At 42.9% G+C, this 72,089-nt stretch overlaps 1 protein-coding gene and 1 long non-coding RNA gene across 2 annotated transcripts; one reads left to right on the forward strand and one right to left on the reverse strand.

Annotated features, from left to right (window-relative positions):
• The first annotated feature begins 19,908 nt into the window (after nt 1-19,908).
• On the forward strand, nt 19,909-22,063 carry LOC106027731 (olfactory receptor 10AC1-like). Its single transcript, XM_013152571.1, has 3 exons — nt 19,909-20,050; nt 21,079-21,521; nt 21,599-22,063. The coding sequence occupies exons 1-3, from the start codon at nt 19,909-19,911 to the stop codon at nt 22,061-22,063; spliced, it is 1,050 nt and encodes a 349-aa protein (XP_013008025.1).
• An 11,006-nt stretch (nt 22,064-33,069) lies between these two features.
• LOC134472361 (uncharacterized) lies at nt 33,070-34,633 on the reverse strand. Its single transcript, XR_010042170.1, has 3 exons — nt 34,398-34,633; nt 33,639-33,811; nt 33,070-33,251 (listed from the first exon to the last, which is right to left on the reverse strand). It is a non-coding gene; the product is annotated as an uncharacterized LOC134472361 (long non-coding RNA).
• Between the last annotated feature and the right edge of the window lie 37,456 nt (nt 34,634-72,089).

Genomic DNA, 72,089 nt, shown 5'->3' on the forward strand with positions numbered 1-72,089 from the left:
GAAAGATAGTTTTGAGGGATACATCAATCTGGGTTGAAAGTTCTTTTAGAACTTGGAGTATTTCATCCAAACTCTTCTTGACTTGAGAGTTGGTGCTAAGCCAAATGTAATTCTGATGGGCTTTCCTTTATAGGCAATGTGTTTCTTTTCTCTAATAGCTTTTAAGATTCTCTTCCTGTGTTGAATTTCAGGAATCTTGACTATGATATGCCTGGATGTAGATTTCTTTGATTATTACTAATTGGAGTTCTATATGCCTCACTTATTTGTATGTCAAAAATTTTTTCACTACCAGGAAAGTTTTCTGTCATGACATCTGTGAACAATTTTTAATGTCACTTGTGGTATCTCCTGCCTGTTCCTTGACTCCAAATAATCTAAGTTCTTCTTCTTGGTCTCATCTAGCATCTGCTGGATTGATTTCTCATGGTCTCTTACTATTTTTTCTTTCTTTTCCTGGTTGCTAACTGCAAGCTTCTCTTCACTATCTGAGATCCTGCACTCATACTGGTCTAATCTGATTTGAATATTTTAGGTGGAGTTTTTATTCTCCTAGATATCTGCGTGAATCTGCTTTATGGGTTCCATTTGTTTCCTGTGCTGTGCTTCCATAATTTGCTTAAGCTCGCCTATTTTTTTTGTCTGCCTGCTCTAAAATCACTAAGTGTGGTGTGTCTTTTGGTAATCTCTGTAGTTATTTGAGAGATTATTTCTGATTTCATTTTTTTCCAGAGCCTCATTCAATTGCTTTGGAAAGATCTGGTGGGGGGATTTCGGGTTGTTCCAGCTCATTGCTCCCTGGGTTAGCCTTTGGTGATCTGAATGTCTTGGCTTGCATCTTGTTTGTCTTCTCATTTCTTTTCTTTTTTATTTAATTCCTGGGGTGATGCTTGTAAGTTGCCTATGGTGGGTAACTTTATTGGTGGTGTTTAGGACACATAGGTGATAGTTAACCCTCTGAAGTATCTTCCAGGTGTAGCTGTTGGAAGATCTTACCTCTTCAGTTTGTTGGAGATGAGAAGTTGTTGTTCATTTGGCCTAATCCCTGGTTCTTTGGCACTGTGTCACAGTATTTCCTGTGACCCTTAGTTAACCTCAGTCGTGGATTATCAGGACCAACATCTGTTTAGTACAATTACGTCAATTTTGGCTGCAGGGGTACCAATATCAACAAACACAGCCTATAAAACAACAAACTGAGCTAAACCTTAATTTGCAACTTTCAACCATATGAACTAGATTTGTGATTATAAAACAAAATGTAAAACAAACCAGAAAATTAAATGCAATATATAAGTCTGTAATGTGTCCATTTTGCCCTCGGGGTTAAAATTTAAAATGGATTAAGGAGAAAATAGAGAAGCAGCAGAAGAAAAGGAGATTGCAAGTAAGGTTGGAGGACAAACGTGGATTCTGCCAAGTTGGTGAAACTGGTGCAGAAGAATGAAGGAAAAGAGAGATAGAAGAGATAAAAGGAAGAATGGAACAGAATCACACACAAAGTCTAGGAATCATTCACACACTAAAAAAAAAAAAAAAAAAAAACAACTTGTGAAATAGACGGAGGAAAGAAAAAAAACAAACTAAAATAAAACAAATAAATAACAAAAAACCCCAAAGAATTTACATCTAGGATTGTCTCTGGTTTCACTAGCAGACAGCCTGTGGAGACACAGTCCTGAATCATGCCACTCTATCCCAGCAAGCCAGCAGTTGTTTTATGGTGGAGTAGTGGAGAATCTCAGCAGGCCTGCTCCAAGACCAGCCTCACTGGGCTCACCAGAGTGCAAGCAGTTACCCTGGGTCTGCACCCAGCTAGGAGCTGCTAGGAGAAACAGCAGTAGTTCTGGGTTCTGGGCTTATCTGGCCCAACTCCAAAATGGCTCTCAGCTAATCACTTTCTCTTCACAAGAGGACTGACCACTCTGTACTCACCACCATCCAGTATAGTCCTCCAGGTCCACTGCTCCTCTCCACTCCCTGTCTCTGCAGTGGCCTCTGGGGTCTCCAGTCAGCACTGTCACCATGCATCCCCAGGTTCAACAAGCTCCTTTCCTGCACTAAGTCTGGCTTAGGGAGAAGGCACTACCAGCTACTTCCTGCTTTTTCATGGGAGTTTTTCTTTTTACTCTCTCCGTGGGCTTCAACTGGCACTTTAAATTCTTCCTGGGTCCAGGAAACCCACTTCCTTCCTTCTTGTCTTCCTCACCATGCTGTATTCCAGTGTCTGGATGGCGACTCTCAGAGAGGCTGTTCTCTCTGCTGCTTATCGCTCCACCCATCTTCCTGGAAGTCCTGTGTGTAGGAATTCTTAAACTTATCTTTGAGCCATGAAATTCTAATTTCTGCTTGACTCCATTAGTGATGCTTCCATTGAGGTTTTTTTTTTTTCTCAATTTGACTATTGTACTTTTCATTTACAGACTTTGGTTCTCCTTTAGAATTCCTATCTTTTTGTTGAATTGCTCTTTCATAGCTTGCATTGTCTTTCCAATTCATTCAGCTATTTATCCTCCTTGAAGTCATTAATCATTTAAAAAACAACTTTTTAACTCTTCAGTATCTTTGCTCTCAGTTACTGATGAGCTCTGGACATTTGCAGGAATTTCATCGCCTTGATTTTTCCATACTTCATGTGTTTCTATATTGAGATTTGTGCATCTAGTTTGATGAATATGTCTTTCACATTTATTTGATGGTCTTCTTAGTATCTAGCCTTATTGGAGCATTTGATTCCCAGTACAACACAGAGAAAACAAACTACAGTAATGAAGAAAACCCAAAGACAAATCAGACATTAACTTCAGTTAAAATCAGTTAAAAGCAACAACTTATACCACCATTAAAAATAAAAAATCAGCAATAATAATAATCAAAACTAAAAGACTACACACTAATAATAGTTAATAAAAATGGAGGGGATGGGAAAAGTGAAAACTGGAGGTAAAATTTAAGAAAAGAAAAATGAGAACGGTGAGGAGAGACAACCAAAATTAAAAATACAATGAAAAGATCACAGAGAGAAGTCACCACCACAGACACAGGCCCCCTGCACCCCCCTCAGTGCCTGTGGATTCTGTACCCTGGCTTTACCAAACGCCAACTCCAAGCCACTCTGCATTTTGTTTCTTTCTGGCACAAGGCAGTAGAGATACTGATCAACTGACCCACCTGATCATGAAGGAGGCCAATGCTTCGAGACAGAAGGTAAACTAGGAGGGTCAGCAAGTCTAGGGAGAATAATGGACCAGGCCAGTAGGGCTAGAAAAGACTTAATATAAAGTTTTACTCCAAAAGTGACTCCTTCGCAGCAGGTTAGAGTTGAAGAAGAAATCAGGTGCATCACCTGCTGTCCTGCAAAGGTTTCATCAGGAGCCATTACGGGAAGGGGTTAAACTGCTTAAGACTGAACCAGAGAACAATTAACAACTTCACCTCCAAGTGCCCAGCACTGTTTTACCACAATGCCTGAGTGAGAGACAACTGTGGGGAGGATGCAGGCTAGGCATAGACCCCTCCCCACCTCCAGAAACTTAGGCTCAGGCTGGGAAGACACAGAGCCCCACCCTGCGTAGTAAGAAGCCAGCACTGGTAATGTGCCTCCCACAGGCTGCTGGACCTGAGCGTGCTGGCCTCAAGCCCAGTGGTCCACCTGTAGCTGGGCCACGCTGCCTCCGTCAGGCACGAACTAGTAATTTGATTGAGTCTCTCATTTCCCAGTGTGAACAAGGACACTGCAGCTTGGGTGGCTGTCACGGCCCCAGGAGCATGAACAGGGGACGTTCTGGGGCAGGGCAGATTCCCAGCCACAGAGCTGGGAGGAAACCGCAACCTGCTGGAGTCTGAGACGCAGCTCCTACAGAGGAACCACCCATTCAAAACACAGAGGAATTCTTTTCTTTGGACTTATTCTTTTCTTAGTTTATGACATTTTTTGTGGGGCCATGGGAAGTTTTCCTGTTTGCTTTCCCTTTTTTCTTTTCTTTCCATTTAATTTTTCCTTTATGTTGCTCTCTACTTTTTTCTCAATGTTTTTCTCTGTTATTTTTATCTATTTCTATTAATTTCCATTTATTCCTTGATGGACTCCTTTATCTTACTTTTTCCTCTTCCTTTTCATATTCCAATGATTAAATTTTCAAATTTTATGTTTTTCATTCTTCATTCCCTCCTCTCGCTATTTTTTTTTTTTTTTTTGGTCTTTTTTCCTTTTTATCAGTACCAAGAATTGAACTCACAACTGCCTGCTTGCAAGGCAGACGCTTATGCCACTGAGCTAAATCCCCAGCCCCCCCGCCCCCGCTATTTTTACTAGAATATCATCAATAAGTTTTATTAATCTTTGGATAGGTAACTTTTCTATTTTTTAGTGGAAGTATAGTTATTGATTCAGTTGTATGTCAGTGGTTGGTTTGTCTTAATGTTTATACTAGAATTACAGGTCTCTTTACTCTGGGTAAGAGTGGTATCTATTGGTTCTCAGGGTATGTCAGTATCCAGTTTGAATTTGATGTTATTGTTTTTGCTGATTGCATTGCTATTGCCGGGGCATTGCTGTTGTTGCTATTAGTTGCTTTTCTCTGTATGCCAATATTAAGATTGCCTTTGTGTCATTAACAATGCTATGGCCCATTCCTGGAGACCTGTGTGCTAGGTCAATTACACTGAAACCTCCTTCCCCAAATTAATGAGAGTGGATGGACCTTAGGACAGAGGCAAAGGCCTGTACGAACCATGCCAGAGTATACATCACCGAACAGCAGACACCAACCAAAGAAGTCTCCATACACACAGCAAAAAGGTCTTTCCACTATAATCAACCCACAAAGTCAGTATACACAGGTACACACACCAAAAAACAAAACAAAACAAAACAAAACCACCCCCCAAAAACAATAGTAGTTTGGGAAGATGAGGTAACAAAAACACCCAGCTTCCCCAAAGCTGATACATGGGGCATCAAAGGGCATAAAATAGTAAGTCTCACACCTGAATTATTCAACATGATAAAGAGGAGATAAAGTATGGGCCGCAGCAGTGATCAGTGTGTAAACAGAGTCATAACTGGAAGACACAGCAGAAGTCAGTGACTAATTATTCAGAGATACGTTAAAAGCAACAAGAGCGAACCAGATGGCTGAGGAAGAGGATCACTCCAGAGGCTGAGGCAGGAAGATTGCCACAAGGTTGAGGCGATCTTGGGCTAAATAGTGAGTTCAAGGCCAGCTTGAACTACATAGCTAGACACTGTCTAAAGAGAGAGAGGGAGGGATGGAGTAAGGGAAGGAAGGAAAGAGAACATGAAAAATTGATCCAACAACTGGTAGATAATGCAAAGAACACTACAATAATTGGAATTACAGATATTGTGTAATGACTATTCAGACTTATGCCCAACATATGCTATTTGGACTTATAAGCCCCACTTTGACTCATGACCTATCTTTTTCTGTGAAGTTTTTAATCTGGTTCATACCACCTCAATGTCTATTTTTTGGTGTAATACAGCTTATTCGTACAGTACTGTGACTCTTGCTGGTTATACTGTATAGTTTTATGTTCTGTTATACATTATAGTACTGCATTACGAGTTATGCAAATAAACGCAAAGTCATCAACTTGGAGTTTCCTTTAACCATTTCTTTGTTTTGAATATTGTACACACTATATAAAATTCTTCATTTAGTGACAAATTCATTTAATGACCTAGTTGTAGGAACAGAACTTGGTCATTGAACAAGAAATTCTCTAGTAAAAAAATTGGAAGACAATCCAAATGGTATTAAAAATCAGTTTATATAAATAATAGCAGGACACATTCCAAATATGGGAAAAGAATTTAACAGGCCTGGGTAAGTGAGGTATCTAGAACCTCAGCTAGCCACAATCAGAACCCATCCACAACACATCATAGTCAAAATCCCAGAAGCCCAAGAAAAAGACTAAATTTTAAAAGCTGTCAGAGAAAGCAACAAATCATTTATATAGAAAAACCTATTAAAATTATAGTAGATGTCCTAACACAAACATTAAAGGCCAGAAGAGGTAAACGTGAAGTGTTTCAAGCCCTAAAAGAAAACTTCCAATACATGCTGATATATCCCACAAAACTATCTTTCCACATTAGTGAAGAAATAAAGTGGTCTTTGGCATGGAAAGAGCTTAAGAAATTCATGAACACCAAACCAGCACTCCAAAAAGAAAGACAAAAAACAAAGCAAAACAAAAAATCCTCAGGGTGTCCTAGAGAGAAGCAATGATGCACTTGATGTAAAAATGTCTAACAGAATGAACACACCAGGCAGGGTGAGACGTCAGGCAGAAGGGTTAAAGGAAAAGGAGTCAGCAACAGGAAAATGCGATGGTAAGAACATGTGAGCACCTCTCAGTGTGAACGATCTCAATTCCCCAGTCCAAAGACACCCACTGCCGGAATGGATCAAGAAACAAAGTGCAGGGGTAGGCTGCATGCAAGAAACACGTATAACCCAAGATGAGATCCACAGACTAAACATCAAAGGTTGAAAAACAGTACTCCATGCAGTGGGAACCTGAGAATGAGCTGGCGTAGCTGTGCTGTTTTCACCAAAGTGGACTTCATGCTGCAACTGAGCAGGAGAATCAAAGAAGGTCACTGTATAATGATTAAGGAAAAATTCAACAGCAGGAGATAAAAATTATAAACATATGTGTACCAAACACTGGCATCCCCAACTTCATAAAACAAACACTACTGAATATAAAGATCATATAAGCATCACTATGAGTACAGTATGGGAACCCAATACCCCACTGTCCCAGACAGATCAGTTAGACAAAAATCAACAAATATCAGAATAGAACCAAACCTTTGAACGAATGAACTTAAGACGTCTACAATGTCTCATCCAACAACAGAATATATACTCTTCTCAGCGATGCATGGAACTTTCTCCAAAATAGACCACATACTAGCCATAAAGCTTGTTTAAGTAAATCCAGAGGAGTCAAAATTATAGCATAGATGGTATTAGGTCAGAATGCAATGAAACTGGAAGCCGATGGCAAAAGAAACCTTAGAAATTAGGCAAACATGGAAATTAAACAGCATACTCTTGAATAATCAATAAGTCATAGAATGAATCAAGGAAGAAATTAGTTCCTAGAATCAAACAATAATCCCAGTATAACATACCAGACACCCATGGGACACAGCAGAAACAGTCCTAGGAGGGAAACATAACTGTGAATTCCCACATCAGAAAAACAGAGCAGGTCTAAATAGATAATGATGCACCTCAAGGTCCCAGAACAATCCGAACTCAATTGAAACAATTCAGATTCAAACCTTGTACAAAGAAGAAAATTACGATGATCAGAGCATAAATCAATGAAATTAGAGCTAAAAATATGAAGAATCAATGCATCAGAGTTGGTTCTTTGAAACAATAAACAGAATGTACAAACCTGTAGCCAATCTTACCTACATGAGGAAAGAAAGGACCCAAACCAGTGCAATTAGAAATGAAAAGGGGAAATCATAGTGGACTCTGCCAAAACCCAGACTGTTACTAGTAACTACTTTGAAAATCAGGGCTCTAATAAATTGGAAAATTCAGAAGAAATGGATAGGTAATTCTAGGTAAATGGATTACCAAAATTGAATCAAGAAGATTTTAAAAATCTAGATAGTCCAATATAGGCAATGAAATTGATTAAGTAAAAATAACAAAACAAAACCCCTATTAGCCCCCTAATAAAAGTCCAGGATCCAATAGATTCACTGATGAATTCAACAAGAACTTTAGGGAACATCTAATGCTCATTACTCCTCAACTCTTTAATAATATTGAACCGAAAAGAATACTCACAAAGATACTCCTAGAATCTAGCATTACCGTGATTCCAAAACCAGGCAAAGAGCCAACCTAAAAGGAGAAATACAGAAGATCAAAACATCTCAGCAAAACACTGGGAAACACATAACCTAAAGGGGATATTTTGCAGGACACAGTGGCATACACCTGTCATTCCAACTTTGGAGAGGCTGAGGCAGGAGTATCCCCACAAGTTCAAGGCCAGTCTGTATTACATTTCAAGACCCAGTTTTTAAAAAAATTATTTATGATTTTTAAAAATCCTGAAGAAAATAGATAGAAAAAAGATATAGAAGATCCTTACCTCAACATGGTTAAAGTCCTCTATGAAAAACCTAGTAGCAACATCATATTAAATGGGAGAAAACTGAGAGCTTTCCCTCTAAAATCAGGACAAAGACAAAGATGTCTACTGTCACCATTACTTACTATAGTATTCAAAACATTAATCAGATCAAGAGAAATACAAGAGTTAAGTATAGAAAAGGAAGAAGTCAAGGTGTCATTATCTGCAGATGATTCTCTAAATAGAAGATCCAAAATGTCCACCAAAGACACCTAGAGTTAATTCATAAATTCCGTAGTGGAGCAAGACACAAAATCAACGCATAAAACATCACTGGGCTCAGTCTCAGCACTTTCTGACCCAGCCCCTCCACCACAGGAGACAGGCTTAGCGCGTGGTGGACAGGGCCTCTATGTCCTCCACAGCTCCAGCTCCCGCTGCTTACCCTCTCAGGCTGCTGTGACCAGCCCTCCCCTCTCTGTAGGAAGAAGGTCCCCTGTGGCTGTCTCCCAGCCAGACTCTGAGGTGACAGTGCTTGGTGACTTCTGATTCCCAGAGCGGGTCGGTCCTACACAGTGAGCCCCTGGTCAGGCTCGCTCCTGATCCTCCACTCCTAGTTACAATGGGTACAGTTGTGCTTTTCCGCTCAAGCTAGCCTGCTACAGGAGGGAATCGACTGCAGAGTAAACCCCACGCGGCATTCACAGCTGAGAGTAACCACGGGGTCTCCTGGGCCTGGCACTGCCAGTCTGTGTTCATCTCTGGGGCTGCTGGTCCTCTCTGGACTGACCTTGTGCTGACAGATTCAGGTACCTCCAACCCAGCTGGGGCTTGTGTTCCGGATGTTCATTCTTTTCTTTACACTGTTCTCTGTTTCTCCATGACTTAATTTTCCTGGTTTTCTTCATTCCTGGAGCTCTTCTTCTCTTTCTCCTAAGTGGGTTTTCCCAGGTGTCTTGATTCTAGATCCCAGAGAAGCTGGGATCTGATGCCAGCTTCCATTCCACCATCTTGATTTTTCCATATACGGCCCTTACTATGTTGAGGCAAGTTTGTTTTATATTTACTTTGTTGAGAGTGTTTTTAAAATCATCAATGGATATTAATTTTTTCACACTTTTTCTGCAACTATTGAGATGATCATGTGGTCTAGGCCTTTGATCGCCTGCACACTGATTCACACTGATTAAATTGCACATTTTCAACTGTTTTCTCATCTCAAGGTAAATCCCCCTTGGTCATGGTGTATTTTCCCTTTAGCATCTCTTGAATTTGTGTTTTAGCATTTTATTGAGGACCTTTGCTTTTACATTGGAGAGGAACGCTGGCCTGTCGTTTCCCTTTTCTGAGTTGTCTTTTTCTGGCTTTGGTATCAGAGTGATACTAGCCTCAACAGCTTGGAAGTGTTCTGCTCATTTCTGGGAATAATTAAAGAGAAATATCTTTTTAAATGTTTTTTTTTGGTTGAAGTTGTTGGTGAAGCCACTGTGTCCTGGGCTTTTCTTAAGCGTGAAGTTTTTGATTACTGATTCTTCTTGTGAGTTATTCATCTGTTCATGTTTCCTACTTCTTGAATGAGTCTTTTTCTTTATTTTAAAGAGGATAAAACCAAGCAAAATAAAACAGTATAAAGCAAATTAAAAAAAACCTGTATAAGCAACAAGATTTTCAAGACAATATGAAATGAATACTGGTTAACATAATGCCTCTTGTCTTCAAAATAGCTGCCCATACCTTCAGATATAGTAAAAATCAAACAGAATAGAAGCAATTAAAAACAAAACAATGAAAGCAATAAAGGACTTCAAAACAAGATAGGTGTAAATCCAAAATGACTACCATGATATATCTTGTTATCTTTGAAATAGCTGCCCATGCTATCAGGGATAATAAAATCAAACAAAACAAAATAAAACCCAGCCCACAAAAACAATGAAAATGATACAGGACTTTGAAACAACATACCAGGGAATTAACAGTGGCTGCCACCCTCAGAAGGGGATCCTGCATAGGCACTGCATTGCCTTTGTTATCCTCTGAATAGATGATCAGGCTACCCACTTTAGACTTGCAAAGTCAGTGAAACACTAAATACTACAAGCATTAAATTGTATTTTACCTCAATAGCTATCATTGCAGCCTGTGTGCTCTGAATCAGCCGATCACTTACAGTGGTGCTGAAGGATGCTGGCTGTTCTTGTTTCTCAGCCTGCACGCCAGAAACATCTGGCTCTCCCTTCAGCAGTCAGCTCATGGTGCGAATTCAAAGGGGGGTTTGCTTCTTGTTCACTTCCTGTTCTTTTACCCCTCAGTCCACCTTGATTCAGTCTGGATGGGTTGAATGTTTCCAGTAATTTATTCATTTCTTCTAGGTTACACAGTTTGTTGGTCTAAAATTGTTCATAAGAGTCCTTTATGATATTTTTTTATTTCTTATCATTACTGAATTTATCTCATTTTCCTTAATATACTTAAGAGTTGGTCAACTTGTCTTTTGAAAGAGGCAACTCTTGGTTTTTCTGTTTTCCTATTCTCTTTCATTTTTGGTTTAATCTTTATTTTTTCTTTCCTATGCTAATTTGGTGTTAGATTATTTTTCTTTTTCTGAATCCTTGAGATGTAAACATTGGCTGTTTATTTGAGATCTGTCCTTTCTTTGAACTTCTGTACTCCAGAATGTCTTACTTTAATGGTATTTACATAATATAATTTTAACCACTAAGTTCTTCTCACCTCTGAAACACGTGCCTTTTTTTATCCTCATATTCATTGGATCATCTGGAGCTGAGAGGTCCCCTACGCTGAGTTTCCATTTGTTTTGTTCAATTTTGGTTTGCTGGAAAGCCAGGGCTCGACTGAGACTGCCAGGAGCAGGATCCCCCCTGACTCTTTCCTTTCTTCCCATTCCTCATTTTCTTCTGCTTTACAGATTTTCTTTTCATTTCTTTTTCTCTTCCTTTTCTAGAGGCTCACATTTTCCAAGCATATTTTTCAGACAGGCTGGCTATTAGAGTGATCCAGGGACTGTAGACTGATCGAAGGAGTCTCGCCCTCAGATGGAGAAATCAGCTGCCCATCACTGCCTGCTTTATCACTCAACCAAATAACTGTTCTTCATGGCTCCAGTGAAGTCATGTGCAGTCTTTATCTAAATAAATAATATAAATACAATGCTGTTACTCTTCCTTGTATCTTTCTCTTTCACGATAGCAACCTTGACAATTTTGCGTAGCTGGAAAACACCCAACGGAAGTCACTGTCCATCAGGGAGACCCCTGAGTTGAATACAGAGCGAGCTCTCACCTGTGGGGACACACCTCTGACTGTTCCTCGTCCTGCTCAGTGGCCTCCACATTCTGTGCCAGGCAGGGGTCAGGCAGAGGCTAAGTGGTGGCGGCAGCAGCTGAGCCTCGTCCCCTCCCTTTCATCCTGGGCCCCAGAAGCGGGCCTCTGCCATCCCTCAGTGTTTATCACTATAAACTTCCCTTTTCTGCCTCCTGTAACCGTCGGTGAGTGTATGTTCATTTTCGTTTGTCCCAAGGTACACTGCAAACTCACTTTGATTTCCTCTTTGACCTAATGGTTGTTCAAAAGTATGTTGTTTAGTTTCCAGGGGACCTGTGAGTTTTCTTCTGTTATTTGTTCCTAGTGCCCCTCCATTGTAATTGTAAGATACTCGGGATGATCTCAAGCTCAAGTTTGTTAAAACTTGTTTTGTGACCTACCATGATCTGGGAGAACATTCATGTGTGCTTGGGAAGAAGGTGAGTCCTCCTGCTATTGGACGGAGAGTTCTGTACATGTCTGCTTCATTTTGTCTCTAGTGCCTTGTAAGTCAGCTGTTTCTTCTTGCTTGGGATGGTCTAGGTCTCTTGTCATCTGGGTTGTAAGGTCCTCTACTGTTGCTGAATTCTGTCAATTTTTCCTTCAGATCTGTCCATGTTTGCTCTAACTTAGGTGCTCTAATGTCACGTGCATATATATTTACAATCATATCTTCCTGTCAAATTGATCATTTTATCATCATATAACAGCATTCTTTACATCTAGAAGAGTTTTTTTCTTAGCCAGTTTTGTCTAATACAAATCCCGCACCCCATCATTTCTTTGTTTATCATTTGCATTAAATATGTTTTTCCCAGCCTTTCACTTCCAGCATATATGTGTACTTAAAGTAAGCCCACTGACAGCTGGCTTTTTAAAACTCCAACATTCTATGATTTTGAATGGGGAATTTAATCCATTCATAATTAACTGGGGCGAGTGTTTACACCCTGGGCTTTAGCATTAAACTACATCCCAACTGCCCTCACCTCTTCATTGTCCTGAGATTGTTCTTGGTAAGTTGCCCAGGCTGAGTTCTAACTTGTGACCCTACTACCTCAGCCTCCTGAGTGCTGGGATTACAGATGTGGGCCACCACACTTAGCTAAAATAATTAGTGATAACTGAAGTATTAGTATTTCCACTTTTTGTTTTCCAGCCATTTTGTCGTTGTTTGCTTTCTTTCTGTCCTGATGTCTTCTGTTATTTGATTTTTGAATTTTTTCCTTTTCTGTGAATCGATTATAGGTTTCACTTTTGTGGTTAACAGGAGGAATTCAGAAAATAGGTATAACCAGCTACTTTAGGGTTATTGCAATTTAAATTCAACCACCTAATAAACTGGATTGTAGTCAGGGTTTAGCTCAGCAGCAAAAGAGCCTGCCTGGCAAGTTCAATCTCCAGCACAAATAAAAAAGAATAAAACTGTATTGTACTCTGTCTTCCACACTTTGTGTTCTTGAAGTTTGAGTTTACTTCTTATATGTATTATATCCATTCATAACGTTTTGTGATTCTAATTATTATCATTTTTGTGTTTTAACTTTTGCACTGAGGTTAAAGTAACTTACACATGGTTATTATAGTGCTATTTTATTCTCTATTTGTATACTGATTTTTATCAGTGGTATTCATATTTCCATGCTGCTTTTTAGTGTATGTTTGTTTCAATTTGAAGAATAGCCATAAGCATTTCTTGTAAGGCGTGTTTTGTGGTGATAGAATCCTACAGTTTTTGTCTAGAAAAGGCTTTCTCTTCAACTTCTTTGCAGGGCTGTCTTGTTACGTTGCCCCAGCTGGCCTTGAACGCCTGGCTCAGGTGATCCTCCTCCTTCAGCCTATGGACAAGTGCCACCATGCTTGGCTTTGCCTCCAACTGAAGGGCAGCTTAAGGTGATGTGTTACACCTCATGTAGAACCGCAGGGTAGTTCTAGGCATGGGACTTATCTAGGCTGGATTCTTAGTTGTCAGGTTTTTCTTTAGTGCATTGAATACATCATCTAATTCTCTGGTATATGATGAATCACTTTTCCATGTTTCTCATGAAGTTCTCTCTTTGAATTTTGAAACTTTAATTATAATGTATCTCAGTGAAAACCTCTTCACATGAAACCTCCTCAGGGTCCTTTGCACGTTTTAAATACGGATGCCTGTTTCCTCAATTAGGAAGATTTTTGTTACTATTTTTCTACCATTTTCCTCTTTCCTCTAGTGCTCCCATGGATTAGTTTGCGTGATGACATCCCATAATCCTATGGAGTTTCTTCCTTTTTCATGTTTTTCTGTTTTGGCCTCAGATTGAAAAATCTCAAATGACGGTCTTCATGGCCACTGATCCTTCCTGATCAAACCTGCTGGTGAACCGCGACTGCATTTTTCCATTTGAGTCACTACATACCTTAGTTTCAGTTCATCCCCTTTTATGATTTCAGTCTTTGAGAAACTTCTTGTTCACGCATTACTTCCCCAGATTTGTTGAGTTATCCATCTGTGGTTTCATGTGGCTCTCTGCAGTTCTTCAAGGCAATTACTTAGAATGTCTTTTCTGATAATTTATAGATCACCTTTGCTTTGAGTTACTGGAAGTGGACTGTATTCCTTTAGAGGGCTCCTATTGCCTTCATTTCTCGGGTTCCTTGTTGCACTGGCGTCTCATTTGAAGAAGCGTCATGATGCCCAGGCATTAAAGACGGCTTCAGTAGGCAGAAGCTTCCCTCACAGGTGGGCACCAGGGTGCTGGCTGGCTGTGTGGGGAGTCACAGTGGCCCTGGACTTATGGGTACCAGTGCAGGGCAGTGAAGGCCCACGGAGGTCCTGGGCAGGGAAGTCACTGGGAATGTGTCACACCAGTGAAGGATGCTGGGATCGCTGGTGGTAAAAGCTGCTGGGTTCTCCTGTTACACTTTTCCCCTGTAGAGGAACCTGTGGCAAAGGGAATTTTCTCATCTCTGTGTGTACCATTCTTGGAGATGGGATGCCATGAGAAAATGGAACAATTCTTTATCTTCTCTAAGAGGTCATTCAGTTTTGTGTTGTAGCTCAGGTGCTGCTTTTCCCTATGTCAACTCTGGGGATCTCTAGAGCTGTCGAAGCCCATGGAAAGCTGCTAGATCCTTGGTTTTTTGTGAGATTCAAGGACTGGGACCTCCTAGTCTACCATATTGCTGATATTTGTCCTGATCAATCCATCCTGAGATGGTCAGAGATGGTGTAGTTCCATTTTGGTTCCAATTTTAGGAAAAGGTGGACAGAGCAGTAACCTTCCTGTCTATAGGCACAGCTGCCAAAGGTTTTTGGGCTACTCATCCCCTTGCATTCAAGTCTGTCCCTGCTGTTGCTGTAGACAGTTCCATTATCACTGCAAGAAAACAGATTCCTGTCCGTTGGCCCAAAGTTTGAGACCCTCCCAGGACACTGAAGCTCACATTTCCCAAGTCATCATTTTCTCATCCCTCAAGCCCCAGCCTTCTGAGACCATCATGTTCCTCAGACAGCAGAGTTGGGGAGAAGATCGCTAATGAGGCTCTGGGGCTTTGGATCAAGCCAGACCCTTAAGTGGGCCCTGGGAAACCTAGGAGGTAACTCTTTCCTCACCAGAGTAAGCGCCCCTCCTTACTGAGAGCAGCAGTTGGATGACCAGGGATAAAGATGTAGTCGGGATCGTGTGCTCTCATTTTCTACAACTCTCACAGGGGACTCTGTGATTTTCTTATTTTTGCTTTTATCTGGACCTTGAAGAATGAGTAAATTTCCAGGTAGGAAATGGGCATTTTGGTATTGGAGAAGTGCATGTGCGATCAGGGGGAAATGGGTAAGCACACAGCAAATGCAGGTTATTGTGTGACTTGAAAGTAAAGACTGAGCCCTGCAACACTGGAGGCTCATACGGTAAAGCTATGGGGATCTTTGTGATGGGTGGAACCCAGGCTTCTAACCACAATCATAGTTCACCTCCTCAATCCTAATGTGATCTCTCTCTGTCTCTCTCTCTCAGGAGTCACTGCTAGTATTTATCTTCCTTCCAGGACAGGAGGGTGGGCAGTGGGCTTGGCCAACCAAAGATCTGAGAGCTGAAGAAGGCTGGGAGTCGGGGTATGGTGGTCCTGCATCTGGACATCTTTAAATTACTCTCTCCTACTCCGGTCATTCCCTCCAGGAATAGCATGGAAGGTAACTCTCTGTGGGGTGTGATAGAGACTGAGTCCAGAGCTCCTGGTAGAGCTATCCAACTGGATGTCTGAAGTTGAGAGAAACATCCTAGAAGGAAGGAGTCCCAGGTTCAGAAGCTGGTGGGACTTGGAGATGCCCCACCTGCAATCTCTCCTTCTCAACCCTTCTCCATCCAGCTCCACTTTTGTAGCCCAAGGCCTGATGAACCACTAAGCTGGGGCTGCGGCATCAGGTGGAGCATGACACACGTCGTCACTCTTCGCTGGTCAGCCACTGCCTGCCAGCTGCCCACCTCAGCCTCACATAGCCCCTGGTGGTGCCTCTTTCTGATTCTGCACCACTTTTATTTTATTGGTGGTGGTGGTGGTGGTGTGTGTTTGGGTGGGAATGGGATTGACTCCAGGGCCTTCATCCTGAGCTACATCGCCAGCCCTTTTTATTTCATTTTGAGATGGGGCCTTGCCAAGACACTACCTTGCCTGGACTGGACTCAAATGTGCGATGCCTTAGCCTCCCAGAGTGCTGGACTACAAGTGGGAACCACCATGCCTCGCTTGGCTCTGTACCTCTTTGTCTCTATGTATACTTTGCAGGCTGATTGTTTCTTTTTTTTCTTGTGGGTGCAAGAAAGATGCCAACAGACCAGAGGAACACACACAGTGAAGTAGATCTCCTCACACAAGAGCATAGACTTTGAAATCAGACAGCTGGAGACAAAGCTTAAGGGAAACTATGTGACCCTCTGTAACAGCTCTATCACCATAAGTCTCAGCTTCCTCCTTTATAAGTAACAACGCCTATTGCAGAGCTGTCTTATAACTATCAGAATATAACTATATATAAGTAACAGTATGGCTTGTCTCCATGCCTGTAATCCCAGCAATTTGGGAGACTGAGGCAGGAAGACTGCAAGTTGATCTCAGCATGGACAATTTAGCAAGACTTTGTCGCAAAAATAAAAAATAAAAAGAGATGAGGATGTTGCTCAGTGGAGGAGCACTCCTGGGTTCAATCCCCAGCAGGAAAAAAGAAAGGAAAGAAACAGGGGGTAGAAGGCAGTTGGGAGGGACGGCATACAGGGTGCCCGTGCTCAGAACAGCCTTTGCACAGTGTCAGCGCTCCATAACCAGCGGCAACAGTAGCAGTCGCAGTAGTTGTCCTCCTGTCATTTCACTGCCTTGAGTGCTTTGGGACACAGTGACATCACTAATGCAGGGTAAACACAAGGTAACTTCAGTCTGGGAAAGCAAGGAGGGAGAACTGGGGGCAGGGGATGGGGATGAGGGACCAGGGCTGGACGAGTAGAGGCACCTGGGTCTCCGTGTTAGAACAGTAAGTACATGTGGTCCTGTGTCCTGTGGGCCTCAGTTGCCCATATCCACATGCTTTCTTCTCTGTCCCCCTTTACTTATTCATCCTTGCAGGTAAGTCTTTATTAAGAGGGTGTTTGCCTTGTTTTTTTTTTTTTTTTTTTTTTTTTTTGGTTGCTTTGTGGCACTAGGGATTGGACCCTGGACCTTCCCACTGAGTTCCATCCCCAGTTATTTTATTTTTTTATTTTGAGACAGGTTACCTACCTGCTAAGTTGCCCTGCTGGGTTTGAACTTGGGTTCCTCCTGCCTCAGCCCCCCAGATTGCCTGCCTTATAGTTGTGCACCTCCATGCCTGCCTTCAGCTAAGGTAGAATGTGACCTGAGCATGGTGAGTAAGAAACAGAGACATGACTGAGCACATCTCAATATTTTTGTGCTCTTTAATTCATTAGTGCTTGCTAAATGCAGGGACCACCGTGCAGGGTGGGCTCCATGTAAAGCAATCATTAAAAATCCTGGGGGCCAGCGGATGTTGCTGAGGTATGATCAGCTAAAACCCTCTAAGATGTAATGTCTGGTAACCGATAGAGCTGAAAGCAGTATGCAGCTGTACATGCACCCGTAGCTCCTGCAAGTACTGTGGATCATGCTAGCTTGAAGAGGAGCACAAGAGAGGCTGCTGCTTTTTCTGAGCAAGAACACCAACAACTGTGGGCTGATCTTAGGGTCCCAGAGCCAAAACTCCATGTCACGGAGGCAGATGAAGAATCTGAGACCCAGAGAAGTTGTAACTTGAGCAGCATCATGTGCATATCAGAGGCCAGATACACCCAGATCCAAACCTCCGGCTCTAGCTTGAGGCCTCACCAAAGCCAGCCCAGAGGTAAAGGAAGCTGACCTCATCCTGAGGCTCACTGGATCCTGGCATGCTCATGTGCAAGTGTGCATGGTGGGAGAGCTGGGAAGAGCTTTGCTTTTTTCAGCATTTGGGATTGATCTCAGGGCTTGTGCAGGCTAGGCAAGAGCTCAACACTGTGTTACACCCCCAGCCCTTTTATATATTTTGAGACAAGATATTACTAAGTTGTTCGGGCTGGCCTTAGACTCAAGATCCTTCTGCCTCTGTCTTCCAGTTAGCTGAGATTATAGGCATGCACTACCATGCCAGGGTGAAAGAGCCTTCTTGATGTGTATATTAACCGTGAGTCCCTTCTCTTGAGCTGTCACTATCAATCATGTTGCGCCTAATTTAACAACCCTGCTTAGTGATTTCCAACTCTACATTAAACCAATGTCTCCAAAAGTCTTTATAGGCTCTTAACCCACTAAAAATATCTTTTAATTATACTTTTAGCTGGTACATAAAAACAAAATTATACATGTTGATGGGGCCCCACTTGATTTTTTTTCAGTACATTATATAATGTTTAGATCAAGCATTTCCATCTCCTCTTACACTGGTCATTTCATTATGGTTAAAACATGGCAGTAGAGTCAGATGTAGAAGAGCAAAAAATTTTGTCGGTGCACTGGAGACCTGAACGAACCAGTCAAAGGCCTGGAGCCCGTGGCAATGTCCTGTGCAAGTTCATATCAGGAGGCAAAGGATCCTTGAAAGGAGACCAGGAGACCTACACCAGAAAGACACAAAGGCCCCTGCTGTAGGCTGAAGAGTCTGTGCTCAAAGGCTGAAGGATCTGAGCCAGAAGATGCGGGATCTGCACTGGAAGCCAGGACATGATGCTCAAGATGAAGATGAATACAGAAGCTGCCCAGAAGAAAGAAAAGAGCTGAACTGCCTCCAGAGAAAAGCAGTGGAAACCAACCTCCTCCCAGGAAGATCATGGCTTTCATGGTTGTTGGTGTAGTGGCTCTTGGTCTGAGCCCTACAAAAATAACTTGAAAGTACTGTCAGCTCCTTGTGAGGTGACCAGGATATCTATCATTGGCTAAATATCAAGGGACAACTTCAGTGGAAATGTATTATCACGTCAGCCCTCTCTGGCAATTTCACAGCCTTGCTGGACATCGACCACGGTAGGTAGGTGTGGAAGCAGTGCTCCAACATAGCCATCCCAGGCTTCTTGGAGAGGTAAGCTCAAGTTAGCTTGCCAAGGAGGAAATTACTAAGGATCAGGGGAAGAGAAGAGAAGAGGAGGGGAGAGGAGGAGAAGGGAGGGGAGGGGAGAGGAGGGGAGGGGAGGAGAGGAAAGGAGAGGAGAGGAGATCGTGTTTCTTAGCTGACAGACAACCTTTGGTGGCTGGGTGTGGAGAGGGGCATGACTAGTGCTTTTGGGAAGTAGCTACCATGAAGATGATTAATTACATGTCCCCACCAGCGGTTGACAGTAACATTAATAATAAATATCAAGGAGCCAGCCATGGTGGTGGACTCCTGTAATCCTAACACTCTGGGAGGCTGAGAGCCAGGATTACAAGTTTCAGCACAGACTTGCTATCTTGGCAACTTAACAGCAGCCTGTTAAAAAATGCAAAATAAAGAAGGGTGCACATAGCTCAGTGCAAAGGCCATGGGTTCAGTTCCCCCATACAGCAAAACAAACAAGCCAAGGGAAGAGTCCAACAGAATGTGGAACAACTTGCGGGGGTAAAAGTGGGCTGTGACTCTGAATATACAGGGCCAGATACTTGGGTCACAAACACAGTAGGGCTTGGAGAAGCAAATCCGGGAAAAATGAGGATTGAGTAATTCATGCCTTTATTTACAACAATTCAGCAAACAACTCAGACAAATACAACTCAAATCTTTCATTCCAGGAAACTGAGTTTAGTGGCATTGCCTTAACTACCGTAGGGTCAGAGGTTGCCAGGGGAACAGAAGTCCTCACCCAGGAGGTGGTATGTGAATGGACCACAAGGGAAGAATGGGATGTTTCCTGGTGGGTACTGCAGGGACCGTGGGGGAATTCCCGGAAGCCAGGCAGGATGCGTGAAACAATGGCGCCACATCGGAGTAGCTGGGATGCGGTGTGCAGGGAGAGAGGCTTGAGCGAAGCCAGAAGCCACGTTGCAAAGATTCAGCAGTGCTGTACTAAACAGCACGGATTAGTCCTGAGAGCAAAGAAGGCGAGACTAAGCGGTATCCACACCTGGAGCTGAGGGCAGGGCATCCTAGTTAGGGGAAGTGAGCAGGAGCCAGAGGCTCTGCTAGGAGCCCTTCACAGCCATCAAGGTTCACAGGAGGAGAGGAAAGCGCAGGGAGAGGACGTTAGTTAGGGAGGGTCAGTGACGCAGGTGGTAAAGGAATTTACCCAAAGAGAACGAGGGTTTGTTCAGATCAGAAGCCCTATCACGGGGACAGTGGGAGAGTTTCCAGAAAGGAATTGTGCACAAGGGTGAAAGGTCAGAGTTTTATAAAGGACTGAAGACATGGGAAAGATGGGAGTTAGCAAATACAGTATGTTGGAAATGCATTTCCTGGGCCTCTCGTTCCTTGTAAATCTCCCCAAAACACCTGCATCATAGGGGAGGCTGTACATGAAAGCTGCAAATGGACAGGGTCGCAGAAGGCCCTTCTCACTGGGAGATTTATTTTTATCTCATGGTGCTTTGGGTCAGTGTTAGTGCATTCTCTTATGACTTTGCTTTAAGGGGATGGACTTTGCTGCTCTGGGAGGCTGAGGCAGGATTACAAATTCAAGGCCAGTTTAGGCATTTTATCAATTTAGTGAGACCCTGTCTCAAAAAAATAATAAAAAGGGGATGGGGTTACAGCACAGTCTAGTGTCATGGGTTCAATCCCTAGTACAGCTTTTAAAAAAGTGTGTGATGGGGAGGAACAGGAGGAAAGGGCTGGTGAGAACTGGGAGTACAGGAGTGACAGGGCTCAAGAAGAAACCAGGACTTCTGGAATCACACAGGGCATGGGACACCAGCAGGAATGGTAACAATGGCGTGGCACAGCTGAGTTCTCAGAGGATGTTAGACAGCAGAGGAAGAGGGTGGCAAGTACCAAGTCTCCAGGGAAGTAGAGAGGGGCCTGGGAGCAAGGACTAGACCCCAGAGGCCTGGCATAAGGTTCTCAGGCTCGAGAGCACCACAGACCCACTTCCTGGGAGAGCAGAGTCCCTTTGACCCTGCCTGGCCCACGGGCCTGTCTTCCCTCAGGTCCTCCCGTGAGCCCCTGGCCTGAGTCCAACTGGACTGCACCACAGGAGTTCATCATCCTGGGCTTCTCCGGGTGGCCCCCGGGCCTCCGAGTGCTGCTCTTCACCCTGCTCCTGCCGCTCTACCTGGCCACACTGGCAGGGAACCTGCTCATCCTGGGGCTGGCCCTGGCCGAGCCTGCACTGCACACCCCCATGTACTTCTTCCTGGGTGCACTGTCGGCTGTGGAGGTGGCCTACACGCTGGTGCTCACCCCGCGCATGCTGGCCGGCTTCCTCCTGCCTCCCGGGGGCCAGGCTGTGGCCCCTGCCACCTGTGCTGCCCAGATGGGCCTTTTTGTGGCTCTGGGCGGCTCTGAGTGTCTGCTGCTGGCCGCCATGGCCCTGGATCGCTACCTGGCCATCTGCCGCCCTCTCTCCTACCCTCAGCTTATGACCACAGAGGTCTGCTGGGCCTTCTGGCCTGCTGCTGCATGGCAGGCTCAGTCTTGGCGGCCAGCCTCACCACCGCCATATTCCAGCTGCCCTTCTGCCACGGTGGCCTTGTCAACCACGTCTTCTGTGACCTCCCCGCCGTGCTGGTGCTGGCCTGTGGAAACCGGGAGCTGCAGGAGAACGTGCTCCTGGTGGCCTGCCTGCTGCTGCTGGTGCTGCCCTTGTTCCTGATCCTCCTGTCCTACACCAAGGTGATTGTGGTCATCCTGGGAGTTGGGGATGCTGCAGGCCGCCACAAGGCCTTCAACACTGTGGCGTCCCATCTCACGGTGGCCGTGCTCCACTATGGCTGTGCCACAGCCATGTACGCCAGGCCCCTGAGCAGCAGCTCCCTGGAGGAGGACAAGCTGGTGTCGCTCGTCTACATCAACCTCACCCCGCTGCTGTACCCAGCCATATACACACTGCGCAACAGGGACATGCAGGGGGCCCTGCAGAGGGCCCTCAGCCAGAGGACACTGGGGGAGGCCCACCAGGGGGAGCTAACCTAACCCAGATTGCCCTGCTGATGGGGATCTCCCCATTCCAGAGCTGTCTGAGGCTCCAGGGTGCTCCCTGGAAAGGAATTTGTGGGTGGCATCTGAAGACCTCAAAATCCCACACTTCCAGAGCTCAGTATCTGCTGGCATTTTGAACCTGACAGTTTTTTGTTGTAGGGGACACTCTATACCACAGGGTTTGCAGCCGCCTCACTTACTAGATGGCTCCCCTAAGACTTCACAACCATAAATGTTACTGGAGGACTAGGGTATGACTCAGTGGTAGAGCAAGGCACAAGGCCCTGTGTGCAGCCTGAAAAGAAGTCACTGGACAGTACCCATAGGCTCCCCGGGGGAAAACACCTGCTAGCCGAGAACTGTTGCTCTACGCCTAGCCACGTGGTGTCTTCCGAAGAGAACCAAGAGCTGCTGGACAAGTAGGCAGAAGCATTCCTGACAGAAGACTGGGAACAAATGCCAGCCAGTGTGCGCAAGGTAAAAACAACTCAGAGAGGACTCCCAAGTCAGCCACCCAGGCCCAAGTGTGACTGTGTTACACTTGCAAGTAGCGAAGGCTGCTCGGAGGTGACCTCCCTAAGCTGGGTTTCAGCTCACTCAGTGCATCTGGCTGGGGCTGTGTCTTCCTGAAAACAGGTGGCTGACAATGGACTGGCAGTGTTAGTCACCAGAGGGCATGGCTGAGCTCAGACAGATGAATGGAGATCCTACAGGGCTAAGATGTAAGACAGCATCAGCACTGAGGCCTGCCTGGCTCCAGAGGGAAATCCCTCCCCAGAACAGGCTGCAGAGCAGGTTACTCATTAACTGTAAGCTAAGTCGGGCTGTTCCTGTCCCTTCCACAAGAATGCTTTGTTCCCTGTTACAAGCCTTGCCTCTTGTTTAGCGCATCCAGCCACGATCCCCTCACCATCTTCCTCAATGAATAAATACCAAGGTCTGGGGTCTCATGGCCTTTTGTTCCCAGAGCATAACTGGTTGTCTCTGATCCCTGTGGCACCCTGATTTTGTCTCTCACTCTTTCTTCCCACCATGCATCATAACTCCAGACAGTGGATTGGAGCCCACTGCAGGAGTTCTGGTAACTTGTGGCATATTTACATCATGAAACACAATAATACCTTGTTCTTGCATCTCAAACTCTGCATTGGGTGATGAACTCAAACATGGTCATCTTCTGCAGAATTGTGGAATGAATTCAGTTCATGAACCAAGGTAACAATGTAGTACACAGCTGTTAAAAAGGATGAACTACACCTATCAACTAAAAAGGACACCACGGGTATAATAGTAAGTCTAAGATGTGAGACCCAGAAAACACTTACCATGTTGTTCTACTCAAAGGGCAATGACAAACTAATTCATGGTGGCTAGTGTCCTAAAAATGCCTACCTGGCCACCACTGGAAAGCTTCCTGCAGGAATCCAGCTTAGGCAGAGAGATACAACCAGACCAAGCCCTGTGTCTCTGCCACCACAGCTAGAAACCTTTCCTTCCTCTCCTAGACAACCAGTGGGGACAGGGAGAAAAAAAAAACAGCTATGCCCCAGGTGCATGCAGGCTGCCATTAGAGATGCTTGCTTCCTTTGGGCAGCCAGCACCCACCAGGAGAATCAGACAAACACACCTGTGTGCATGCCACCATTGTGGGAGTCTCAGTGTAGATACATAGACTGAGAGAGGCAGCAGCCCTCCACCACACACCCCTGGCTATCAGGGAAGCCTAAGTATAGCTGCCCAGGTCTGGAGAAGCCTGTCCCACACCCTCGGGCCCCATTCTTCCACACCAAGGAGGGGCAGCGAATGTCAGAAGTGCCTGGAACCCCACAACCAGCTTGTTGGCAGGAACCCAGGAGAATGTCAAATGAAGGAGCAAAAGACAATTTCAGACCTCCAGCCCACACAGAACAAGTCTGCGAGATATGACCATGGAAGTCACACACCTGAAATCTGAGAAGCTAATAACTGAAGTAAACTGACAGTAAAAGTAGTCACAGAAAAATAATACCTCAAAGAAAAGAAGAAATCACAAACATAATGGAAGAATTGCTGAGCATATCTAAAGATAGAGATACAAAAGAGGAGCATAGGAAAATGACAGAAACCTTGACTGAACAATATAGAAAGAAACTGCAATGCATGCAACAGGTTCAAAGAGAGATCCACAAAATTAAAGTCAATCGAGAGCTGGCAAAACAGTTGAAAGTGACTAAAGATAGTCTTGCAGACCTTGAAGACAAGTTTGCAGCTAGCAATCAGGAAAGCAAAGAACTCTTTAAAAATAACAAGGAAACAAATAATTCAATGGCTGCAAGATGATGCAAAGAAAACTAATGTAACAATAACAAATATCAGCAGAAAAGCAGGGATCAACACGTATGACATAAAAAGACTATCTGCAGGAGTAATAGCAGAACACTTCTCAACGTGGGAAAAGGATCTGGCATACGATAAGGCATATAGAATTTCAACTAGCCATAACCAAAATAAATCTACACCCACACATATAATAATCAAGATCACACAAATTCAACACAAGAACAGAATACTAAAAGCTATTAGAGAAAAGAAACAGATCACCTATAAAGGAAAACCCATCAGAATCTTGGCAGGCTTCTTAACACAAATCATCAAGTCAAGAAGAAGGTGGAGTGAAGTATTTTAAGTCCTGAAAGAAAAAAAACTTCCAACCCAGACTGATGTACCCTGAAAAACTATCTTTCAAAACTGATGGAAAAATAAGGTACTTCCATGATAAAGAACAACTGAAGGAATTCAAGACCAACAAGCAACCCTACAGATAGTGCTGAAGGTTATGTTAGAGAGAGATAAAGATGACTATGGTTCCAGCAACAGAGGCAGAGAGAGATAACCAAACAGGACAAGCAACTGAATGAAGGGGAAAGTGGAGGGTCAACAGCAGGAGGAGTATGGAAGAGACAAACCAATGTATACCGGTTGTAACCATTAATGTAGAAGGCCTCAGGTCAGCAATAACAAGAAACACAGGGAGAGTGGATTAAGAAATAAGATCCACCAATATGCTGAATATAAGAAACACATTTAACTCAAAAGGAAATTCATAGACTAAAATCAAAGGAGAGAAAATAATTGTTCCACATGACAGGAGACCAGAAAAAAGCAAGGATAACTTGCCCAGAAACCACAGACTGAATAAGAAAGATAACGGTATTTTCATAAAATGGATAGCTACTCAGCTATAAAATAGGATAATCTTAAGGCTCTTGTAGGTAAATACATACATTTAGGAGATCATGATCATGGGTGAAATGGTTTGGACTCACACAGCTGAACACTGAGTTATCTCCCTATCATAAAAAAGTAAAACAGTTAGTGGGATCAAATAAAGCACAAGAGACCTAAAATGGTAGGGGAGGAAATACCTAAAAAGGGGAAGTGGTAATCACTATTAATTTCCTATTATCTTGCTTTAAATTCTTATATTATTTTCATAATTTTTTAGGTTTAATTTTATTGTCTCTTGTTCTGTTAGATTTTACTGTGTCTCATGGTATGGGCAGCTACTTTGAAGGTAACAGAATGTATTATTGTAGCCATTGTTGATTTTTTTATAATCTTGTTTTGAAGTCCTATAATGCTTTCATTCTTTTGTTTTGATTGGATTATTCTGTTTTGCTTTATTTCATTTTATTATGTGTGATGGTATGGACAGCTATTTTGAAGAAAACAAGAGACATTATGATAGATGATAGCCAGTTGTTTTCCCGTTGTCTTCTTTTGAAGTCCTATATTGCATGCATTGTTCTGTTCTTATTTGCTTTATTTGGTTTGGTTTGGTTTGATTCTCTTTAACATAAAATAAAATTTAAAAAAAAATGCTTACCTGGGTTTGAGGAGCAGGCGGGGGGATAGGGCAAATAGTCTAGGTGCAGGAAGAGTTCTGTACTTTGGTTTGGCTCGAAATAATACGAGTATGTACATGTGCAAATGTTTATCAAGAGGTACATTGAAGACTTGTGTCCTTTAAGATGTGTAAAATAAACTACAGCTAATTCCAACTATTTACAAGATGCAGCAAGCCTTCGCCCACTCCGGCCTGTCATGCTGTTGGATGGCCCTGGTGTGCCCAGTTCTTGCTTGTGAAAATCCCTAAGATTCTGGGATCTACCCTAATACTGCTTTCCTCTGAGAAGCGCTCCTGGGTACCTACACATCAGGTACCCAGTTAATTTTAGCAACTACTTCAGTAAACACCCAGCCATTATTAGAGTGTGAACTCTTTAAAGGCAGGTTTTCAGGTAATCTTATTTTCAAGATCCATGAATTTGACAGCTTTTAGTATTTGATGGAGGACTAAACCACAGAAAAGCTCTGGGTTATTTGGCGATTTAAAAGATTGTGCCCTTTGGGACAGAGCTCTGGAACCATACTGAGAGAAGAACATGTGCCTTGTAGTCTTTCTTTCTTTTCTTCCCTTTCCACTTCTCTTTGTACTGGAAACTGAACCCAGGGCCTTCACCCTGAGCTATATGCCCAGCCTTTTATATCTTGCTAAATTGCCCACGGTGAGCCCCAACTTTCCAGCCACCAGCCTCAGCCTCCCAGAGTAATGGGGTTACAGGTGTGTACCATCTTGTCCAGCTCCTGGAGTCTCCTTGGGAGGCACATCAGAGCCAGCTGTGAGGAATCTGTCAGCTTGGTAGTTGTTGGACCCAACTTACTGATGCCAACGCACTCTGAAAACAAAGGTTTGTAAGTTGGTATAAATAACAGTTTTCCAAAAATCTGAGAAGACCAAGCCCAGAATGCAAAATTCCATGGAACTTTTCCCTAAGATGTTACTAACAACTGTCCTCAGCCTAAAGACACCCCCTGAAGGCCCTAAAAGTTTTAGGGCAGCATCAGCGCAGGTAAATTCTGCCTCCCACCTGGCCTAACGACTGTGTAACTCTGCGAATGCTGACTTGGAACCCAGGGAGCACTGTACCTGGTTGGGCGCGATGGTGCCAGTGCTGACACAGAAGTCTCTGGAAAGTTCTTTCGGGATCACCACCAGCCTTGCCTTTTGCTTCTCTGGTACCTGAAACAGACAGAAACCTCAGCCTCCCCCCACAGGTAAAAGGACAGTGGTTTCCCTCAAGTTGGATTTAGGAGGTTTTTTTTCTTTTAAAACTTTATTTGTAAAAGCAGTTTCAAGTTTACAACACAACTGGGAGAAAGGTACAGAAAGTTCCCTGACCTGCAGCTGCACACACACAAGAATCCACATGGGAATCCTGAGAAACCTGGCTCAAGGGGTCGTCTCCCCAGAACATCTCATCTTTGCTCCCGTAAGTTGTTTCAAAGACCACAGCACACTCTGATGCTAACTGCTCTGTTTTTCACTCAGAACATGAATAGGGCCAGTTCAAAACTCAATCAAGATGTAGCTCAATGCCTTCAAGGTAAGGTCTCATCTACACACGCCCAGGGAGAGAGGCACAAGCTTTCCCTCTGTCTGCTCCTTCCCTGTACACAGACTTTGGAGAATCCTGGAGTTGAGTTATTTGGCTACCAATTCTTTTCCCTGTGTGGACTCAAAGCCTTAATCCTCTAGCAGTTGACCCACAGGGTTTGGGTTTGCAAAGCGAGACCCCCACGGCAGCTTCCGCACACAGCAGGCATCTGCAAACTGACTTGGAGGTGAATTTTGCATTTAAAACATCAGCATTTTATTCTACTCCATTTGTAGCTGTTTTTTCTGATGCTTTTTGCTTTAGCGCATCTACCACATTTCCTAAAGGGAACCCTGACCTCACCCGTTTCATACATACCCTTTATCTGGCTGACTGAGAGAGAGTAGATGTCACAAAATTGTTAAGCTTCCAGGTTTCGGGCTCTGGAGTCACAGGTGGTACCTTTCATGGACTACTACTTAATAAATTCCTATTTTCCTTTATAAACTACAAAGAAAGAGGGTATTATTTAGTGTAGAAAGTCTTGATAGATATTTTTCGACGTTTGGTGTGTAGGTCTACAAACTGAAAATTATGCTCAGCTCACCAATGCAACTCAAAAATAAATACTCTATTTTGGTAGCAAACTCAGGAACATAAATAACCCTGTGCACCATCGGAAGTGTTGTGATGTTTATGGTACCTGCTGTCTTGGTGATACAGTTTATTCCCTCACTTGAAATCTTAATGTCCACAGTTCACACAGATACCCTTCATCATCACGAATATCAGGTAAAAATAGATCACTGTTCACCAGTGCCATCTTCCTGCAGGTGCTGTGTTGGGAGTTTTGCCTCCCTCTCCTGCCCCAGTGTGGTCATCCCTGCTGTGTGGCTCCAGGGGTGCAGATGAGATTGGCCTTCTCAGAAGAGACCAAGCACTGGGAGAGCTTCGTGCTCAAACACATGTGCTGACTGAGGCCCAGACAGTTCTGGGAGAAGGCCTTGCAGCACTCAGCTGGGCCACAGGGCTTCTCTGGTGTGCATCTGCTTCTGTGTGGGTGCTGGAGGAGGTTCGACTTCTGGAACAAGGCTGAGTGCGCACCTGCGGCATCATCTGCATCATGTCCGCGCAGCTTTCCTTGCATTCTGGGCCCCTGCAGGGTTTTGGTCCCATGGGGCCCGGCTCTGGTCCTCAGCAACTGTGGGGGCCCCCACCTTGTCCCTAAAGTGTACCTGAGATGCACAACCAGCTTGGTGTGGCCAAAGAAGGCCTCTCTGTACTTGGTACACGTATGGGCCCTCCTGCCACCCTGCTCTGTGGCTGTGTGCTGGCTTAAAACTCATCTGCACTGCACGCATTTGGCAGGAGGGCTGTGTCTGTCACACTCAAACCTCCTGGGCAGGAAGGTGTTGGGACTTCTCCCTGCAGGAGTCACCTGTGGGCACCTGCTGTCTAGATAGATTGGAGCTTGGGTTCTGTGGGAATTTTGTTCTGAGTTCACCATCATCTTGGGGTCCCACATCGGCCAGCTGCTTTTCATCAGAGCCTGGAACTTGCCCCAGCTGCCTGTCTTGGTGTTCCTGCTTGGATATCAACCTGCCAAACTTGGATATCAACTTGCCAAACTTCTAGAAAGAACACAAACTTTTTCATGTTTAGTACTGATGACACACAATTCCAAAAAAGCACTCACTTTGTGGCTTTGAATATCACTGCTCAGAATAAAAAATAATAATTCTATTAAGACTGCCTAGTCCCTTGGCTTTTGAAAAGGAAAAACAAGATACTGGAAGCAGAGATAACATATGGATGATGAGCATAACTAGCTCTGCTGCTAGCAAGGGTGACGTGGCTGACTGGCAAGAAGCAACACACATGAAAAAGTGGGCAAGAAAGAAAAACCAGCTGGCATGGTGTCATGGTTTATGTTGAGGCTGTGGCATGGCTATTGTTGGGGGCTTTTAGCCAGCTTTATGTTGCAAATCAAGAGCAAAGCGCCCAGCAGGATAATTAACAAACCTGTGAGTTTGGCCAGAAAGAAAACTGCAGTAAAGCTGTGGATTATAAAGACAAAGGTGAGACTTTGATTGCTGAGAAGAAACAGAGAGATAAAAAGAGGGCCACAGGGCATCCCAGGAAACATTGGGTCTCCACCCTTTGCAGCCTCAAAGCTGCAAAAGTGAAAGAATTTGCTTAGAGGAGAAAACTTCAGAGCACCATGCTCCAAAAGGGCAACAGAGGCCAAGTGAGGTTCCAGAATGGCGGCAACACAGAAAAGCTTTTCTTCACAATCAGGTAAACACAGCCCAGTGACCCAGGCACTAGATCCCTACAGCCTAGAAAGAGAAAAGACTGGCTACTACTCCAGCTGGCAGCAAACCTTGGTGGCATCCACACGGTGCTGATTTTAGGTGCAAAGAAAATGCACAAACTCTAAGGGTAAGACGGCTTCTACCTCAATTGCAGAGGGTCTGGGAGGCCAAGTAGTGTGTCCCTGAGAGGGCAATTTGTAAAGATGTAAAGGTGAAGCCAAAGGTGCAATGGAGACCCCAAAGTTTGGGAAAGCCAGGAACATGGATCATCCAAGGAAAGCTGCAAAAAGCAAGCAGAGAGGGTTTAAGAGAAGAGCTGCAGGAGCTGAAATCCCTGGAAGTGCCCTGGGGATGGAATCACCCAAGCCTTTTGGAGCTTGCAACTAGATTGTTTCAAATGCTGGGCATGGAACTCTAAGACTTAATGTTCCTCCTGCAGGATGTTGGACTTGTTTTCTTTCCAATGCTTTATATTCCCGTTTGTAACTTTTGGAATGTCAATGCTTATCTTGTGCCTTTGCATTTCAGAAATGTTTAACCTTGTTTCATTTGTACAGGGCATTACAATTAAGAGTTTGCCATAGATCTTGGAGGAGACTTGGGACTTGGACTTTTCAACAATGCAAAAACTGTTAGGACTTTGGCAACTCTTGGACATGGACTAAATGTCTTTTTTATAAGGGATGTACATGAGTCCTGGGGGCAGGGGTGGAATGTCATGGTTTATGTCAGTGGCCCCCAGGCCTCGAGTGATTGGTTCATTGTCTAGAGCTTGGATTGATGGTGCGAGTGCTACACCCACCTAAGGGTGGAGCCAGCATACAATGTAATGGCAGGAAGAAGGTTGTGTCTCTCTTGGCAGTTTCCACCTTGCTGTTTGCAGCCGCCATGAACTGTAGCCTTGGAGCCAACTGAGTATGGACTCAAACCTCCAAAAACTATTAGAAAAAAACTTTTGGTCGGTTGTAGGAACCATATAAGAATCAAAATTAAGTTCCTCATAATCTGTGTATTCATAGCTTCAATACCACTTTTCCCAACCTTGGGCATCAGGTATTTTGACTCAGTGATGAGTAAAAAGTAACTAAGATACATGGATTATACCTGTAAATCCCAGCCCTCTGGGAGGCAGCCAGGCAGGTCCTAAATCTAAGCTTAGTAATATAGTGAGTAGCTATAGTAATATAGTGAGTAGCTTAGTAATATAGTGAAATCCTTTCTCCAAGTAAAAGTTAAACAGGGCTGGAGTCCATCAGTGCAAAGTCCTGGGCTCAGTCTCCCTTTATTACATTCACTCTAAGACTCCTAGACCAGGGCTGCCCTCCATGCCACAGGACCAGAGTCCCTGCTGGTTTCTACGTCTGTGTCACCATTTTCTGCAGTCAGAGCTCCTCGATGCCAAGGCCACCAGACACCCAAAGCCTCCCTGGCCCTTCTCCATGCCCAGGGACCTAACTCTCACCAAGCCTATGTGAATGTCCCTTGTGTGTGTTGTTGCATCACTGCAGACTTGACTCAGAACCCTAAATAACCAGTTCTGCATCCCGTGCCTCATGGATCCTTTCCATTTGCTTTTCGTTTTTGGCGACACTGGGAATTGAACCTGGGGACTTTGCACGGAGCTACATCCTTATCCCCTCCCTTTTGCTTTTGAGATAGAGCTTTGCTAAATTCTCTGGGCTGGTCTAAAGCTTTCATTCCTCCTGTCTCAGCTTCCAGGACACTGGGATTACAGGTGTGTGCTACCTTGCCCAGAACCAAGCTCTTATCTTCACCTACAGTTTACACTGTGCCCTAACTGCTGCTCACCTCTGGCACCCAATCCCACTCCATGGGTGTCACACCGCAACACCTCGGTCACAAGTCTGTGGGTGCCAGAGACCAACTGATAAGGTTCCAAGAGGAGAAGACCATCACCCATCAAAATTTCTGGGGATGGGCTCTTTTTAAAGTTACCCAGAGGTTTGTAGCATTGAGCCTGGTTGATGACAACTTTCCTGAACATCTGCTTGACAGAAATGCTTGCCCTGAGGAGAAGAGGCTTTGGGAAGTGCCCATCCCAAGCTTCTCATGGAAATCAGGACAAATGAACCATAGGCTCTGCTCCTTTGAGGTCTATGCAAGCTGCTGGGGAGAAGGTTTCAGGCATAATCCATCAGGAAGAATGGGGTCATCTCACGTAGTTTTGAAGGAATTTAAGAACCATACAAAGAGCAACATACTAAGTTTGGGTACCCAGACACATGAATTAAGGTTGTTATATCAACAACCAAGGTTTGGTCAACCAGAACGAAAAGTGGAATCAGAGTTAACCAGTAATTAGACAGCCCAGGCTTGTGTTATGTGTCGAGATGTGCCGAGATGATATTTTGAGAAATGGGAAGACAGAGATCAGGAGAGCTTCTAACAAGGGGGCAAGACAGGACCTATGGGATTGAAAAGAGAAGACAGCAAAACAGGAAGAATGAGCAAGTCTGTGATGACCGAGCTTCACAGCTGGACACGGGGAAGAAAAGAGCCCACTGCCCCTAAAAGAGTGTGTGGGGCTGAATCAGTACCTGACAGAAAAATGGCTCTCAGTAACCTAGTGTGTCACAATGGATGTCATAAGCCAAGGGACACACGTGAGCAGGTGCCATGTAAGGACAAGGTGGCAGGGGGCACAATGGTGACAGTCACTGATTTAGGCTGAACTATAGAAATGGCTGTCACCTGCTTACAGGTGTTAAGCAGAGAGTGGGGACAGGAAAACAGGTGCAGCAAATAAGTGTGAGGCCTTTCACTGTTAAGGAAAAGACTAACAACCAGAAAGAGTAACTGACAGTAACAGCTGTTTTAAAATAGGATAAATCTGCGAATCCCTGAACACATGAGAGTCTGTTTTACCAACGTGGGGGAAAAACATAAGATTAGGATTCCACCACAGCCTGAGCATGCGAGGAAGAATGAAGGGTAAATGAAAACAGGAGAGGGCTACCCTGAAATCAGGGACAGCACAGTGACAGAGCAGCAGGGTGCAGGGCCATTGAGACACCTCAAGGCCTCTGGTAAAATGCACAGCTTTTAAGGACACTTTGTTGGCCAGGCATGGTGGTCTACACCTGTAATCCCATTACTTGGGAGGCAGGAGGATAACCATGAGTTTGAGACCACCCAGGGCTACATAGTGAGTTCAAGGCCAGCCTGAGCTACATAGTGAAGTTCTGTCTCAAAAAGATTAACAACAACAACAACAACAACAATTTAAAAAATAAGGAAAGAAACAAAGTTTGGGTACCACTTCTTTGGAATAAGAAAACACTAGGGCTTTGTTCTGTGACGTCCTGACCCCGCAGTCCTCTAAAGGCTGTCCCTTCAAATCTGCACATCTGCACATCTTTTCTTTCCTGGTCCACAGCTTTGTCCCCTACTGCAGCCTGGAGATCATAGCTGGCTTGCTGACTTGACAACCTGCACCAGAAACAGAGTCATAGGATACATGCTGAGCCTCCCAAATTTCTTTGGCAAGCAAATAGCACAGGCAGCAACTGAAACTTTGATATCGTAACCAAAGGACAGCCATTTATGTGAAAGGTGATTCACAAATACAGTTGTCCCTCAGTGTCTGCAGGGAACAGGTGCAGTATACAGGGCTGCACAAGTCCCTTGTATACAACAGGACAGTCGCTGCATGGAACCCCCACACGTGCTCCCAGGCACTTTCTTTCTAGAGGGTTTATAATGCTGGACACAACTAACTACTGTGTGGATAGTTGTATGCTATACTGTTTAAGGGACAGAGACAAGGAGGAACATCTGTTCAGTACAGGTGTCAGGTAGGCGGGGAGCCCTCCTCACCCAGAGAGAGCAGGTGGCTGTAGATCGTTAGCATCACATCTTCTTACAGGGTCTGCTCCCTGGGGTCCAGCTGCTGCCAGGTGAAGCCCCCGGCCACCTGGAATGACCCCTAGAACAGCACAGGCCAGGTTAACCTGCAGTGTCAGCAGAGTGGTTCCATCTTGTTGCGTCCCCTGTTAAATTACGAAGAAAGCTTAGCATGCCTTAAACTTTGGACTATGCTTTGAAGGAGAAAAAATAAAATCATTCAAAAAGTTCTCTGTGACCTCCATTCACTCCTCCAGTGAGCAAGTTTCTGGGGGCTACAGCGCTGTACCCAGTGCTTAGGCCTACGTGCAATCAGCATCGCTGAGAGTGCTGGGGAGAAAGAACCTACAGAGCGCCTTGTGTGACTGCGCCAAGGGCTGCTACAGAAGTGGGTTTAAGGCACAAGAGGCCAGTGATCGAAATTATTGTACCTTGAAGATGACAAGACTACAATACACATTCTGGTTTGATAATTGCCAGTTTTTGAAGTTCTAACCTATATACAAAGTTGTGTTTTTATTAATACTGTTATGTACTGATATATTCAAATATACTATGTCTGATGATATAGCCAATTCTATTGAAGATAACAAGAGACAACAAAGGAACTATGGTAAAACTCCTTGTACAATAGTCTTATATGTCTTTTTCATTTCATGTGTGTATAGGAATATGTTTTGTCTTGTTTCTCCTAATATAGAAAGGATAGAAATACAAAATCAGTGTACCAACCATCAAGTCAAAGCTTCGTAGGAAATCACGCTTGGGCAGGCGTGGAAGGTGAACAGTGTCCGATGGCTGAAGGAATCTTACCAACAGGCGTGGCAGGAACAAAGGAGTGACGGGCAAGGCTGGTGGGAGCCATCATGATCCAAGAATCACAACATTCGTGGTGGTAGAATCCCAGCACTCTGAGAGGCTGAGGCAGAAAGACTGCAAATTCAAGCCCAGTGTGGGCAACTCAGTGAGCCTCTGTCTCAAAAAAAGAAAACAGGGCTGGTGATACAGCTCAGTGTGAAGCTCTGGGCTCATTCCCTGCTGCTGTGAGCAGCGAGCAGAGAAAATATCCACAGTGGAGCAGTACAGCTCACCACTCCTCCCAGTCTCCCTTTCTCTGTGGGACCCACATTTTAAAAATTTTAATTTGTAGCTCTTAGAAGAAAATGTTAAAGGATAACATTTGTTAAGCAGAAATAAGAATTTAAATCACAGAAGTTAATGATCCTAAAGGAAAAGGTGGGAGATTTTATCTGTCATAATTTATACAAATGGCACTTTAATAAGGTTTAAATGAAAGACAAAAAAAAAGCTAAATGAAAATTGTTAAGTTCATACCTGACAACTGCTATGAACTACACAGCAATAGGAAAAGGACAAAATGACCAAGGAAAAATGCATCTGGGATGAGACAGTCACACAGAGAAAAGAAAAATGAAACAATGCTCACTGAAACTACTCAGGAACATGGAAATTAAAAAACAGCAGAAGCATGATTCACTTTGACCCAGTGAGCAAACACCTAGAGGTGTCACAGAGTCTCAAGGCGTTTCACAGTGGAAGAGCCAGATGTCCCCAAGGCTGTGGACAGAAGGAAAGTGTGGAGCCTGGGTGGGCGCACAGGGGACACCCCTGTCACCGGGGCCTTTCAGACCCAGTAAAACCCAAGCTCATCTATTTGTAAGCACTCGCCCATGCTAGCTACCAAAGATCGTGTTATGGATTAAAAACTGGTGGTCAACTTAACGCCAGCTGGATTACCTCAGTGTGCTGCTGAGCATAGATGTCACACCTGAGGAAAGTTGTCAGCATAAATAAACAGACATGGAGGAGAACAGAGGCATTGAGGCATTGTGGGTTCTCCCACGAGTTGCTGTTTGGGCCGTTGGTTCTCCTGGAGAAGCTTTGGTCTTCACATCAAGCATTGTTTCCTGGCTCCTGAAGGGAAGACATGTGCTGCTTGGTCTCCAGGATGAACTTGTCACACTGGCTTCCTGGCATATTCTTGACTATGCTTATCATCGGAGGAGCTCAGGGCCTCCATGTCACTGAGGATGGCTGTGGTACTTTTCAGGACAGCCCTGGTTTTTGCTGTGAGTGTGGCTTCTCAGCTCCAGCATAGAACCCTCAACCTACCAGCACAGCTCCTTCACCCTGCAGGCAAAGGCTTTCTAGCTTCCACCGCTGACCGTTGGGCCTTCCCAGCATGGATCCATAAGAGACAGGCATGAGTCCTTCTGGTGGGCTCTAGACCACCAGTTGGACTTCCGGGAGGCATTGTCATGGGCTCTGGGTCTTCATCTGGACTCATGTGGGACATTGCTGTGGGATTCAGGCCCTTGGTTAAATATTCTATGTCGTTGGTTCTGTGGATAGAGTTTCTGCAGCATAAGGTGGCATTATAAACCCCATGTCTTGATTTCAATTGTTCTCTGCACAACCCCTGACTCCAACAGATTGGAAGGCAGGGCTGCCTGCTGGGAAGACATGAAGACACCTACAGAGTGCACCTGCCTGGGGCTGGGAGGTGCACAGTGGACACAGGTATGAAATGTGTGAACCTGACCTTTAGCAACCAGGCAGGACAGCTCTCAGAGCAGCATGCTGCAGTTACAGGGCACCATGTATGAAAACGTCAAATTACCATGATTGTTTACAGATATCTACACAGGCAAGAAAAATATTAAAACACGGGCAGGAAGATATCAAGTCTGCAGGCGCGTGTTTCTGGGAAAGAAGGAATGTGTGGAAGGGAGAAGGAACATAAGGGATCTCGGCTGGGAGGCGGACGGCATGGCCCATGCGCAGCTCCGCAGGTGGGCTGCGGGTCTTCACATTCTGGCCCCGCCTCTTGCTGGCTGTGCCAGTTTATACAGGGCACTGGCCCTCCCGAGCCTCAATTTCTTTCAGTTTGTAAATGGCAACAGTGCAGGAACTTGACCTCTTTGAGTGCTATGAAGTGAATCCTAACGCATAGAACGCTTGTCACTGAGGTCCCCAGTGCTGCAACTGCTGTGACAGCCAGACAGGATTCCTTTTTTTGAAACAAAAGACCAGTGAGCAACCTGACAAAATGTCAGCGTGCATTTGTGATGAGTGATAGGTAGAGGATCTCTAGCTATTTAGTCCTTCAAACTTAGTTTTTTCTCAATTTTTCAAAATTTAAAGAAAAAAGCCCCCTCCTGCCCAATCACTCCCCTCCAACTTCCCAAAAAGAATGCAGAAGAATAGCAGAAACTATTCTGAGAAAAGAGGAGCCATCCTCCAGAAGGCAAAGCGCAGGTGAGGTCCAGGAACAGGAACCACGTGAGTCTCTGACGGGAGCAGAGGCAGAGCTGCAGCTAGCACATGTGCAAGCAGGAGGAGGACTCCAGGAAGGAAAAGACTGCAGCCTCAGCGCCCTCTGGGAGAATTCAGTGTGGGGCCTCGCTGCATGGCAGACGGGAAGTGGGAGAGGATGTGCCTGTTAAAAAATGAAGAGGTAAAATTACACTGTTCAGGGGACCCTGTCACATCACCAATGTGATTACAGCTGGATGTGGTGCACAGGTCTGTGATCACAGCACGTTGGAGGCTGAGGCAGGGGATGACAGTTTGAGCTCAGCCTGGGCAATTTAGTAACTAGTGAGACCCTGTCTTAAAATTTTAAACTGGAAGTTACATATAGGTCATACTCAGTATGACAGTAGCTTTTAAAAATTCAAGGTTGCCTAAAGTTAAAAATAAAAACTAAAAATTATGATACATTTAAAACATGCCAAGCTATGAAACAATATATTATAAAAGATATTCTGACATGGAAAGATCTTCCAGAAATACTATTACATCAAAACAAAACAAAACAGGATACAAACTGGGGATTGTAGTGCACACCTGTAACTCTGGCACTCTGAGAGGCTGAGACAAGGGAATCACAAGTTCAAGTCTATCCTGGGCAATTTAATGAGATCCTGCCTCAAAATTTAAAAATCAAATGGCTGGGGATACCTCAGTGTGAAAGCCTAGGTTCATTCCCCAGTACGGCAAAAATAAAATAGCCTTTCTCTGGAGCAAAGGAACCCAGAGAGGTGTGCAGGGCCGGAGATGGGAAGGCACCTAAGAAAGAAAGACAAAATGCTCTTAGGTAAGAAAGCAACCTCTAAGCCATAACTATAAGGGGGTCCCACATGTGGTGATAGTGGTGTGGGTGACACTAAAGGTCCAGCTCTGCAGGCAGGAGAGGATGAACAACTTGAGTGAGTTTATTTGGCCATGGCTGAAGGTCTTGCTCCACGTTCCAGGTAGATCCCCTGGCTCCTAGTGCATCCCTTCCTCCTCCCACCAATCCATGGACTCCACTAAATCCTCCACGATCTGATACGGTGTGTGCAGGTGCTGCCTCCACTGTGACCCACAGGCTGCAGCCCAAGCTGCACGAACAGCCTCAAACGTGGAACCTCGCTGTGGCAAGAGTCAGTCATCCTGGGATGCAGAGACAGAGCTGGGAGCAGGAATCTGAACGGGGCAGCAAGGAGGAAGCTGCCTCAGTTAGAGTCAGCTATGAAGGAAACCACACGGTGAGATTCATGTGAAGAAGGCAGTGGGGCACTTCACATCCAATCAAAAACTGACTGGAACCAGGGAGGAAGTGAAGAAGACTGGACACGTGGAAGTCGATGCTCCTTTTCTGGCTTTGGAAATAGACCACCTGGGATGTATTGTAGGTGGCCCTAAGAAATGAGTGAGCCCTCACAGACAGACAGCAAGGACTCTGGGTCTGAATTCTCAGTCCCACTTCTGTTGATGCCCTCAGTGCACTAGGAGGCAGGTTCCTACCAGGAGCTGGGGATGGGAGCTCAGTGCACCCACCCACACCTTGCCTTTGGCCTTGGGATCCTGAGAGAGGTACCCAGCCAAGCCCTCACGCATATGTGACTTACAGAACTGGGAACTTGTGAGTGAGTGTTGATTTAAGTCACTCTGCCTGTGGTCACAGTTCTACAGCAATAGGGAACAAACCCCTCCACCAGGTGCCCACAGGAAGCTCAGGGTTAGGCAGGAGCCCAGACAGCCCCTTGGGAGAGAGGACTGGGGGAAAAACTGAACAAAGCCATCCAGAAGTTTCTTGTCTGAAGACAAGCTTCTGACGGAGGGCAGCAAACCCTGCCACCTCCAGAGAGCACTGGCATGGCAGAGGACAGGAATGGGTGCTTGGCTTACTGGTCTCCCACCACCACAGCAGAGGTAGGATCACTGAGACTTAGGGGCCAAGTACCTTGGCTTCTCCCCACCAGTCTGGCAAACACTAAGAAACAAGTGACAGCCTTTATTTGACATAGGGAACCAAGAACGGGAAGGTTCCACTCAAAGCACAAAATGATGCAAAGAATGAGGACATTAGTGCTCCACAGGAGGTAACCATAGCAACAGCAAACCCACCACCCACTTGACTGTCTACTAGATGTGATTCAATCACCCTCCCGGCCTCCAGGCTCCACGGGCAGTGAGAGTCCAGCAGAGCTAAGCTGCATCCTGTTCTCCACTGTCTCACAACGCAATGTCCAGGCTTTAAAGACAAAAAGATGAGACACACAAAGAGAAAAACCCATGGAGAAATAAAGCCACAAACAGACAGAAACTAACTCCACCTTAGAGCTGTGCATATCAACTGCCGGACATAGTGGTTATGTGTCACCTGTGGATATAAGCAGGAAAAAAGAGGAGAAACGGGCAAATCCTGTGTTACAGTGAAAGATTTTAACATACAGTTTTGGAAACTTAAGATCTAGAATGCATAAATATATACCTATGGAAAAATAGTAAAGTTACATGAGATATGAATCACAGTTTAAAGCATCAATCTACTGGATGAAAACAGAATGCACTCAACAATTAGGAAGTACACTTTTGTTTTTTAGTACTACAGTTCGAACCCAGGGCATTCACATGAAACTGAATCTCCAGCCCTTTTTATTTTTGTTTGGAAACAAGGTCTTGCTAAGTCCTAAGTTTCCCTGGGTGGGGCTCAGACTTGTGATTTGCCTATCCAAGCAGACTGTTGGGAAACAGGCATGCACCACCACATCCAGCAAGAATACACATTCTTTTAAGTACGTTTATAAAACTAACAATCTAAAAAACAAATTTCAGCACATACCTAAACAAAAAAAGCCAATATTGCATAGACTTCACTAACACAAAAAATATATAAAAGCACTCTGGAAGGCTGAGACAGGAGGACTGCCAGTTGGAGCCCAGTTGGGGCAACCTAGTAAGACCCTTAAAAAAAGATTAGGAATGCAGCTCAGTGTAAAGGCGTTCAATCCCCAGTACCAAAAATAAAATTAGAAAATAAAATAATGAAAAATATTCAAGCTACTAAATATTAAATGAAAATTCCATCCTCAAAAGATAAATATTTGGGTTGGGGATTTAGCTCAGCGGCAAAAGCACCTGCCTTGTAAGCAGGCAGTCGTGAGTTTGATCCCCGGTACCGATAAAAAGGAAAAAGACAAAAAAAAAAAAAAATTAGAGTCAAATATTTTGGATTGACTATCATCATTTTTTTTGAAGTCCTGTAAGGTCCTCAGTGTAGATTTTGTTGGTTTTGTTCCATATTGTTTTGATCAATTCTATTATACTTGATGATATAGACAACTCAATTTAAAAATAGCAAGAGGCACAATGGTAACCACTTTTGATCACCTGGTGTTCTATTTTTGCATCACGTGCTATGCCCACCCCTCTGTTCTCTGTTTTGTTTAGTCACATTTGTTTTTATTCTCTTCAAAAAAGTAGTAAGAACCGTGAGAGTAATAAAACCCTAAAAGCCTAATTGTTACTGTAAAAAAAGAGAGGAAAGTAAGGTGGACTAAGGGATATAACCGCAGGTATGTTCGAGAGTGTAGGATGGAAAACCATATAACTGAGCTGATGTTGGATCATTGAACGGAACTGTCTCCAATTTCACTGTATGAATGTTCACTTTATATGCTTTAATTTAGTGATATGGACAACTGTTTCTGGGAAGATAATGTGTAGCCTGTTAACTGGTGATTTCGTACTGTATATATTTTTCTAGAAATACTGTACTATTTGTACCCTTTTACTGCATTGTTTTTTTATGTCCTTTTTTTCTTCTCTCTTTATATAAAAAAAAGAAAAAACAAGATAAATATTCTTGGTCCACATCTTTTTAGAAACTTTATCAAATTCTATACAAGATTTTTTGCAACATGTATATGTGGTTTATTTGGGTTAGTAATTTTAGTAACCTACATTGTTCTGCAATAATGTACCATCAAATTTTGAATTTATGGTAACTGCTCATTATCTGCCACCTCACTTCAGAGTCTCTGGTATGGTGGCCTAAGGAGAGGGGGCAAAGAAATTCCTTTGTACCTCTGAGTTAGAGTCACTTGGGTCTTGATAATGATGTCATATCTTTGGCTAGAGGGTGTTGGGCACAGTTTACACACAGCAGGATATGCACAGCAGGAAAGCTCCAGATGATTAAAAACCTGCTTAATTTGGCGCTGAATAAAACAACTGAATGCTTCACATTTGACATTTGAGTTCAAAGGGCAGCAGAAGGCCATCTTTGTGAAAATGAACGTTTTCACAACAATTTACTTCATTCTTCTCTTCTGCCTATGAGAAAGAGAGTGTGTGTGTGTGCGCACGCGCCAGACAGGGAAGTGGGGAAGGAGTAACACAGAGGGAGCGAGAAAAAAGAGAAAGGGGGGCGGGGGGGAGAGAGAGAGATACACACATACACGTACGGAAAGGATGCAGGTATTTCATTGTACATTTTCCCCTTACAAGGTCATTCTGTCACACAACACTGTTATCAAAATCAAGAAATCTGCACCCACCCCATCCCTTGGCGAAGCCCACACACCTCATTCCTATTTCACAGGTTGCTCCAATCACACCCTTTTGGCCACAGCAAATCTCAGCTCCTATGCTACATTCCTTTTCACATCTCTGAGGCCTCTGAGTGCCCTCAATCTTTGTCTTTGAGAACACTGACATTTTCCGAAGAGCTACAGGCCAGCAATTTTGCAGTTATGCTGTCCTCCAATTTTGCTTTGTTTTTTGTGTCATCATGGGTATATTCAGGTAATACAAAGTTTGGCACCAAGGATTTTTCTTTTTAACCTGCTCTGTTTCTTTGCTTTCTTCTCTTAAAATTTCCACACACATTTGTTTCTTTCCATTTACTCTTTTGGGACTTACTAGGGTTTTTTCCCATGATTTCTGAATTGAATGTCATTCATTTTCAGTTTATTTTTTATTTTTTGCAGTGCTGGTGATTAAACCTAGGGCCTTATGCATGCTGAGCAACATTACCACTGAGCCACAACCCTGACACCCTCAGGCATTTTATTTAGTGCATATCAGAAGACTATAAGAAGTTTTAAAAAAACTAAAATCAATTTTTGTGAGGTTTTAATGAAAACTAACAAAATAACTGGGTTGGATTTAAACCTAATAAAAGACAAACTTTAGATGCATTTGAATAAAAGAAGGCAGAAACACACCAATCTTGGACATTGAAAAGGTAATTTCAGATATAGCAGAGTTGAATAATTATAAGAAAGTACAGTAAATAATTTAATGCCATAAATTAAATTTGGCAATATTCTAGAAATATAAAAATTACTAAAACTGACAAAACCAGAATAAACTATGAACTGTTAAAGAACTGGATCCATGCTAAAAAGTATACCCAAAGAAACTCCAGAAGTATCAAATTCTATTCAAGACTTTGTGATTTGTTGAAAACCAAAATGCATTTATATCTATAATAGATAAAAAACATACTAAAAATATATAAGAAAAAAGACAACCCAGAACAAATTCAGCCAAAAGTAATAAACACATGAAACAACGATATACCGTTTATGGCTACATTCATACCTAGTAAGGAAGCAACCAGAAAAGATCCATAGCAATTTCAGTAGTGGTCACATTTGAGTGGGAGGGTAAAAAGGGGCTCCATTGTATTTAAAAGATTTTAAGGCTTCAGAAAATATGAAGAAAATAAGCTTTTTAACACTTGCACAATCTGGATGATAAACACAAAGGTTTATTTTTGCACAGCTATGTATTTTGATGCATTATTTTCTAATAATTTTAAATGATTTTTAAAATGGGCTGGAAGTATGGGAAACCTTCAGTAAGAACCACCTGCAAACTGGAGACCAAGCTCATTGGTGAAATAAATAAAACACCTCCACATAAACATCATATTGTCTCAGTAGTGTGAGAAGCTAAAAGAAACAACATGTGTATATTGTAGCTATATTATATAAAAAAATAGTTAAGATACTACTACGAGTTCTCCGAGTTCACTGAAGAGAAAGATTTGTGCCGGTATTGTTCCGACAATTGAAGGCAGATGTCTTGTGCTCTGGGTGATTGATTTGGGAATGACAGTGTGCAATGTATGTACCACTGTTCCCTCTAATTGTAGCATTTTGAAATTTTTAGTTTTTTTCTTTTTCTCCTTGAAATAAAACAGATTTTGGGAGAAAAATATCTGAGACCGACTGGATAATTAACTTGTCTTTAAGCATTAAAACAAAACAAAAACAAACAAACAAAAAACGCCTGCAAGTCATAGCGGAAAAAACCAGACCCATTCGGACTTAAGACTTTAAATCACAGTACTTGTTTCATCCCGCCATGCCCATCTCACATCTGTCCATCTTAAAAACCATCAAACATAGGCAAGTCTTCCTCCAGCTCTTCACCTTACTCCTCTCTGACCTCTCTTCACCAAGCACCTTAAAAGAACCGATTTCACTTAACCGGCCCGCTGTTCTCCCCCAGACTGCAAACAGGTATTCACGGTTTCCCACCTCCTCCATCTCCATATACTGAGCCCAACCTCCCAGCCCACACTGTCTTGGTCTGGTCCTCATCAACTCACTTGCAGTGATGCACTGAGATCCCAAACCCAAACCCCGTGGCGAAGCCAGGAGGCACAGCCGCAGGCCCACATCCACTCCACTCGCCCCACTCCTCCAGCCCCTTCTGCCTGAGCTCCACGATGCTAAGTCCAGTAGGATTCATTTTGCACCTCTTACCCTTGCAATCACTGGTCACCCACGCACACAGTGGATGGAAATCTGATCCACAGCCACCCCTTTCCTGAGTCACGACTGACCTTCCCTTTGCTGGATGTCCATTCACCCACTGTGGATCCTGATCAGGGTGCTACCCCTCCGTCGCCCTCACACAACCAACTTCAACTTCAGGACTCGGCTGAAGATCGGACTGCGCTAGAGTCCTGTGTAGTGCATCCTAAGTGTCCACCCCGAGCACTCAACAAACGTTTCCTGGTGAGTCCAGATCCCCGAAGCCAAATCACTGCACAGCCCTCCTCCGGTTCCCACACCGCTTGTGCCTACCACTGGCTCCAAGGTGGGGCCACCGAGGGCGAGGACGGCTGTAGATAAAGGGGACATCCCTATAAAGACAGGGCTTTCCTTTGAGGTCTCCCCTTCCCTTACAAACTAGGGCACCAGAGCAGACGCAAGTGGGGTTCAGGGACTGAGGTGGCAAAAAAATCTTGAGGTCAAGGGAGGGAAGCCAATTCACCTTTGGGAGAGGGGGCTGACTCTGGGCAGTCACCTCGGTGGTCCCTGCCTGAACCTCCGGAGACTGTGGGCTCCAACAAGGGACAGTTGCGGAAGGACAAAGGCTTAGTGACACAACATGGCTGTAGCTCCCAGACCCACCACCTGTGGCTTCCCTGGCCAGGCCAACACTAGTATTGCACCCGCGATGCAACACGGCAGGACCGGCATCCTGGTGCTCTGTGTCACCTGGAGAAAAGCTTCAACACCCTTTGAGGGTGTTGAAGAAGAGGGTCCCCAGTGCTGGTGGCTGGAGTACAGCCTAGGGTTCAAATAAGTACCACAGAGCTAGACACCTCAAAATTGGGGAAGAGATCCTGGAAGACTGGGACTGCGGCTCCTAGCAGGCTCAGAGCGGCACTTCCGGCTCGCATGACGCACTTCCGGCTCGCATAGCATTTCCGGCTCGCATGACACACTTCCGGCTTGCATGACACACTTCCGGTCCCAGACCACTGACGTAGTTCCCTGGGAGTCACCGACTGAAAGCCACCTGTGTGGCACGGGCGGCACCCCGGACTGTCAGTGAAGGGGACCTATATCACCATAGCTGCCTGGGGGTGGCTCCCAAGTCCCATACAATTCTTATCACAGCCTCGTGTTATCTTGGGTGGGTTATGGCTGCCCCAAAGTTGAGGCGTAAAGTCTGATCAGGGACTTACGCAAAGCTTTCTTTCTAGGGATTGTTATGCCAAGAACTTTTACCGGCATTGATTCATTCAAAGAGCTATCTTTAAGTCCTTCAGCTCAGATTGCCAAAATTGGTGTTATTATCTTTACCTTTATTTCGTAAAAGAACAGTCAGGTACTATAAATCTATATGTACACAAGAGGAACACAAGTACTTTAAACAATGATCAGATATCTGGAAACAACATGTTTTGAGCCTGGGCTGGTGGTGCCCACCTGTAACCTTAGCACTCAGGAGACTGAGACCAAAAATCAAAACAAAACAAAAAAACCCACAAGTTTGGAGCCAGTCAGGGATACATATTGAGACCTCACAAACTGAAGAGTCAATTAACTCTGAAACTTAGGGAAGCATAAAATGATCACGAAGTTACACATGAGATTGTGAGCTAGACAATGCATAAAAATTGAAGTGTAAGCCAAGCAAAGTGGTATACACTGAAAATAGATCTCAGTTCAAACCCAGCTTGGGTAATCTGCCATACTGATAAACCTCATCTCAAAAAGGCAGGTGTGGTGGCCTGTGCCTGCACTCGGGAGACTGAGGCAGGAGGGTGGCTGCAAGTTCAAGGCCAGCATGGGTGACATAGTGAGTCTGAGGACAGTCTAAACCACTTAGCAAAAAATTTTGCAAACCATTGTTGCAAAAAAGTAGAAAATAAAAACTCTTAACCACCACAGCTGCAAGAGTCTTACAAACCCCCTATTCACAAGGAACATTCCAGAGAGTTGAATTGCCTGGAGAATTTGAACAAGTTCTGGGCTAACACAGATATTCCCTATGACACATATCGTACATCATGTCTTCCTGTGAGTCTTCAAAAACTATTGAAGCCATCATTTTAGTCCCTTATTAGTATGTTCAGATACTAAATTTCATATTCATTAGTCTATTTTGCATTCTTTAACAGTGAGAGCTTTAAATATATATACCATTAGATTCAACTCATGCTTTTTGGGGGGCATTAAGGTAACCTATTATTTTTTAAAATGAGATTGTTTTTTCTTTTGTTTCTGTTTCCTATGTCAGGTTTGGATATCAAGAATTTGAGTCCTTTTCAGATTGAACTGCATAGATTTCTACCTTGCAGTTTGTTCCAGACAGAACTAAAAACAGAAGCCATCTGAAAATCCCAAACAGTCAAGTATAAAATTACTGAATTTTAAGCTTTTAAAAGATAATCTTTTTGAGGGTTTTTTTTGTCCTTTGTTCTTTTCTTCCTGTTTCATTCATTTTGGTGATATACTTTGTCTTCCAAATTGCCTTTTAATCTGTATTTTCAAGTCTGACTGTGTTATTTATTTTACCTATTACTTTAATTACTTAAAATTCCTGGATCTATTTTAGAGTCTTCTAATAATTGGGGGTTTTTTGTTGATTAGCTTAACCAGAGATTACCTTGTTCATTTGTTTCTAAAACTGAAGTCTTAGATTTGTCTACTTTTTCCCACTAATAAGAGAAAATAAAACGTAATAATAATCATCTTCTAATATCAAGATTACATAGAAATTAAAATAAATTCAAACCTCACTGTACAAGAAATAAGATCAAGATTCAACAAATGAGATTGTATCAGATTATAAAGCTTCCATATGGCAAAGAAAACAACCAGTGGAGGGAAGAGACCTACAGAATGGAAGATTTCTTTGCCAGCTATTACTTGGACAGAGGATTGATCTCTAGAATATATTTTTTTTAAATCTCAAAAACAGGATCCTCCCCAAAATAAAAAAACAATAGAAAAATGAGCTACTGAAATGAATAGACACTTCTGAAACACATAAAGCATAGCAATGATTGAACCTCAGATTTCCTCATTTCTTAGAGTACAGGTAGCAACTAATTTATATATTGTGTGTTTTTCTTTTCCTTTCTCTTTTTTTTCAGGCAGAAGGTAAAACCTGATCCCTATTACTCTTTTTTTCTCACCTATAGTGTTAGGGACTGAACTCAGGGCCTTCACACTGAGCTACATCCCCAGCCCTTTTTTATTCTTCATTGTGATACAGTGTCACTAAGTTGTCCAAGGTGGACTCAAAATTGGTATCCTCTTGCCTCAGCCTCCCAGAGTGCTGGGATTACAGGAATGCACCACGATGCCTGGCTATTTCTTCCATTTCTTCTAGCTTCCAGAGTTTCTTATCTTGACCCTCTGTAGTGAATGCATCCTTATTTTTAACATGTTTAATATTTGTATGTTTCCATAGTAAGAATTTAAGAATAGCAAGCCTGAAGAAAATACAATTATAGAATACATTTATAAAACAATTTAAATGAAAGATACAGGATCAAAAATCCAAAGAACTAAAATGAAAGATAAAATTACATCATTTTTAGAAGCTAATACAGAGTAATATCTTCATGATTTCTGAAGGAGAAAGGACTTTTTTAAGAAAAACACAAAAATCACTAAGTAAAAAGGAGCAGATTGAAAAGAGTGAGTCAGAGTAGTAAAACTATACAGGAAAGTAAGGCATAAGCTACAGAAGAGGAGAAGACCTCTATATAGCATGTATCTTACAAAGATTCATATGCACAGAATACAGAATTCCTCTAAATCAATAAGAAAAAGACAGATGATACAATACAAAAAATGGTCAAAAAGTTTGAATAGGTATTTTCTAGAAGAAAAAACATAAATGGCCCATTAATCATATAAAAAGATTCTCCATTAGTAGTGAAGACTTACAAACCACTAGCCTGGCACTGACAATACCAAACACTAGCAAAGCTGTGAGGCAAATCAAACCCTCATTGCTGGTTACAGTGAAGAAGAGTACAGCTAGCCCAAAGAGGTGGTCCACACCTGTAATCTTAGCCCTTGGGGAGGCGGAGACAGGAGGATCCCAAGTTCAAGCCCAACCTGGGCAATGCAGTGACTGAGGGTGGCCCTGTCAAAATTTAAAAGAATAAAAAATAAAAGACTGGGGTTGCAGCTCAGTGCGAAGGCCCTGGTTTCAATCCCTCGTACAAGATAAGAGTGGAGGGCTCCACTCTAGTCAAACAAATAAAAGCCTTAACAAATTTTTAAGAAAAGTGAAAATTCTTTTCAGATCTGTCAGAAAAATAAGGCCACATGACAAAGCCCTGTTTCCTCAAATGGGAGAGATTGACAGAAAAATACAGAAAAACCCAGGAGCAGAAACCTCTGCGGGAAGCCGTGCCAACACAGGGAAATCTAAATTGACACATCTCTGAGGGTTCAGTGTAGAAAAGTCTTGAGAAAAGAACTCCATAGCACACAGGCCAAGAGGCCCCACGCTTCAGCTCTACCTCCAGGTCCCCAGAATAAATATCTGGGGGAAATTCTCCCAAACTTTCAGGAGGGGGAGAAAGAAAGTAGCCATTTTGAAACATAGTAGAACATTTTTTTCCTGCTAAGGTTTACCCTCAGGGGAACTAGTTAACCATCACCTAAGCTGCAGAGTTTATCAGAGTCTAACCTAGTGTGGGTAAAGGAGAAACCCAACAGCAGGACCCTCTTGCTATCCAGTCTCATCTTGGGAGGGGGGTGGATTTGTTATTTGTGAAGCTCACTGTCCTGAGGCTCATGAAAAGATGACACCCAGCTAATCCCAGGATAGACAATGCTTCCCCTGTCCCTGCACCTTAGCGCCTCACTAAAGGCCTGTGTACAAAAATTTCCTTTGCCCAGAACATCATGTCTGGCTACTAAGATAAAATTACAAGACATACTGAAAGGCAAGAACAAAGTCTGAAGAGACAAAGAAGATGCAAAGGCAGGACTCAGAAATGGCATCGGTGTTGTAATTAACAGCATGAGAATTTAAAACACTGATTGATATACTAAGTATTTTAATGATTAAAGCATGAAAGAGAAATACTAGATATCAAAGATACTGTAAAGAAATGAAGAATGCTTTTCATGAGCTCATTAGTACAATGGGCATAGCTGAGGAAAGAATCTCTAAACACATATATATGACAAAAGAAAATTTCCAAGCTGAAAAACAGAGAGGAAAAAACCTGAAAAACAATAACAGAACAAAATGCACAGGAACCTAGGGGTAACTACAAACATGCAACATATCTATAACGGGGAACACCAGGAGGAGAGGAGCGAAAGGAATAAAAGCCACAGTTGGAGAAATTGTGATGGAGAATCTCCCCAATTAACAGCAAATACAAAAATATACATCTGGAAGCTCAGAGAACTGAGCAGAATAAGTGCCAAAAACTACACCTAAATGTACTACATTGAAACTACAGATAATCAAAGATAAGAAAAACCAGGCCAGAGATTTAGCTCAGTGGCACAAACACCGGCCTGGAAGGCATAAGATCATGAGTTCAATCCCTGGTACCCCCCCTCAAAAAAAACTGGTTATGGTAACACACGCCTTTAATCTCCTGAGGCAGGAGGATCACAATTTTGACCTTAGCTTTGGTGATATAGCGAGACCCTACATCCTGTTTCAAAAGGGTAGGTCTCAATCTCTAATACTAAAAAAAAAAAAAAATACTTAAAAAAACTTAGAGGAAATGAACCTACCTAAACCTATACCTGCACCTAAGCCTGTACCTGGACCTATATATATACCTAGGCCTATAGAGAACCTAAGGTAAGAATTAACTTTAATGACTAAACAAGGTTAATACAGAGAGAAAAACAAAAAACTGCTAACCAACAATCTGTACTCTGAGAAATTATTCTTCAAATGTGAAAAAGTAGTAAAAATTTATTTTGACAAACAAAAATTGAGGGAACTTATTGGCAGTAGACTTTACTATCAATCACATGGCATCGGGAACAGCAAATGAAAATATTAATGTATTACCACAGTACATCTACTAGAATGGCCACAACCCAAACACTGACAATACTAAGTGCTGGTGAGGATGTGGGGCAGCAGAAACTTTTTGACAGCGTGTGAAAATATGAAATGGTACAACCACTTTGGAAAACAGCTTGACAGTGCCTTACCAAACTAAACTATATGCTTTTTTTTTTTTTTTGGTCTTTTTCCTTTTTATCGGTACCGGGGATCGAACTCACAACTGCCTGCTTGCAAGGCAGGCGCTTATGCCGCTGAGCTAAATCCCCAGCCCACTAAACTATATTCTTATCATACATTCTTTCTATTCACCCAAATGAATTGAAAACTTCTGTCCATACAAAAACCTGGATGTAAGTACACCAGTTTTATTTAGCACTGACAAAATATAGAAGCAAAAATGGCATCTTTACTAGGTAGTGGATAAACTGGGACACCTATTCACTGGACTATTTCCCAGCACAAAAAAAAAGGTGCTACCAGGCCATGGAAAGATGTGGAAAACCCTGTGAAAGTGCCCTCTCCAAAATTCAAACACTACTGTCAGTTTGATGGTATCAAGATGGGTCCTTTAGAGGTGACAAGGCCAGGAGAGTTCATCCCATATGAATGGAATCAACGTCCTTATCAAAGAGGCTTCACAGGGGCTCACCCCTAGCGTACTTCCGTCTGACATGTAAGGTAGTGCTCCCCACCACACAGACCTCATAGTGCTGTCCATCTCAAAAGCAGAGAGCGGCTCACATGCAAGCCTACTGGAACCTTGATCTTGAAACCTTCCAGCCTTCTGAACAGTGAAAAAATAGTTTTCTTTTTTGTATCTCAGGTATTTTGTTATAGAAGCACAAATGAATTAAAATGAACCATCAATGCAAATTATTTAAATTAAGGAAGCCAATCTAGAAAGACTATATGATTCCAACCATATCAATCTAGAAGAGGCAAAACTCTGGATCAGGGTTTGTGACCATTAATCATGATACATCAACTTGACTGGGTTAAGAAACATCAAGGGAACTAGTAAAGCCCACTTCCGAGTGTGTCTGGGCAGGTCATGGAGGCACCATCTTGGTTACTCTATACACTCACTGGCCCATTTCTCTCTGACACTGGTCCCCTGCTCTGCTTCCTGATCACCATAAACCATGTCTCATCCTTCTAGAAGGATGTTCCTTGGAGCCAGCAGATCACGTACTGAACCCTATGAGACCATGAGCCAAATAGATCTGCCTCCTTTAAATTGTGTGTTAGGTAAGTTGTCCCAGCAATGGGAAAGCTAATACAGTGCTTGTCCGAGGTTGGTGGGGAGGGAGGGATGACTAGGCAGAGAACTGAGGATGGTTAGGACTCTGAGCTGCTTTGTATGACATTATAATAGTGCATTCATAATATAATGCACATCCAACAGCAAGAGTGAACCCTAGTGTAATTTGAATTTAGGTGATGATACTTCTCCATGCAAGTACATTAATTGTAGCAAACGTACTACCCTGGCACAGGATGTTGATAATGAGCAAGGTTGTGTTATAACAGGGGATACATGAGAACTCAGTGCCTTCCTGATCAATTTTGCTATGAACCTAAAATCTCTCTTTAAAACAATTTATTCTTTTAAAATATTCATCTGAGGCAAGGGTCATGCTCTTAGAGTGCATTATAAAGCTGATATTTAAATGAGAAAAATTATGTGCCAAAACCAACATAATGTTACAAAGTTAACTCTGAGGAGATGAAGGTTGCAATTTAGAGAGCAGATAAATGTTGTATGTGTGCATATGGGTATCACTTCTATTCAATAAAGAAACAAACTGTCTAGGCATGGAAGAGCATTCCTGTAAGCCCAGCACTCTGGGAGGATGAGACAGGAGGACTGCAAACTTGAACCAAGTCTGGGCAATTTACTGATATGGCAAGACCTCATAACAAATTGAAATATTAAAATGGCTGGGATTATCTCAGTGCAAAGACCCTGGGTTTAAGGGTCACAGTAAATATATACATAAATGCACACACACACACACACACACACACACACACACGTACCTAGTAGAAGAAAGATAAACCAGCAGATGCAGTGGAGTACACCTGTAACCCCAGCAACTCAGGGAGCTGAGACAGAAAGAGCAAATGTTCCAGACTAGGACCTTGCCTGAAAATAAAACAATAAAAAGGTGAGGGAAGGGAATATTTCCCACTGGCAGAGCACCCTGGTGTCAAACTCTAATACTACTAAAAAAAGATCCCCCACATAAAAATGTGAAAATGACATGAAGAAATAATCCAAAAACTATTGCAGGGTTGGGAATATAGCTTAGCAGCACAGCACTTGCCTGACAAGTGTGATTTGATTTCCAATACCAAAAAGAGAAAAAAAAAAAAACTATTGCAGAAATCCAGGTAGCATCAGTCAGAGTAATAGGAAAGTCATGAGACAGGATTGCATATTTTATGTACTTTGAAATCGGAGTCAACAAGATTAGCTGATGAGTATAAAGTGCAGTGAAAGTGAAAAGAATGTTAAGCATAACTTCAAGGACAAAACATCTGCGGCTGTCGTCTCACTCACAAAATCAGAAAAATATTGGCAAAGTCGCAGCCACTATAGCAGTTTGAAATCTAATACCCAAATGGCATCCTATGACATCCATAAGATGTCATTTATTACCACCAAAATCGTGGGTAATATTAATTAAATCATTGCAAAATCTGGGTAGTCCTTTATTTTATACAACCCTGTGAAAATAATTAGAAAACATAAAAGAAATTTGTAACTTTCTAGAAAAATACAGTTTGTTGAATTTAATTGGTGGTACACACCAATCTCAAGCTGAGGCAAGAGGACCGTCACAAGTTCAAGGCCAGTCTGAACTACAAATTCAAAGTGAATTCAAAGCCAACATGAACCACATAGTGGAAAAAAACTGAACCTAGTAGAGGCAGAAATTTTAAGTAAACTGATTATTATAAGTGGAACATAAAAATAAATAATTCCCATATACAAATTCCACATCATGCCAGAGAAATTACACCAAAAAATAATGCCAGCTGTTCTCAAACTACAGTATTTCAGAACACAGAAAAACAAAGAACATTTCCAAAATCTGTCTCTGAAGCAAGAGTGTCATGTATGTCAAAGACTGATAAAGATCATACACCCAAAACAAACCATCAGTCCAACTTTATTTATAAAATGCTAATGCAAAAATCTTAATGTTAGAGCTGGGCATTGTTGGTGCACACCTGTAAACCCAGCGCTCTGGTAATCAGAGGCAAGAGGATCACAAGTTTAAGCCTAGCCAGGCAACTTTGCAAAGTCCTTTCTTAAAAAGTGGTTGGGAAGGTTGCCAGGAATATAGCTCAGTGCAAAGACCCTGGCTTCAATCTCCAATAAGGGGGTAAATCTTACCATATTAGCAAACAGAATCCCACTTTAAAGACAAAATATTGTAAACAAGTAAGCTTCCTTGAGGATTTATATGGTTAAATGTTGATAAAGTCACTAATATAATATATAACATTTGCTTTTAGGGCATGAAATCTTTACTCTAAGCTCTCCTTGACTTGAAAGTAAAACCAGTATGATGGTGCACAGCTGTAGCCCCAGACACTTTCGAGGCTGAGAAGGCAGAATTGCCTAATCCCAGGAAATTAAGGGCTGCATGGGTAACAGAGAGGGACCCCAGCTCAGTCAAATCAATCAATCAATCAGAGCAAAGAGTAGGAAAGATATCAAATCAAATCTTCAGATATGATTATAAATTTAGAAAACATGAAAACTGCAAAAATAAGAATTTTGCAAAAGAAGATTATAAAACAAATCAACATGTAAAAATCTATAAACAAGAGTCAATTAAAAGAAATTGTGGATGACACAGTGCATCTGGCAAGAACAAGGTTCTGAGTTCAATGGTACAAAAAAAAAAAAAAAGATGTGGTAGATAAGATGTCCTCAAGAACAAGAATGACTTGCATATCTTGTTTATTTTTGGAACAGGACCTTACAGTTTACCCAGGCCTGCCTCAAACCTCTGGGCTTAAGCCATTAGCCTCTAGCAGGTATTTTTAGGGACAATCATCTAAGTTTTGAGACAAAAGCTGCTGGTCTGGTAGATGACAGTTCAATTTGTGTCCTGTTTTATTTTCTGATAAGGCCCTTCCAGAGAAACCTGTAAGGCACCAGCCTAAATTTTTGCTGAGTCACTCTGACTGTTTATCTAGGTGACCTACTTTAGATTTAGCTGCAGTGCTAAATTCATCACCATCATGGCTAGTACAGCTAGAAACAGTGTAACTGTGAAGATTCCTCTCTTGTATCCATTTAATTTTAAAAAGCACCCTACAGCCATTGCTCTTTCCACTGCCCTAAGAAAGTAGAAAATAAAAATCCAGGAGATTCCCTGATGCTCCAGGCAAGGTGTTAGATCTTGTCTTAGTTATTTTTCTGGTGGTTGAAACAAAATACCCAACCCCCAAGGGGAGGAAAGGTTTATTTTGGGTCACCTACACTGTGTCAATTTGAGAAGTTCAGAAGTTTACCTAAACTGCTCATCCAGAGGTCAGGCTCCTTACTTTGTAAACATCCTCAGCTTGTGCATGAGGAGGGCACAGAGGTGGTGTAAGTGTTACATCTGCCCTGGAGGAGAGTGTGGTAGCCTCCTTACAATATTATAAGGAAGCAGAAGAGGCTTGTTCTCCCCCACTTTTTGCTCTTGATGTTTTTGCTGTCTTCTTTCACCTAAAGTGGTACCCCTGTGCCATAAGCCACCCCGCCTTGAAGCCAGCTGATTACAGACTGAAACTTCCACAAACTGTGAGCTAAATAAACCTTTCCTTAATTTTGGGTGTTGGGTGTTTTGTCTCATCAGAGAAAAGTAACTAAGACAATGACCTAGATTCAAGTTTGCTACAATACTAAATTCATCATTATCACCACAAGTACAGCTAGAACCAGTGAAACTGAGGAGGTCCCTCCCTTGTATCCATCTAATTTTAAACAGCACCCTACAGCCATTACCCTAAGAGAGGTAAAAAGTAGAAATAACAAAACTCCAGATTTCTAATGCTCTAGGCAAGAGCACATGTGTGTTAGAGTTTGTCTTCATTACCTTTCTCCTGGTTGAAACAAAATACTCAACACCTACAGAAGGAAAGATTTATTTTGGGTCACAGTGTATAGAGGTTTCAGTCCATAGTGACTCCCAGGCAGAGTGGCATGGCAGAGAGGACTGCCAAAACGGCAAGTAGGAAGTGACAAACAGTGGCCACAGCAGCCCTCTTTGTGTCTATTATAATCCTATCCAGGCTACGCATCCTTAATCTTAGCATCACACCATGAATCAGTCCCAGCATCACATCCCTAATCCCCGCATCACACACTGTAGATCCAGCCACCTCCAAAAAGCCCTAACTATGACCACAGGAGGCTTTGAGAGGACATCCAGATGTAAGCCATAACCTAGCCTGACCTTCAGTCACCTTCACCCTACTCTCACCTCATTAAGGGTCCATAACTATGGACCACATGTCATGCATGTAATTAAGATCAGAGTGAATTCTGGGACAAGCATTCAGGCTGAGAGCAACTGAGACGGCACAGCACCCTGTCAATCATTCATGTCAATCACACCTAGAAATCCAGTGGGAGGCACCTGGCCTCAGATGTATAGCCTTCAAATTCTGAAAGCTCGATTTATTGAGGGCTTTGCAGTTGCTGTTGCTGTTTCTACGACCTGTGTGCAGTACTTTACTTTTCTGTCAACCTGGCATCACTTTTCTGTCTTAGCTGTATCTATTGTCAGCAGACTTGCCCTGCGTACAGCTTCCCGGGATCTTCAATGAACGTAGCTGCTTGCCACTGGGTACGGGTGTACCCTTGACAGTTCTTTGCTCCTGTACACAAGAACCCGGAGTGTACTAGCTCACTATGCAGTAATGCGGCCACCACCACCACCACCACCACTTTTCTTATGGTACTGATGATTGACATTCTTTGGGAAGTTATTCCTAGTGCTCTCTCTCTCTGTACAACTAACAAACCTCTTTTCACCCTTTCATCTCCCAGTTGTGCTTACTGACTGGGCACCACCCTCTGTGTAAGATTACACAGCCGTCCTACTGCCTCAGCCTCCCTAGTAGCTGAGATGACAGTACGACTCATCACTGTACACAGCTTAATTATGACTTTAAAAATTAACCCCCCCAAAGGGCTGGAGATTTAGCTCAGCTGCATAAGTGCCTTCTTTGCAAGTGTGCGGTCATGAGTTTGATCCCTGGTACCGATAAAAACGAAAACAACAACAACAAAAAAAACCCAAAAAGTCAGGCATTTTGGTGTACGCCTTAATCCTAGCACTTTGGGAGGCTGAGGCAGGAGGATACCAAGTTCATGCTTGGCCTGGGCAACCTAGTGACTTAGCAAGACCCAATCTGAAAATAAATAATAAAAGGATCTAAGGATGTAGCTCAATGTGAGGCCCTGGGTTCAATCCCCACTAGGGCCACAAAATACAGATGAAAGAATATTGAAGCCTGAGATTCAAGTGAAATGTTCAAAACTCAAAATGATACAAACACTTTAATGACAAAATGGAGACCTGAACAAATAAGAAGATGTATCTGATTTATTAGGTTTTTCAGTGCTGTTGAGAGACAAAGACAGAGATAAATGAAAGCTGTTATCGCCTGTGTGGTAGGGCCCCTCAAAGGAGACAAAGCTGGGGAGTCACTTTTATGGGACTGGGAGGGAGGGATGGAGACCACGTGAGTGAACGGTTATGGGCTCTGCCCGTGTGAAGTGCTGCCAGGCTCAGCGTGACGCCTGCCCAACACGGGCAGGACAGCGCCTCCCTGCAATGCTGCCTCCCACATTCCTCCTCCGAACCCAAAATCAAACTTCCCACTTAATGTGCACCTGCCAGCACTCCCCCAATCAGTCATGCTGGGAGAGGACTGGAGGAGTTTTTGGCTGGAGGAGATGGAAACTACCTGAGTGGACGGTGGTGTCAGGAGGGGATTTGGAGGGCCTTTGGCACGCACACGAAAGGGATATAAAAAGTTCATTGTTTTGTGACCAGAAGAGGAGCAAAAGTGTAGGTCAGAGATGCTGTTGTTTAGGGTCAGGGCCATGTTGGGCAGGCGCCACGTCAAGTCTGGCAGAGTGCCATATACACGGAACCCATCAATATTCTTGAAGATTTAGTTCATCCTTGCTGGGCCAACCATACATTTAACATGAGCTCACTAATACAATTAGTTTCTTCCCTTCAGTCAGAAACAAACAAGTTGATTATAATTTAGATAAAACAAGAGTAGGCAGATAATTTTGGAAATTAAATAAATAAATGATATCAGCACGCTCATAGGTAGACACTATATGGAAAGCAGGAAACAGAATCCAGAAACAGAACTAATGGCAGACGCAAAGCAAACATAGAACAAAGATAGTGTCCCAAAACAGTGAGAGGATCAAGGATTTCCTAGTGTGTGATCCTGGGAAACTGGCTGGCCTTGTGTTTATGTGCTGCCAGAGCAGCACAAAACTCCTTTTTTTTTTTTTTTGGTACCAGGAATTGAACTCATGACCAGGCAGGCACTGTGCCACTGAGCTGTATCTGGCCTTATGGAAAGAGATAAAATTAAATCCACCCTCCATACCATATAGCTAATGCTTTTTAAGTGAACCAAAGACTTAAGTGTGAAATTTTGCAATGAAGCCATGTGAATATTAGGGGGTAAGGTGGAGAAATGCTTTTTTTTTTTTTTTATTTAAGAGGAAAAAGAGAAAAACACAAAACAAACCAAAGCGGCGTAAGGGTACACGCAATACAGAACTACAAAACAAAACAAAACAAAACGAAACAAAAAACCATAACAGTAAGAAATTACCTGCTAGTAGATTACACACTATTTTCTTGAAAATAGTTCCTCAAATCACAGTATCAAAGAACACAAGGTGGACATTCAAACAGGGAGACTGCAAACAGCTGTGTTCAATGTTCCAAAAACATTGATAAAGTCAGCTATTTAACACCCCCAAACACACTTGCTGTTATATCCGTTAGAGCTCTTTTTCTTTTTTTTTTTTTCCCTCTCTTTTTTACAACAAAATTTACACATCTTGGATTTCATTACTCCTTAGTGCCTATTACTTTCTTTGGGGGGGGGAAGAATACAGTCAAATATGGCAAAACAAAGCTGTCAGTCAATACCAAGGATAGACATAGCACATGGTGTAGAACAGAGTACAAGTTTATCAACAATGGTTATCAACGTTGTCCCTTGTTTCCTTAAAAAGAATTGTCTATCTTATCAGATATTATAAAGTTGGACAAAACAGTAGAGAACAAGACCAACAAAACTTAGGCATTGTAAACATTACAGGACTTCCAAAGAAGACAATAGTCAAACCAGAATGGGTATCTTAGTGAATCTTATTGTCTTCAAAGTAGTTGCCTATGTCTTCAAACTTGATACTATCATATAGAATGGAACAGAGTCTAATCAGTCAAAACAAGATCGTGGGAGTACTACAGGACTTCAAAACAAGTCAACAGGAAATCGAAAAGAGTCACTATTTATATATCCTAATTTTTTTTGAATTTTTTCTTTAATTAAGACAAACATAAGAAATGACTAAATAATTTTTTTTTGAAACAATAAGGGGGAGATTGAGATAAAACAGGACATAACAATATAACAATAGAGGTCACAGCATGACTGTTTCAATAACCTAGTACTTCACCACTATATAACCTGACTTAATAGTAGTTACCATGGTGTCTTTTTCCTTGAAATATTTGGGTAAAACTTCATATACTCTAGCTTCAAATATTTCCATATCAAGAAGCCCAGAATAAAGCCTTTCTAATTAATGAGTGAAAACTTTATAAGGCTTCAAGGCCACCTAATGGGGAATCATGATTACCACATATTTTTATATATTTGAATCATTACTTACATTAGGGAAACTATTCGGTATTCACACATGCGAGACTGATTTATTTCACTTATGAGTATGGTCTCAAGCTGCGCCCATTTATTGATAAATATCTCAATGTGATCCTTCTTTATAGCTGAATAATACTCCATTGTATAGAAATACCACAACTTTTTTATCCATTCCTCAGTTGATGGGCACTTGGGTTGTTTCCAAGATCTGGCGATTACAAATTGTGTTGCTATAAACATAGGTGCACATATATCACTGTGGTATGATGCTTTCAGTTCTTCTGGGAATATGCCTAGAAGTGGAATAGCTGGAATAAATGGGATTTCCAGTCCCAACTTTTTGAGAAATCTCCAGACAGATCTAAGGTGGAGAAATTCTTCCACAACGGAAGTAGGAAAAATTTTCCTAATGAATACTCAAAATTCACACACAATAAGGGGAAAAGATTAAAACATCTGATATATAAAAAAGAGGGGAAACAGTTACACAAATGACCATGTAAAAACAAATGACACACGGGGAAAAATATTAGTGATATATGTCGTAAGCAAACAGTAGTTATGCCCAGGACATAAAGAACTCTTGTATAAAAACCTAGTATAAAAAATCTATTCAAGATATGAACAGAGTTTACTGAAAAAGCAAAAGCAAATTCCCTTAAATGTTTGAAAAGTGGCTTGATCTCATTCATTGTCAGGGAGACACAGCGAGGGACAGAAAGCTCAGCATTTATCAGCACACCGAAAACATGGTCATTAGTCACCCAGAAGATGCTAGGCGATTCAGGTGATTATTTTGAAAATCAGTAAAGAACAAGGAGAAAACCATTTATCTCATCATTCCTACATAAATGATGCCTCCAAGTAACCAAATTACAGTGGGGGAAAGACAGTAAAGGAAATCTCTATAAAAATAGAATATTCAAGATTTTTAAAATTCTTAATGAATCTTTAGTCAATCTTGGCATCTTTTTGAAAATAAGAAAATCAGACATTCTGTCTGTCTAGATAGTCATATAGAATATAACCTATGCAAAACCTGTGTAGGTGGAGGGAAGGGTCAGCTTGGGTCTGATTACCTAACTAAGAGAAATACAAAAGGAAACAGAAAATATATGTCAAATGCTCCCCAAATGAGGCATGTGCAAAAGCCACACTGTGGGAAATTCTGCAGTCTCTTGGCATTCAATAAATAAAGTGCAAAAAGAGAAAAGGATGGAGAGAGAGAAGAGCTAGAGGGTGGATGTATTCATCAAAAGGGAATTAAAGAACACACTGATGTCTGGCCTTATATGGATTGTATTACTTACACACAGATCTAAGTTTCACTCCTTTTCTCCAGCTCATATGCTTTCCTTTCTAACTGCATGGGCTATGTCTTGCTTTGTTTTGTGTTTTTTGGCTGTGGCAGGGATGAACTCAGGGCCTTGGGCATGCTATTCATGAGCTCCACCCCCAAGCTCTACCCACAGGGATAGTGAGTGTCTTTTGAGCCAGGCTGTGCTGCCTGGACTCCTCTGAGGATTAAAATAGCAGAGAAATGCTTGTATTTTACTGAAGTCCATCCCTCACCTTGCAAAAGCAGGCAAGGCATGCTGCGGCCAGCACTCAACTAGCTCCACACCGCAGTGTTATGAGGGAGATTCGGAATATCCCCTCCGTACCCCCACCCCCACTCCTATTCTCATGTGTGTGGAAGGTGATTGGCTCAAGGGGATGCTGTACTCACTAATTAGTGAATTCCTCCATGGGCGAGTTCATAGCTGAGTGTACCGTTAGAAGGTGGGTCCCTGGCGTGTGCCCAGTAAGAGCACTTTCTTGCCTCTTTTCCTCTGCCTTCCTGCTTCCTGGCTTCCTTGGGTTGAACAAGTTTCCTGTGCCACACCCCTCTACCATCCTGTTGTGCCGTGGAGCCAGCCAATTACGGGCTGCATTTAAGAGCCAAAACATACCTCTGCTCGTTTAAATTCTTAGAAACGTTCTAGGGAAGTTCTGTGCATCTCCAAGGCTATCTTCTTCCTGTCTAGTGTGAAGGATTACTTTTATTGAGATAAAATATACGTTTTAAAGGAATGCCCAGTACATAAGTATGTAGTTCCATGTAACTAAAACCCAGTCAGGATACAGACTTGTTCAATTCAGAATGTTCCTTTAAGTCTCCTTCTTCTACTTCCCCAGGTCCCTTGACGACCAGCCTGAATGCTTCTAACCCAGAAACATCCAGCCTTCTGGGTCCCTCTGCTCACCGGTGGCTAAGCAAGCCATCCCTCCTTCTTTTCATCAGGCTACCAAGAAATGGCAGTCACTGGTTCCCAAAAAGAACATGAATAGCCATGCCATCCACTTCACCAGCTGTCACCATGAAATCACCCAGGGAGACTTAGCAAGTGAGCTTTTCACTTCCTGTAAAACTTTCCACAAAGCTCATTTTTCTTTCTTTCTCTTGTCCTCTGTCAGGCTCAGTGTCTCCATGGCTAATATCTGTGACAAAGCAGCCCCTGGTAAGGCGATGAAAATATCTGTAATTATCTTAGCAATGGAGCATGCTGTGCATTTGAATCATATAATCTCATCTCCATAGCAACACAGAATCTCGGTCATTTGGAGCCCGGCAGCACCAGCACCCACTTAGCCCCACCTCTTAGATTAGAACAGAAACAAATCCAAAGAGTCACTTAAGTCTCAGATACTTTTCACAGCCTTATATATATTCTTTGTTTGCAAACACCATGGAAAATTTATGCAAACAGGATAAACATGGGGTGTTCATTTTGGCTGCTGACTGGTAGGCAAATTTAAGCCTGAGGCTTTGGTATCATTAGAAACAAAGGAAATTTTTCGGACTGATGGAAGAAGTGTAAGTCTGCCCAGGATGAATGCAGAAATATTAATACTGGAGGCCACAGAGCTGCGTCGAATTCCTCATTCATTTATCTTAACGCGTCCTCCTAAGTGACATGGCATCATTGTCTGCTTTTCAGGCTGCCACCCAAGGGCCTGTCCCTCTCCTGTATCAGCTTGTAGTTGCAAATTATAAAGGCCTCAAGACAGCTGTTCAGGGCAGAAGACAACAACATGAAATCCACACCAGGCATAGTGATACATGCCTGCCTGCAACCTCAGCACCGGGAGACTAAGGCAGGAGAATGGAAAATTTCAGCCCAGCCTAGGCAATGGAACACGATCGTGTCTCACTATAAAAAAATTTAAAAGGATTGCACGTGTAGCTCAGCACAAAGGTCCTGGGTTCAATCCCAGCACACACACACCAAAAAAAAAAAAAAAAAAAAAAAATAGAAAGAAAGATAAATATGAAACCTAGATAAGATGATCTCCTTACCTGATATATATGGTGCATTTTGGTCTAATTCAAAGCCAAGAACTCTAGAGCCCTGTGATGTCTCTCCTGCCTCTCTAGAAGTTTGCTACACATTGAGATTTGCAGAGCAGGAGCTGTCTGCCACAAAGGGCCAGATACTACATCTGCAGTGTCTGGAATACACTGGCTGAGTATCCCTAGTCCAGATTATCTGAAGTGCTCCAAAATCCAGAATTTTTTAAACTGAAACATGACTTAACAAATGAAAACTCCACACCTTTTAACAGTTTACTCTTAAGTACTTAACTGGGGAAAAGGGTAAGAAAGTGATTAGCCAAGTACAGTAGTGCACACTTATAATGCCAGCACTCTGGGAGGCTGAGGTAGGAGGATCGCAAATTCAAGGCTCTGGGCAACTTGGTGGCATGGTGAGACCCTGTATCAATATAAAACCTTTATAAAAGGGTTAGGGGTATAATTTAGTGGTAGGAGACCCCTGGATTTAATTCCTGGTTGGGGGGGGGTTCATCTCCAGCACCACACGAAAACAAAAACCCCAAGTGTCAGTAAACACACAGGCAGATAGCACCTCTGGCTTCTAGCCCCACAGGTAAGGATCTAGGAAGTCACCATCTTGTGCCAGCAAGTAAAAGGTGAACCAACTGAAAACTCAGCAACTGTTCTTAGGCTCACCAGGAAACTGAGGTCCAAACTGTTGCTCCTCAAATTGGAGACAAAAAGGTGGGCACAGATTATAACTTACCGGAGTGGATACCCAGGAGCAGAAGCCTTGCTGGAAAGCCATGGCAGGAAGGGAATTCTGCACTGGAACCAGCCAGCTGCTGGAGGCTCAGTGCCACACACTGAAATAGACCCAGTCGTCAGGCCAGGTTTTTTGCATGTGTGTGTGTGTGTGTGTGTGTGTGTGTGTGTCTTTTGTACCAGGAATCGAACTCAGGACCTTGCACTTGCCAGGCAAGCTCTGTGCCACTGAGCTATATCCACAGCCTCTGTTTTGGGCGTTTTGCCTCCAGGAGGGAGGTGAATACCCTCGTGCTCCAGCAGGGAGGGACCAGTAACAAGCCGCAGTACCTGTTCCTAAAGATGCAGTGTCTTCAGGAGGAACCAGTTAGCGAGCTGAATCCGCTCATTTAGCCAGCTCACCTGAGCAAAGGGAAGGGCAGTGCCCAGGCCCAGCCTCCCTCACCATCCGGCCCATCTGGGGGCAGGGTGGGGCAAGGGTGAGACACACATGTGAATTTCATGGTGGAGACTCAGCCTGCTAAAGAGGGTGAGCCCCACGTGCTTACAAGTTTCACCTTCAGGGCTCACAATGATTATCAGCAAAGTCTCTGCAACTGCTAACAAGGGAACAAGAGAATAAGCCAGAGCAGCCTGGGAGTTTTTGTTTTGTTGCTGTTGTTGTTTGAGGGTAGCACCAAGAATTGAACTCGGCCATGCACTGAGCTACATTCCCATCTTGCTTGCTTGTTGGCTTCCTCTTCTCCCCCCCCTCCCCTCTCCCTTCCTCCCTCCTCCTCCCCCCTCCCCCTTCCCCTCCTTTTTTCTTTTTTTGAGACAGAGTCTTACTAAGTTGCCCAGGCTGGGCTGCAATTTAAGATCCTCCTGCCTTAGCCTCCTAGAGTGTCATATTACAGATGTACACCACAACTAGTAGCACTGTGATTTTCTTAACCAGATCTGCCTTCAGGAGGATCTAGTTAACCGGAGCCTAGTATACTAAGAGAATGGAGATAGCCAGTCCCAGCACCCTCCAGCTGGCCTATCCCACCCCAGATGAGCATGGGGGAACCTACGGAGAAGCAGGCAGAAGTTAACAGTCCCGAGAAGAGGGAAGGCTCACACAAAGACTGAGATCTAAGGGGTAGCATGGAGATGAACTGCAGGGCTCCCTCCGGACACTAGAGCTAGGCTTTCTGGGAAACACCTTTGTGCCAACATGTGAGGAAAAAATAATATCTCAGGGAAAATGAGGGAAAAGAAAAAAGAAGGGAAAAGAAAAAATGTCTAAAATTATATAAACACCTAGGATAGCTAAGATGATTACATACAGACTCTATATGTTCTTGGAACAAAACAGTTAACCTTCATAGGATTGGAACAATTGTGCATATTATTGTATAGTGATCTGAGGAACTCTTGAATATCACTATGTAAAATAACAACCCTAGTTATGTTCATACCACCCTGTTTTGAAGTCCTATATGGTCAGTGTTCTGGGCTGTTTGCTATTGTTGTTTATATGTCCTTTTCGTTTTGTGTTTTTGTAGGAATTTGTTTTGTTTTGTCTTGGTTTGCTTTGTTTTACCCTGTAATACAGAAAGGATAGGTATCCATGTAGAAACGCATGCATGCATAGAACTTCTAATAAGTTTATGAGAATTGATAATATAATGCACAATGAAATGAACAGCTACTTTGAAGAAAAAGACACACTAAGGCACACAATGCTGATTCTGTAGTGTCATGATGTGAAATCCAGCAATACTATTATTCTTTGTTCAGAGTGATTTCAGTCTGTTTTGTTTTGTTTAATTTCAACATACATGAAGGTATGGACAGCTATTTTGAAGAGAATGAGAGACACTATGGCAGCCATTGCTGGTTTCCTTATTGTCTGGACTTGAAGACCTAAAATGCCTTCATCATCCTGTTCTGATCAGTTCTATACTATTTTGTTTTGTATGAATTCATTGTATGTGAAGATATGGACAAATATTTGGAAGAAAACAAGAGACAATATGATAGACAGTGAAGATCTCTGTTGTCTTGCTTTGAAATCTGTGTCTCTTACATTGCTGTCTTATGATGTTTTGTTATGATTAATTTTACTCTCTTTAAAAATAAAAAATAAATAAACAAGACAAAAGGAAATCCTCTATAGTTTCTACACTGCATATTGTTATCCTCTAAATAGATGCTCAGACTTTAGGCCTGCAAAGTCAATCAAACAATACAAGCATTAAAATTGTTTTTTACTTCAGTTGCTATCATCTCACCCTGTGTTCCTCCAAATCTGGATAGTTATCTTGGTTCTCGTTTCGCTGCTTCAGAGAAATCTTTATGGGCTTGAGAATCAATTCAGTCTCCATAAGATGCCTGCTCCTGTTTGTGGGGCTGTCTGTTTGGGGGAGGCTTTTCTGGAATCTAAGATGACTGCTGGTCTAGGAAAATAACTAGAGACTTCTAGATTCTCATTCTGTGAGGTAAAAATTGATCCTTGTATATCCCCTTAAGCCTCTTATCTTGATACCTTCCATCTTGAAGAAAGATGAGACAAATTAGGTAAACTTAGGCTTAGGAAATCTGATAGTGGTCCTTTTATGCAGACCCTTTCCAAATCATTAACCTGCCTACATGGAAGACAGCAGGAATTGGACCCTGTCTTAGCAGGACAAACATTAAATCCCACAGTTCCACTTCCAGCATCCCTAACAAACTGCAGCAAGTCGTAAGCTCCAAAGGGCTTGAGTAGCTCCACCTTTATGGCACTCCTGGTGGTTGTAGTTCCCTTGGCTTCTGTCTTTCACTGGCTCTGCTCCATTTTCAGTTTTTTCCAGATGACCCACCTTCCTGGCTTCTCCAAACTTCTGGGGTCTTTGATGCACCTTTGGCTTCACTCTCAGACTTCACACACTGCCTTCTCAGGGGCACACCGCCTGGCCACCCAGGCTTTGGATAGCTGGGTGGAAGCCTTACTGACCCCACAACTCTCATGTTTTTCCTGCACCTACAGCCAGCAACGCATGAATGATACCAGCGTCTGCCACCAGCTGAAGCAGTAGCTGGGCTTCCTTCTCTCTTGCCTAGATCACTGAGAACTCTGAGTCCAATTCCAAGGAGCAAATTCTTTAGGCCATCTCCATTCTGGAACATGGTACTCTGGGACTCTCTTCTCAAAACAGTCTTTCACTTTTGCAGTTTTGAGACTGCAAAGGGTGAGACCCTACTGCTTTTTATGATGCCCTCAGGCCATATTTTCTAGTCTATTCCTTCTCAGCAGTCAACATCTCCTCTGCTCTATCTTTGTAATCACACAGTTTACTGGAGTTTCCTTTCTGGCTAAATTCAAAATGTTTTGAATCATTCTTCTGGGCTTTTTGTTCTTGATTCTCAACATAAATCTGTCCAAAAGCCCACAAAAGTAGCCAGGTGACTCCCTCAATATTTGATTGCCTTGTAATTTCTTCTGCAAGATTAATTAGTCAGCCACCCTTAATCTTAGTCTCAGGAAAAGTCACTGGACATGAGCAAACTACAGACAAATTTTCTGCCACTCTCCCTAACATGGCCTGGCTAAATACTGTGGGTCTCTACCCGGGAAATGTTCCTGGTTTGGCTCTGCCACCTACAGAACATGCCGTGATATTTGCTGACTTCTGCACCCTTCTCCCTTCCCCTGCCTTCCGAAGGAGCAGAACTTGGAGGTTTAGGAGCAAGTATGGCACCAGTCCATGGGTCCTCTGGATCCCCATGGTTCTCCTGAGCATCCTTGGGTTAGTCTTAGGCATGACATACCTGGGCCTCTGTCTCTGAGTTGATCCAAGAATTTGGCTAAGACACTAAATCCCTGCCAAATCATAGCAACTCTATAAGTAACACTGACTGTAGTTTTTAAAAATTGAAGGCTGCCTAAAAGCTTGAAAATAAAACCTAGCTAATAATTATGACACAATTAAAACATGCCAAGCCATGAATCAATTTAAAATATTATAGAAGATATTTTTTTAAAATTTTATTTGAAGAAAGACTAAGCAAAACAGAAAATAGGTAGAAATAATACATATGTTAAGAAAAAATATACAGTAAGAAATCACTAGTTGATGTTTTCATATTGTCATTTTACAATAGTTTTTCAAGGCACAGGAGTGGAATATGTAAAGTGGGAATTCGAACAGGGAGACTGTAAACAGTTCTGTTCAACTGTCCAACAAAAACTTAGTAACATGGTTGTCAATCCTATACACTTAAACATAAATGCAGTTATCCATATCTTCATTTATGTTTAGATTAAATAAACTAAAGCAGGTTAAAAATCATTCTGAACAAAGAATAATAGAATTGCTGGATTTTACATCATGACACTCTGTGATCATCACTGGGTACTGTAGTGCCTTTTTAAAAAATTTAATTTAAAGAAAGACTAAACAAAACAGAAAATGGGTAGAAATAATATATAATTTCAAAGAAAATAAACAGTAAGAAATCACTAGTTGATGATTGCAGATTGTCTTCTTAGAAATAGTTATTCAAGATACTAAAGTGGAGCATATAAAGTGGGGATTCAAAGAGTCAGATTGTAATCAGTTCTGTTCAACTATCCAACAAAAACTTAGAAATATGGTTATCAATCCCATACACTTAAACATACATGCAGTTATCCATGTCTTCAATTATGTTGAGGTTGAATAAACCTGAGCAGGCTAATATAACTCTGAACAGAGAATAATACTATTGCTGGGTTTCACATTATGACACTCCATGATCAGCACTGAGTATTTTAATGTCTCTTTTTCTTCAGAGTATCTGTTCATTTCATCATGTGTCACAAGATCAGCTCTCATAAACTGTTTATAGATTCTACACATGCATGAGTCTTAACATATATTTCTGTCCTTTCTATATTAAAGGGAGAAACAAAACAAAGCAAGGCAAAATAAAACATATTCCTATAAACTCATGAAATGAAACATATAAGACCATTGTACAAAGAGTTCTGAGTTCTAGCATGGTTCCTGTGTTGTCTCTTGTTATCTCCAATAGAATTGGCTATATCACCAGACATAGTGTAATTGAATATATCAGTACATAACAGTATTAATAAAAACACAATTTTGTATATAGTATAGAATTTCAAAAATCGGCAGTTATCAAATCAGAATGTGTATTGTAGAGTCTTGTCCTCTTCAGTGTAGTTGCCTATACTCTCAGACTTGATTGATGATTGATACTATCAATCATATCAGTTTTGAATAAAATCTTCTCTGCATTATTTCTGTTATGCTCTTTCTTTGCCATCAGTTGTCTGCCTATCTTCTTCATTCTGTTTTCTGCTCCATTCATTGAGGCCTCTCTGCCACTGTTCCTGGAATCCTAGTAGTTTTCTCTCTCTCTAGAATGCCCTGCAGTATTCTCTGTAGACTTGGATTGATGGTTCCAAATTTCCCAAGTTTCTCTTTGTCTTGGAAGCATCATTCATTTCTAGAGACAGTTTAGCAGGGTATATCAATCTGGAATGGAGGTTATTTTCTTTCAGGGCTTGGAATATTTTGCTCCAGGCTCTTCTTGATTTGATGGTTTATGTCGAGAAGTCTGCTGTTATTCTGATGGGCCTTCCTCTGTAGGTTATCTGTTTCTTGTCTCTAAAAGCTTTTAATATTCTGTTCTTATATTGAATTTCTGGGATCTTGATGATTATATGCCTGGGTGTAGCTCTGTTTTGGTTGTAGGTGGCTGGAGTTCTGTATGCTTCATACATCAGAATATCATTTCCTTTTCTTATGTTTGGGAAGTTTTCCTTAATTATTTCTGGGAATAGCCTTTGTAGTTCCTTTGTTTGTACACCTGCTTCTTCTTTCACATTCTTTATTCTCAAGTTCTAGATCCTTTTGTCACCTTCTAGCCTTTGTATTGTTACTGCTTGTTTCCTTGTTATTTTTAAAAAGTTTTCCCTTTCATACTCCCACATTGCAAAACTGTCCTCCAGTTTGGATAATCTATCCTTAGTTTCTTTCAAGCTGATTTGCCATCTTTCCATAGAGTTTTTAATTTCCTGGTGATCTCTTTGAATCTGCTTCATGTATTCTATATTTTTTTATATTCTTCACCAACTTTGTTTGAGTTCCTCCCTTCTTCTGTCTGTGTCTGCTTGAGGGGTGCTTAGTATCTCTTTTATTAATCTTCTCATATCTTGCTTTATTGGCTACATATTTCACTTTTGAACTTATCTATGAGGTCCCAAAGATATCTCTTTATGTCCACTGGCGCTGTGTCTGATATTACATGTTTGCTGTTCTCATTCTGCTTTGTATTTACCTTTCCTGGGTCAGTGTTCTCAGGGTTGGGACCTGGGGACTTTTTGTTGATGCTTCCTCTTCCCATCTTTCTTGCTTCTTCCAGGAGGCCCCAGTTGCTTTCTTTGTTGGTTACAATTCTTCTGAAGCGTGCTGGCAAATGACCCTTCCCACTGCAGTGTGCTAGTGAGTTGCACACAGGGACAACATATGCTGGCCCTTCCCCTCCAGATCAGTCAAGCACTGTGGCCTGCACTGTATCACTTTGCATCACCTCCCCTCCGAGTGGCGGCTGCTGGAGCACAGAAGTTGTGGGGTAGAGGTGGTGCCGATGGCAGTGGTGGTGGTGGTGGACTTTGCACCGCCTCCCCTCCGAGTCGGTGGCTGTGGTGGGGTCAGGGGCAGCGGCAGCTAGTGGGCGCCCAGTTACTCCCAGTCTGGGGTGACAGGTCTCGCTGACAGCCCAGAGGCATCAGAGGTGGCAGCATGGGGATCAGTCAAGTTGCTGTGACATGTACTGCCTCTCCTCCAGGTCAGTCAAGCTGCTGTGGCCTGCACTGTATTACTTTTCACTTCTTCCCTTCTGGATCAGTCAAACTTCTGAGATTTCACTGGGTTAGTGTGGTTAGTGTGTGCCACCACTGTAGGACTTGATTTTGGATAACCTATCGGATCTCAGCCAGGTCATGTGACCCAGGCCTAGCTCACTCCACCAATCCCGTGTGGGAAGGGAGTGATTGACTGAAGTCCCTGCTGCCCCTTGTACTTGCCAGTCCTGCCTGGTCCCAGAATGTCATCCATCAGAGACTCCCTATTTATGGAATGGCTCCACTCCCGTCACTCACCACAGGTCAATGTAGGCACCCTGCCAACTCAGCCCTCTGTTCAGCTAAGTGATCCCTGAACTCCATGTAACTGCACCTCTAGTGAGTCGAAGTGGCGGGACCTCAGACAGCTTGGCAAGTCATGGCAAGACCTCAGCAAGTCGTGGAGGGACCCCACCAAGTCATGGCAGGACCTCAACAAGTTGCAGCGGGACCTCGACCAGTCACGGCAGGACTTTGGATGGTTGGCAAGTTGCCTCAATTTCTTGTTGGGAGGAGAGAATTCATCTCTCTTTGTTTGGGCCTCCCCATTCTGTATTGTGTTGAATTCTAAGTTGACTATCTCAGGGAGCCTCTGTAGCCAGTGGTTATCTATCCGCCATCTTTTTTGCATCAAATTTTGTATCTGAAAGGCTTTTGGCCCAGGCTGGACACTGTAACCAGAATCAGGAAGCCCTATCCCCCCCACCCCTAGGAATTTACCTATGACGCCATCTTCCTCCCCACCCTGGGAATTTGCCTGTGGCGCCAAACCTAGGACCAATGGGCTACCCGTGCATCCCTGATGCCCCCTTAGGTTCCACCCCATACTGAGGCTACTTATATACCTCCCCACACCACGTGTCCGCTGCAGAGATCACCGGACTCCAGTAGTCAGGGGGTGCCGGTTATCTCTCTCTGTGTTCTCAGAATAAAGGACTCTTTTGTTTTATACTTCTCCTCTTTTGGAAATACTTTTCATCTTTTGGAAATAATCCTATCATTTGGTGCCATGACTTGATCGGCAGGCGACTGACTCCTGGGACACACCCAGTTGAGTCCCCCAGCCGATTCATGAACCAGATAACATCCTGGATTAATTCTGCACTTTTTCAGTAATAAGAACTGTGCAACAAAACCCAAAATGTGTAATTGTCATTGTACAAAAGAGAGGAAAAGAAAGTGCTCTAAACGATATAACTGCATGTATATATAAGTGTATAAGATAGATAATGATATTACTGAGTTTTGTTGGATCATTGAACAGAACTGTTTGCAGTCTCACTGTTGGAATATCCACTTTATAAGCTTTAATTTTGTAACTTGAACAATTATTTCTAAGATGACAATATGTAATCCATTAACTAGTGATTTCCTACTGTTTATTTTTTTCTGTAAATCTGTATAACTTGTACCCTTCCTCTGCTTTTTTTCTTTTTCTCCTTAAATAAAATTTTTTTAAAAATTCTGCACTTTTTTTCTCTCCCGAGACATCCTTGTTGCCAGCTGCCTGCACTCACCATCAGCCAGATTGATTTCAGGTGAGCACTCTCTGGGGAACTCTTGGCACTGGGCAGCCCCAGTCGACTGTTCTCCCTGTTTGCATGGGTCTGTGGCATTTTCACGTCCTTAGGACAGCCCAGGGCACGGTTCTTTCTGGGCAAACCTGTGTCCACACTCTAAAATCTCTCACGTTCTTTGGGTTCAGATAGCCCAAAGCAGAGATTTTTGGACCGCCCACACTGAAAGGCCCTCACTTCCCTTAAAGCCTCATGCTTTCACAGGCAAAACTGTTACTGACCCCACATGGGCTCCACTCGTAAATCTCTCAGTGACGACTGGAATATACGAGTTTTTGGAACCTTAGCCACCATGTGGTGCCACAAACGAGTGACGGCTTGTTCTGTGGACCATGGCTTATTTCTTGCCTGAGTAAGTCATGAGAAACCTATTTTCTAACTCCCAAAAAACAACTTTACAATGCCTAATTTCCAATTTATGTACTCTAAAAATTAAAAGTACCATAAAAACTAAAAAAATTAACTTTTTACTGCTGGGAGGTCTGGCCAACCTACCCACTTAGCGGCAATCATTGGCCCAAGGAAGGAACATTTGACCCCTGCATTCTCAGGAACTTGTATGATTTCTGTCAGGCTGGCAACAAGTTATTAGAACTCCTTTATATTCAGGCCTTTCTTATTCTGTGAACACGCCTGTCTCTCATTAAGTCTTGTGTTCCTGCTGAGATACTTTCAGCTAACTCTACCATGCTGCAAACTTTTCCATCCTACCCTCAGGATTCACTCAACAACGTTCCTTCAGTCTTTTCCCAGCCGCTGCCTCCCTACCCCCAAAATCGTTCCTTGCCATTATCTCCCACTGTGCAATCGTCTTCCCCTCCATCTCCCGGGACCCGTAACTCTCCCAGTGG

Source organism: Cavia porcellus, unplaced genomic scaffold (assembly GCF_034190915.1).
Source record: "Cavia porcellus strain 051 isolate PalLab524CR breed Dunkin Hartley unplaced genomic scaffold, mCavPor4.1 scaffold_23, whole genome shotgun sequence".
Classification (NCBI taxonomy): Eukaryota; Metazoa; Chordata; class Mammalia; order Rodentia; family Caviidae; genus Cavia; species Cavia porcellus.

What these genes read in the sequence shown, in the direction of transcription:
- LOC106027731 (XM_013152571.1), top strand. Translation starts at nt 19,909, where the DNA reads ATGGCGCCACATCGGAGTAGCTGGGATGCGGTGTGCAGGGAGAGAGGC. An exon ending in AAAGAAGGCGAGACTAAGCG is followed by an intron (nt 20,051 to 21,078) that starts GTATCCACACCT and finishes GTCTTCCCTCAG; the next exon opens with GTCCTCCCGTGAGCCCCTGG. An exon ending in CTCAGCTTATGACCACAGAG is followed by an intron (nt 21,522 to 21,598) that starts GTCTGCTGGGCC and finishes GCCATATTCCAG; the next exon opens with CTGCCCTTCTGCCACGGTGG.